General features: G+C 49.6%; 5 protein-coding genes across 7 annotated transcripts; 2 read left to right on the forward strand and 3 right to left on the reverse strand.

Annotated features, from left to right (window-relative positions):
• Positions 1–1,478: 1,478 nt before the first annotated feature.
• MDC1 (mediator of DNA damage checkpoint 1) lies at positions 1,479–13,442 on the reverse strand. 2 transcript variants are annotated; one of them, XM_075555321.1, is made up of 15 exons: positions 13,241–13,442; positions 10,877–11,015; positions 9,172–9,552; positions 9,006–9,075; positions 7,436–8,712; positions 7,275–7,340; positions 7,057–7,152; positions 5,927–6,664; positions 5,763–5,809; positions 3,324–5,243; positions 3,126–3,248; positions 2,837–3,019; positions 2,477–2,602; positions 2,253–2,363; positions 1,479–1,715 (listed from the first exon to the last, which is right to left on the reverse strand). In XM_075555321.1, the coding sequence occupies exons 1-15, from the start codon at positions 13,286–13,288 to the stop codon at positions 1,548–1,550; spliced, it is 5,493 nt and encodes a 1,830-aa protein (XP_075411436.1). In that variant the 5' UTR covers positions 13,289–13,442; the 3' UTR covers positions 1,479–1,547. The 2 variants fall into 2 exon arrangements, with proteins under 2 accessions (XP_075411436.1, XP_075411435.1); XM_075555320.1 differs by lacking the exon at positions 13,241–13,442 and adding an exon at positions 12,997–13,118.
• Positions 13,443–15,565: 2,123 nt separating this feature from the next.
• TUBB (tubulin beta class I) lies at positions 15,566–19,150 on the forward strand. Its single transcript, XM_075555323.1, has 4 exons — positions 15,566–15,812; positions 17,126–17,234; positions 17,512–17,622; positions 17,919–19,150. The coding sequence occupies exons 1-4, from the start codon at positions 15,756–15,758 to the stop codon at positions 18,974–18,976; spliced, it is 1,335 nt and encodes a 444-aa protein (XP_075411438.1). The 5' UTR covers positions 15,566–15,755; the 3' UTR covers positions 18,977–19,150.
• A 1,600-nt stretch (positions 19,151–20,750) lies between these two features.
• Positions 20,751–32,315, reverse strand: FLOT1 (flotillin 1). 2 transcript variants are annotated; one of them, XM_075555324.1, is made up of 13 exons: positions 32,156–32,315; positions 31,791–31,847; positions 31,323–31,398; positions 31,151–31,241; positions 30,848–30,991; positions 30,574–30,693; positions 30,390–30,485; positions 30,011–30,163; positions 23,417–23,598; positions 23,165–23,210; positions 22,907–23,044; positions 21,946–22,110; positions 20,751–21,170 (listed from the first exon to the last, which is right to left on the reverse strand). In XM_075555324.1, exons 2-13 carry the CDS (start codon positions 31,831–31,833, stop codon positions 21,138–21,140), a joined length of 1,287 nt encoding a protein of 428 aa, XP_075411439.1. In that variant the 5' UTR covers positions 31,834–31,847; positions 32,156–32,315; the 3' UTR covers positions 20,751–21,137. The 2 variants fall into 2 exon arrangements, with proteins under 2 accessions (XP_075411439.1, XP_075411440.1); XM_075555325.1 differs by lacking the exon at positions 31,791–31,847.
• Positions 32,316–32,718: 403 nt separating this feature from the next.
• Positions 32,719–34,029, reverse strand: IER3 (immediate early response 3). Its single transcript, XM_075555326.1, has 2 exons — positions 33,785–34,029; positions 32,719–33,666 (listed from the first exon to the last, which is right to left on the reverse strand). Exons 1-2 carry the CDS (start codon positions 33,992–33,994, stop codon positions 33,412–33,414), a joined length of 465 nt encoding a protein of 154 aa, XP_075411441.1. The 5' UTR covers positions 33,995–34,029; the 3' UTR covers positions 32,719–33,411.
• An 18,859-nt stretch (positions 34,030–52,888) lies between these two features.
• LOC142453015 (large ribosomal subunit protein eL29-like) lies at positions 52,889–53,371 on the forward strand. Its single transcript, XM_075554142.1, has one exon. It carries the CDS (start codon positions 52,889–52,891, stop codon positions 53,369–53,371), a length of 483 nt encoding a protein of 160 aa, XP_075410257.1.
• Positions 53,372–68,695: the final 15,324 nt, after the last annotated feature.

A 68,695-nucleotide genomic window follows, 5' to 3' on the forward strand; every position in this document is an offset into this window, starting at 1 on the left:
GCATAAAGGGGTCCACCAAGCAGCAGGGTGACGGGTAAGAGTTCAGACATTAGAGATCTGATTTGCTAGACAAGTGGGTCCTCGTCTGAGAGCCCCCATTGGCCGAGCTAGAAAAGGTCTCTGACTTAACATGACTTAATCAGAAACTGGTTCTGGGAAGAGTACCAAGATGACAAGTCCAAACGTTTAAAGCTTCAAGGTTTCAACAAAACGCCAATGTATTTGAACTTTCAGGCAGGACAGTGTTTAGATGGGCAAAACCAGGACACCTCAAAGACTGGGTAATTCTCCCCATTCTTAAGTGACTCCAGGAAAAATCCATTCATGTGTTTACTGGTGGTAATACCATTTCCCTATTTGCTGGTACTACTGAGTGTTTCTGGTTTGATTCAGGCACTTAAGAAAAATGTCTTCTGCTACTCAGTTGTTGACAAGCATAATGTTACTCAATTTCTACATTTGATATGTTCCCTATTGTTGATTTCTAATTTTACCGTATTGTGATCTGAGATCTTTGGTAGATTTCAATGTTTCAAAATGTATCGAGGTTTGCTTCGTGGCCTATCAGATGGTCTATGTTTCACGTGCACTGGAAAATAACGTATATTTTACTGTCCTTTGGTTCCATTATCTTTTAGTTCCATTTTTTTCCAGGAGCTGTTTGAAACTCTTTGTACATGCTACAATTTGTTTATCCACTGACGAACCTCTGCGATGGTCTCACCCTAAACATGTCTGTCGAAGCATTTGAGCATGTCTTTAATTCTTTGGGGTACATACTTTAAGAGTGGAATTGCTGGGTGCAAACAGTCATTAATTCTGTTTCACATTTTGAGGATTCCGCCCCACACCCCCAAATGGTAGAACCCTTAGTACATGAGGATTCAAATTTCTGCCTCCATAAAATCAATCAAGTTTTAAAATTTAAAGCACTTCATATGATTTTCCCTAAATAGAAGATAAATTAAAGGCAAGTCCATAAACAAGAAAGTTGGTCTCCTTAAAAAAAACTCTACACCATGCGGCACAGAGGGAATATTTCTTTATCACAGGTTAACCTTAAACTCTTATTTCACAGATACTGGAAATGCAGCTAGGAGAGTGCAGAGACTTGCTCAAAGTCACAGCTTGAGCCGTTTCTCCCCAGCTAGTGCCAGGAGAGAAAATATTTTAGCATTCTAAAACCCTACCTTCAAGGTCACACATCTTCTGGAGGATGAGTAAGACTCCCAGGGAGGAGAAAGTGGCATGGCTTTCCACGTGCATCAAGGAATAAGGACAACAGTCTGGCTTAAAAAACAAAACAAAACAAAAACCAGCACCTGCTTCCTATATTATGGATTACATGGCCATTTGAAAAAAAAAATCTATGGTTTCCATTCTCCGTATCTTTCTGTCTACTCCTAAGCTATCGCAGACCCCCGCACACTTCAGGACAAACCATGGCAGTATACGCCAATCATTTCTAAAGGCCTGGGTTTCTGCTTTCAAAGATTTGTGTCACCGTTTATTTACAGGCCGAGGAGGCAGAAAGGGCACTGGGGTCCTCAGGTGGATGCTGGCTTCTCCGTGGAGAAGATGAAGGCCTCTGGGGTGGCTTCCTGCTTCAGCACGCCTGTCAACAGGAACTCAGGTGAGAGGACAGGCAGCCCAGCCCGGAGTGGGACGGAACATCGAGGGAAATCCTGGGAGCAAGTGATTACTACTCTCTGAGGCTGAGGAGAGACACAGAGCAGAGCAGGAAGTCAGGCGTGAAAAAGAATCCTAGACTTCTAGAAGTTCACGACTCACCGATCAACCTTAAATAAGTAAAATATCTCACGGCTACTGAGTTGATTACAACTTACAGCAACTCCATAGGGCAGAGCTGCATTGCCCCTTCTGGGTCCCCAGGCTGTCAATCTTTCTGGAAGGAAAGTGGCTGAGCCCCCACACCACCAGAGGTCCTTAGCATCATGCAGGTATACCTTCTTGGAAAAACCCACAGCAAGCGGACTGCACTTGGCCATGAAGTATTCTTGCCAAAGGCGTTGAAGCAGAATTTATTCAGGCTTGTAAAGTTAAATGCAGCTTGCATGAAATGCAAGCTCTCACACATCTCCCCTCAGTTCCATCCCTGTGCACTCCATAGGTCCTTCCCTTAGCCCTCTCGTGACTCTGCTGCATGTGTGCCTCTGTCTCCCACCAGTCTTTCCCCATTCCAGCTACCTCTTTAACTGCCCTCTCACCAGACCCGATACCACCCCCCCTACCTTGTAGGACCGAGGCATACTGGGCAGGACCGTGCCTCCACAGCAGCTGATGATCTCGTCCATCTGCGGCGGCGGTGGCTGGACTCCAGGGGTCACATAAATCTCATAGCCCTGAGGGGAGGAACACAGGCAACAGCAGATGCAAGCTCTCAGAGGGCAGGGGCCTGAGGACACTCTCTGGTGGGAGGGCGGAGGCACAGGCACTGGGCAGAAGGGAGACTCACCTCCAGCAGCCTTTGCTTCCGAGCCCGGCCCAGGGCATCCTGAAGGCTGAAGCCAAAGTTCTTCTCCTGCTCAGGGTCAGTCACTATATACTCATCCGGGGGCAGGAAGCAACCAGCTTTGCGGGACTACGGAAGGGAGCAGTCAGCATACGAGCTCAGCCCAGCCCCCCCCCACCCCCGCCCTTCACTCCATTGTTCTCTCTAGCAATTGTAGGGAGCTTTTGAACTATCTCCTGAATGAACGAAAGATTTCTGCTTCATACACTTTCCTGTCTCCCAGACACGTCTGTTCACCTACCACTGCTTTCCAGTCTTCTGTTCCCATCCTTATTGGCCTGCCGCCCTCTCCTGGCCTCTTACCTGGTGCAGCCAGTCTAGGGAGAGGATGGGGATGCCTCGCCCCAGGGCACACAGGAACTTGACTGTTCGGCGGATTCGATCCGTGACCAAGTGTGACGCCTCCATCACTGAGTGGGCCAGACTTCCGCCCAGGGCCAGCACAGCCCGCTCTCCCCGAGCATCCACCACGCCTGTGAAGAGAACCTGTGGAGGGGGTTGGCCTGAGTGGATCCCAGCAACCTGTGCCAGCAGAAGCTGTCTCTGTAACTCCCTGTACACCACCCTCCCTCCACGCCGCCTTCTCACTTACACTGGGGGCTGTGGACTGCTGGCTAGGTCTGGGTCGCTGTCGGACACTGCGGCTCTGAGTCCCTTTGGGCTCCTCCTCTGTCGGCTCTCTCTTCCTCTTGACGGGTCCTGGCATCCCTGCATTCTAGGATTAAGAATGGCTGTGGTAGGAATGTGTCAAGTCCTTCCCCTTTGCTCCTTGGCTCCAGGCCACACTTACCTCCTTCTTCCCTGCAGTCTCTTTTGGTGGTTCTTTCAGGAACTCTGTCTTCTGGGGGAACTGCCCTCTTTGGGGCCGTTTTGGAGGTGGGGATGAATCCAGGATAGGTAAGGTCCTCTTGCGGCTTTGAGAGGCCTTAGGCTGGGGCTCTGGGCTGAACCCAGAACTACCTTCCTCTGCCTCCTCTTTGATTTGGGAAGTCCGAGTGGGTGTCTCAAGCAGCTGGGGGCTGGCAGGGTCAGGAATGGCCCCATGGAACTCAGCTGCTCCTTGTCTTAAGCGACTCTCAGACTGGGGTTGAGGTTCCGGTGTGGAACAGGGCTCACAGACAAGGGGAGCTGTCAGTGACTCTTGCTTCCTGGTGCCCCGTTGCCTCCTATTACAGCTGGCTTCAGGGGTGACAGGCTGGCCTGTGGGACTAGGAGGCTGGAGATCAGCAGTTGTGGGTACAACTGGCTCAGGGGTCTTGACAGAAGACGTGGGTGCCCTTCCACGAGTGGTCCGTAATCTGGGCTCAGGATTGACAGGCTCAAGATCAGGCAAACCTGGGGCCTTGGCAGAGGACCTATGTGCTCTGCCCTGAGAGGTGGGTTTCGGGGTGACACACGGGTCTTTTGAAGGGGCAGACTGGAGTTCAAGTGCTGTGTGTTCACTGAGTTCAGAAATCGTGACAGAGGACCTTTGGGACCTGTTCCTAGTGGCCCGAGACAAGGGCTTGGGGGTGACAGGCTGGTCTGTTGGGGTGGGAGGCTGGAAGTCAGGGGCTGTGGGCTCAGTTGGTTCAAGGGGCTTACCAGATCTGCTTGCCCTGCCTCGAACAGCACAAGATGTGGATTTGGGGGTCAGAGGATCAAGTATAGTAGTGGAAGGTTGGAGCTCAGGGGTCTGGGGGATAATTGGTTCAGAGCTCTTAATAGAAGACCTGCGTGCCCTGCTCTGAGTGGGCCTGGAGGCGAGAGGCTGGTCTGCGGGAGAAGACTGGAGCTTAGGGGCTGTGGGTTCAATTGGTTCAGGAGTCTTGACAGACCTACATATCTTGCCCCGAGTGGCCTGTGAGACCTCAGGGGTGACAGGCTGGTCTGTGGAGACGGGAAGTTGGGCCTCAACTGGATCAGGGGTTTTGCCAGAGGACTTATGTGTTCTGCTCCTAGTGGCCCGAGCTGTGGGCTTGGGGGTGACAGGCTGGTCTGTGGAGACGGGAAGTTGGGCCTCAACTGGATCAGGGGTTTTGCCAGAGGACATATGTGTTCTGCTCCTAGTGGCCCGAGCTGTGGGCTTGGGGGTGACAGGCTGGTCTGTGGAGACGGGAAGTTGGACCTCAACTGGCTCAGGGGTTTTGCCAGACGACATATGTGTTCTGCTCCTAGTGGCCCGAGCTGTGGACTTGGGGGTGTCAGGTTGGTCTGTGGAGACAGGAAGTTGGACCTCAACTGGTTCAGGGGCTTTGCCAGAGGACATATGTGTTCTGCTCCTAGTGGCCCGAGCTGTGGACTTGGGGGTGACAGGCTGGTCTGTGGAAGGCGGAAGCTCAGGGGCTGTGGGTCCAACTGGTTCACAGGTCCTGACAGAGGACCTATGTGTCCTGCCCCAAATGGCCGGAGATGCAGGCTTGGGGGTGACAGGCTGGTCTATGTGGGTAGGAGGGGGTGGTTCACTGGCAGCAGAGGAGACTGAAGGTGTGGCCCTAGAAACTCTTCGGGCTCGGACTTTAGACTCTGGGGCCAGAGGCTCTAGCTCTGGGGGCAATGGAGCCTCTAGCGCTTTTATGCTCTTTTTTTGCCTGGTCCTAGGCTGAGAAGCCTCCAAAGATGGAGTGGGGGAAAGCAGGGACTGAGGTACAGGATGTTTCGGGCTCTGAGGGATAAGGGGGTCTGAGGGTGTGGCTGAGTTTTCAGGCACTGATGGAGATTCCTGTTCACCCTGGGAAGAAATGGAAACAAGTGAGGAAGGGAGAGGGAGAGGGGAGGAGAACTCTGTGGCCAACATTTCCCTGGGGCCTCTCTTCCCTAATGGGAACTTCCTGAGGGAATGGTCCTCATAGCGCAGGCACAGTGCTCTCCACATATGGTGGCAGTCATGAGAGGAGAGTTGGGGAAAGAGGGAAGGAACCACAGAGAACTTTTGTTCTTCGCGAGGCAGGAAGTATTACGGGAAACAAAGGTGTGATAGAAACCAACGCAATGAAGCCGTCTGCATGCAGCCCGAATGCGAGTCTCCTGAGGGCTTCAGGCTGTGAGCTTCAGGAGGATATCACTGGGGAGAACCAAGGTGCCCCTAGGTGGGCTGAACTCCTTGCACCACCCAGGGACTCAGGGACTCTAAGAACCCTCTAAGGACGGGTGACAGTGGGAGGAAATGGAGACTCTGGGGAACATAGGGCAAGTAAGTAGTAGACAAACTGCAGGCCCACAGAGATGCAGTGGTGAAAGCAGGCCTCACCCTGGAAGACTTCTTCCCAGCAGGCGGCATCTTGGAATTCATGCTGCCTAGACAGAAAAGTAAGGACACAGGCAGTTGAGCTCCGAGTCTCTGGCACCAGTTGCTCAGGGTTTGAGTATTAGTGGGGCCATGGGATCCCTTTGGATTCCTCTACCCTGACTTACCTCTCTGCTGCCTTCTGGGTCTCGTTGAAGCTACCCTTCTTCTACCTGACTGGCTGCCAGAAGCTACTGGTGTTGGATGCGAGGGCTGCCCTTCCTGGTCCTGGCCTCCACCCTGGCTCTCCCTGCTGTGTGCGCCTAGGTCTTCCAATAGCTCCGTGGGTTCCGCGCCGTCTGCTAACTCCTTCTCTCTCTCTGGCGCTGGCCTTTCTGCTTCTCTCTCAAACTCTTCTCTTGCGAGGGCCTGCCTCTTTCGTTCTTGCTCTTGCATTCCCATGGATGTCCCCGTTTCTACCTCCGAACGATTCCCAGCCCTTTCGGCATGAGCACCCTCCACCTTCGCTTCGGACTCTAGGCTCTGAGGGTCTCTAGCTATCACCTGTTTTTGTTCTCTATTCGGCAGTCCCCTAGCTAAGTCTTCCTTTGCCGTCCCATCTTCTTGCTCACTTGCTGGTAGCAGTTCCTCCGTCCCCCTCTCCAAGGGCTCTGTCTCAGGGTACACCCTTCCTGTTGCTCTTCTTCGTGCACCCAGCTTTTCCTCCTCAGCCTGCACCTCTTGGCCTTGAGTTCTCAGTGACTCTGTGTGAGGAACGGGGCTCTCTGGATGCTGGTTTGGTGGAGCTGCCCCAGATGGGAAGGGGGAACAATTTCCACGGGCCTCAAGGGGGGTCTCTGAAGCCTCTAGTTCTCTTGGACAGAATGGCTGTGTAGGTAAGAGTTCCCATGGCTCATCCGGAGTACCTGAGCAGAGGCACACACGACACAAGGTGAGAGAATGTGGTAGACATGTAAGCTGAAAAGATAACGCACCGAGAACGCTTTAGATAATAAAGTCATGAATGATAGATCTACACGGGTTCTTAAAAGGGAATGCTGAGGCGGGGGGTGGGGTCGGGGAAGCTGGGAATCATGTGATAGCTCTACCACTGTCTCAAAAAGTGAAGACAATACGGTCATGTACAAACTCCCTTAGTCGCGCCTTCAAAAACTAAGTTGTGTCTATTCAGTCTGGCCCCCCGCCCCCCTGCCCCAGTGAAATAGAGCAACACGGGCCAAGGAGTCAAAAGGGCTGAGAGAGACAATGAGACTAGCTGCAAGGTTGGGAACATGGAGGAGGGGCGAGTCCCCTGTACCTGGGGTCTCAGAAGTGTAACAGGAGGGGCCAGGTTCTTCGTGGGGGAGCATACACAGAAAGGCCTGGGTAGGTTCTTCCTCCACGCTCTTGATGGCTGCACAAGCAACAACGCTCTCAGCACAGCTCCTTCCCGCAGCCCAGCCCCAGGCTCCCGCCCGCCTCACTCCAGCCTTCCCACCCATCAGGAGCCACCAGGCAGTCGGCAGATGGCCTCACCTCCTACGGTGGTATTCTCTTGCTCTACAAAGCACTGGGTCGCTTGTAGGGACAGATCTTCAGACTCTAGTGGGGAGAAGCAGAAGAAAGTAGAAAACCCAGTTTGATCCTCCACCACTCTCTCCGCCCAACCTCTACAAGAAAGAGAGGCCAGCACATACCGTCAGGACTGTCTTTAGACTCTGGAGTCCTGTCCTCATGTGGGGCTCCCTCTGAGTGTGGCTGGGTGGGATCCCCTGGAGTGCCTGTGTCCGCCAATAGGTCCTGCTCCACAGGCGCCCCATCCTGGGCGCTGGCCCCAAGAACTCGCTCGTGCTCAAGAACAGCTGCAGCCCACTCTGTCCCAGCATGCCCTTTTGCCGGGAGTTGGAGCTTTCGTACATCTGCCAACGCTGCAGCTGTGAAAGGGCGGGCTTCCTCTTCCTGCCCTATAGGTACCTTGGCGGGGCTCCCTTCGGCTCCCCTCTCTGTGGGAGCTATCCCTTCCACAGGTACCTGCTGCTGCTCCTGAGGTGTAACTTCCTCCTCTGTTCCTGGATGGGTGTTCACTGTGGTGGAGGCTTGGCCTCTCTGCAGGTGGGCTCCAAGTGAGCCCCTTTCTCCCACGTCTCTGTCACCACCCCTGCTAGGAGGTTGGCTCTTTTCTGAATGTGCAACAACAAGGGCTCCATCCTCAGGGGGAGCCTGTCGCCTTTCCCCGAGGTGCCTCTCCTCCTCCGCATCTGTGTCACTGTCTCTCCCAGCGGAGGTCTGGTTGTGCTCCAGAGGGAGCACAGGCAGGGCCCTGGTTTCTTCCACATCTATGCCTCTGGGGTTTGTCGTAGCCAGGCTCTCTTTAAGACGTGCCAAGGTGAGTGCCGCCAGGACTTCTTCCTCATCATCTGTATCGCTGTTGATCACTATCGAGCCTTCCGGGCTTCTCTCCAGAGGGACTGCCGGTGGAGCCTCACCCTGCAGACGTGCCAAGGCGGACACTCCAGGACCAGGTTTATCAACCCCATAGAAGATCTGCTTCCTCTTCATCGGAACTACAACTGGGGTCGCAGGGATCCCCTCTTCTTCCACATCAGTATCACTGTCGATGAAGTCGGAGGGCTGGCCCCTTTCCAAAGGGCGCTCCGGTGGCCTTCCTGGAGGCCTGCAGTCCTCGTCCACATCTGTGTCACTGTCCTCCCCAGCTGGATGGCTTCTCTCCGGAATCACTCTGCCTGGAGCCACCGCCTTGCCCGCGTCCCTCTCAACCATTACAGCACGGGCTCTCCTCTTCCCCGTAGGCCGGTGCTGGGCAAGCTGGCGTGCACCTGCGAGCCCAGTCACCTCATCAGCCCGAGTGCCTCTTCCGGCGTCCGAGGCAGCCTTCCTTGTTCCTCGCTGCTGCCCCTGTTCATCATCGGTGTCACTGTCTAAATTGAAGGCTAAGGAAGCCCCCTCTTCATCACTGTGAAGGGAAGAGAAGAGGAAAATTTAAAACGTTTTCCCAGAAGGGTTTACCTTATTCAGTGAGGAGTGTCTGGAGGGTAGACAGAGGTAGCTATTTAGTTCTGGACCTCTGGAGACATTTGTGTTGCTAACTCTACTTGGCAGAGCGGAGGTGCTCGATGCACGTTCAGCAGCAGAGCGAATGGAACGAAGCATTCCGCAGCTGGACGTTCATGCTCCATCTCTCTGTGAAGAGAGTCAGTCCTGCAGCTCTTGGTCCCTCTTCCTTTGAAGACTCCCTGCAACACTCACCTCTCTGGGACTACTGTTGGTGCAGGGGAGAACACGGTCCTTGAGACTTTGTCCCCATTGCTTTTAGAATCTGTCGAGATGAGAAAGAAGTGGGCATTGGTGTACTTGGTGGTCCTGTCTCCTCCCTCCCTTCCACCCCGCTCCCCTCTCCTTCCCACAGACTTACCTACTTCTTCCTCCGAGTCCTCAGCCAACAGAAGCCCCTTGGGCCACGCTTCTCCCTGGACCCTGGGTGTCTCCTCTATAGTTAGAGGGCCCCGGGAGGCACACGGCCGGGGGGCATCCAGGCGATGGTACTGGCAGGGCACGTCAGCAAAGAGGATCAGCTCCTGGTCCCGGAGACGATGCCTCACGCCAGGGCTCAGGGCTTTAGGAGGCCTCAGGATTTGCGTGCCATTGAGGCTCCCACAATCCCGGAGGACAGGGGCCCTGTGGCAGGCCACGATCTCAATCACTGCATGTTGCTTGGAGATAGATGGGAAAGGCAGGGCCACCGAGCAGTCAGGCATTCGGCCTACCACATTCTCCCCAAGGTAGAGCGGGAAATCTACGAATCAGAGAGGCAGGTAGGTTCCAGAAGACCCGCGTCCTGGCTGGTGTGTTCTTAGAAAAATGTTCCCGTGAAGTGCTCCACTACTTTCTTGGCCCATACATGCATTAGCACAATAACCAGCCCTAGAACATCCAGGCATTGAAGAGTACATGGATCCACTCTTCATACTCAATACCCACATATCAACACCGACTTTTTTGTTTGTGGGTACTGAAATTTATTGAGCATCTACCTTGTACCAGGTAGAAGCAAGTAGCAAATGTTCACTGAGAACTATTTATGTTCTTATGCTCCCAATACCAATCACTTGCTATAGATAATCTCATTTCAATTTCCTACAACCCTTGAAGTGGGGACAGGAGATGTAGAACAAAGTATCGTGGGCCCCTGATTCCATTCTTTCTGCCGTGCCCATATGGAAAGTTCTGGTCTTCTCCGACTGACCTTTTATCCATCCTTCACACCTCATCACCAACCTTCAGTGCTACAAACGACAGAAAGCAAGCATTCCACCTTGGAGATGCCAGACTAGCTTGTTGGTACAAGACAACTTAACATATAAACTGCCCATGCAAATGACATTTCTGAGACAAGCAGGCTTCAAGTGTTGCTACTATGCCTGGCTTGGCATATGTAACCTCTGATTTGTAAAAAGTCTCTTGTTGGAGTTAATCATCTTGCTTGCTAATGGGTAGCTCTGGTCAATAATATTCATTAGCCACACTGACTTTTATTTGAATCTCTTCAACTTCTCCTACCAAAGTAAAATTACTCTCAGAATTGGAAGCACTAGACCAGAACAATCAACTCAAGCAGTAACCTGTTCTCTATTCTCACAGAGCTCTGGTGGCACAGTGGGTTACATGTAGGACTGCTAACTCCTAGGTCAGCAGTTCAAGCCCACCAGCAGCTCCTGAGAAGAAATCGGAGGCTGCCTGCTTCTTTCAAGATTTGCAGTGTCTCAAATCCTATCACTGTGACAGAATCAACTCAAAGGCAATGGCTCTCTATTTCCAGGAAAAAGTTGTTTTGGGGTCTCCCTCATGTACCTTTCCAAACTCTCCTCCCCCAAATTAAAGGCCCCATATTGATAACGAAGGAACTCAGAAATGACAACAGGTCACTCAGCTATGGATTAAAATGCAATCAATTCAAAGTCGTCAGCCAGTCTGCAGGAGAAAAGACCCAGCAACTGGTAAAACGACAGCCTAGGAACTCCCTGGGGTGGTTCAACTCTGTCCCACAGGATAACTAGGAGCCGGAATGGGCTCTGTGGCACACAACTATACAGATCTTTCTGCATATAATCCCCTCTGACCTTTTTCTGGTCCGTGGGCACCACTGAAAATATGCAGTCGCCCCAGGGGCTCCAAGGTGGACCCCGCAGATTCACTGGGTTTCTCTGTCTCCTCTTCTTCTTCAACACCCCAGTTAATCACCTGGGTGTCCTCCATGATCTGGAAGAGAACACATCATCATCTACATCATTAGTTCACACACACAGAGGGCATGAGAAGAGGCTGACAGTGGGTAATGCTGGGTCCTAAGGGAAATTGATACTTTTCTTTTGTTCTGTTATCCTTCAGAAGAGTTTTTCAAATATTTTTAACGAGAAAACAATCCCTAGAATTGCTGTAAAGATTTATAATCTCCGAAACCCACTGGCAATTCTGTCCTACAGGAACGCTGTGAACTGGAATCAAATTGATGGCAATATAACATTTTTTTCATGTTTTTCCCCCTCTAATTTTTAAATGTAGACTTGCTAAGTTGATTTCACGTCCATGAGCCCATAAAAGACCATTTAATGGGAACCTCTGAGAACATGAACTATGGGTTGGGCCCCATGTCAAATATCAAGCATAGCAGTCCTATGTTTAAGAGACTAATGCTAGCATATTTTTTTTAAAAAATGTGCTCAGTAAGCGGAAAGGATAAGAATATATATTCAGGCTGCGAGGTCCATGTTTTTACATTTTACCCTTAACACCCCAGTGTGATCAAACAATAAAAATCGCTGACATACAAGGGGGCTTTAGAAAGTTCGTGGAGAAGTGGAATTCAAAGATAATGGATTTTTCTCATGAATTTTTGAAGCCTCTTCATATATATATATATATATATATATATATATATATATATATATATATATATGCTTGCTATGTGCTAAGCACTGCTTGTGAATTACTTTAGATTGACTAACTCATTTAATAGAAGAACCCTGAAAGGTAGGCACGATTTTCTTTCTTTCATAAAAAGTCACTGTGGCAGACAAATGGGTTTATTGAACTTGCCCAAGATCACCCAAAGACCTTTCCTGTTCAATAGTCGTTTGCTGGTCTTTCAGGAGGCCTGGTAGCGTAGTGGATGGGAGTTGGGTGGCTACTACAAGTTCCAAACTACAGGAGAAAGACAAGGCTTTCTACTCTGCAGAGCCTCAGAAACCCACCAGAGCTACCTTGTCCTCTAGGGTGGCTGAGACAGAACTGACATTGAGTTTGAGTTGACTTTGAGTTGAGTCGTGACATTGAGCTGGAGGTTGACTTTCTATGCCCACAGGACAATAAGATCTTCTCAGAAACAGCCCCCACCATCTAAACTTCATATCCACTGTTCTCCCCTTCCCCTGGTCCTTCTCCCTAAGTAACGGCTGAACACACTGCTCTGCCTTGGCCTCCACATCTGCATGTCTCCACCCAGATTGCTCCAGGCCCAACTTCTATCCATCCCTTCAAATGTCACTTCCTGAGCCAAGTCTTTCCAGGAAGCCTCCCAGTTCTCCAGGGTTCCTGCTGTGTCCTGTGGGCTTGACCTGGGAGGGTGGGGGTGGGTGGTCCATGGACTCTTGCCAGTCCTAACATTCTCAGCATCTTGTAACCATGACTACTGTCCATTTCTGCCTTCACTTGCCCCCTGAAGGGCTGGACCAGTGGCGCGGCGCCTATCCCCTTAACCTTAGGCGCACTGTATGGATTCATAGGGCCTGGCTGCAGTCGCGTTCTGCGGGACACATGGTCCTCATGGAGGCTACATGACCGAACCCATGGTGTAAAGAACCCATGAAAGGAGATGGGACTCAAAACAGCAAGGGCAAACGTCATTTGGAAGGATGCCACCCTGGCGCGGAAGCTGTTGACCCGTAGTGTCCACTCGGTTTGCATGCCTGCCCTACTCGCTGGGTCCCCACGAGCCTTGGCCGCGGTTCACGACACCATCTTGGATCCACACCCCAAGTGCGTTCCCTCAGGATCACACTCCCTGTGCCTTCATTACCTCAATTCTGAGGCGGCCGTTAGGCACGGGCAAAAACGATAAACCCCGAAGTAAATACCGAGTCGCCTTCACCCAGTCGCCCTCAAGGCCCGCCCCTCTCGCCCTACGGGAGGGGGCAGGAAAATGGCACCCCGAGGACCTGTGGGCGAGGCCCCCAGAACTCACCTATTTTGAGTCCCCCGCGCGCGCCACCAGTAACGGCCGCGACCCGGGCGGCGCGAGTGCGTGCACCGGAAGAGCTCCTTCGTTGATTGGCTCCCTCTGCCGTCCTTCACAGCGTTGCCGCACGCTAATTGGCGGAGCTGTTTCCCCTCCCCCCCGCCGCGGGAAGAGGCTCAGAGGAAGTCCCGCCCTCACCACCTCCCGCCTCGCATTTCAAAAAAGCGGCCGGGAGGCCGAGCTCACTTACGTGAGGCTGGAAGCGGAGGCTGGCGTACGCGCGCAACACAGCGCGCATCTTGATTGGGCAGTTCGATGGACAACCCGCCGCCGCTTGACCTCCCGCCTCCCGCTTCCCGCGCAGATTTCCAAACGGCGACCATAGAGTCCGACGCCGCCTCCCGGCTACGGATAGAAGGGCTGCGTCATAGACGGGGCCCGATAGAGCGCCCTGCCTCGGTCCTCCCAGACATGGTGTCCGCTGACTCAGGAAAACGGCGTTGCGGCGTGCAGTCGTGGCTGCAGGCTGCGGCTTGGACTGCAGTTCGTAGGCGTGGCTCCCGAGGACGCCTCACAGCAATGGAATTCCATTTCCTTTTTATTTGGTTTGCTTTGTAGCAGTCCAGTAATACATTCCCGACGGACATTTTGAGGTCACTTTCCCTAGGCAGAGGACTGGTTAGGTGTACAGTTGACCCAGGTTTGTCCGCATGTTTTAAAGGGTGAGAAGAGAATAAAATAATTTTTCAGCAATTTCATGAAGCATGCAGAGAATCGTAACACTTTGACCTGGGTATAATTTAGGAAATTATACCAGGAAAATTATACCAGGAAAATTTCGCATTTCCATCATCCTACTGAATTTTTTTTAAAAAATCACCTTACTGATTTTTGATCCCAACAATCGCACAGAAGTCGATTTTACAAACAGGGCAAAGCAATTCACGACCTCAATTCGTACAGCGAATGTAAGGTGGAGACAAATGGAAACATTCTAAACTCTGAGCGCTCTTCATTGCCACAAACTAACTGATTTCATGGTGCTCATGCCTGAAGCGTGTAACATTCTTATTTATTTTCAACATCCTTTTGAGGAGGAGTCGATGGACATGAAAGGAGTCTCACATAGCCTTGGTGTTCCTTTAGTTAGAAAGTATCTGAAATGTTAGTCTAATTGAATGTGAGTTAACAATGACCTTCTCTGTCACAACTTTAGTACAGGGTTTAGGACAGTCTTTGTCATTAAACTGCACGGACCGGAGGCCAAGGAGCTAGCACTTCGCACATCGTCAGCTTGCTATCCCTTGGTGTGTAGGATCTATCAAATGAATGCATCCCCAGGATTCACCCTGCCACACGGATCCTTCCAATCTCCCCACACCCACTCTTTATTTTTCCATTCTGGGACTCCTGAATGGCTTGCAATGGCCAACTACTTGGGTGAATTAAAAAGCCCCTGCCTTCAGCAATGTGCTTAAAAGGCCTTGAAATTGTTAGGCATCTAACCCCAGATCTCTTTCAATTAAAAAATGTACCCAAAACGACTCCAGATATCCCCAAGTTGACCAAGACTCTGGCTTCACAGATTCCCAAATGCCAGCTTCCCTAAATCAGTGAACTTAATCGTTGAATTTCAGATGACATCTCGATCTTGAAACGTCTGACACAATGTAGTTTCTCTTTTGAAAACAGTACTTGGAAACTCCCAAAGAAAAGGCAATCCCCTCTTGTTTCCGGAGGTGTGCAGGGAAAGGGCGGCTTGACTGGAGTTCAAGCCTGTCACCAGGAATGAGGTGGCAGAACAAGATGTCCCATTCCTCCCGGTTTTTGTTGGGCCAAGCAGCCCCGTCTGTCTTCTTGATAGTGTCAGATTATCCAGGAAACAGGTAAACCCGGGGCTACATGTGGTTTATTTCTTAATCTGTAGTGAAACATTTCCCCGTTCACATCAAATACTCTGCTTCTAAGCATGGCTGACGTCTCTCTCTGCCAACCTCACAGTACCTTTCTTCACAACAAAACCTCTCCAAATGTACAACTCTTGGCAAAGGAAAGCGCCCGTGAAACGGTTCACTACAGATTAGGAAATAAGCGCAAAATACCCGTGTTCTTTCTCTTGCTTGAGTCCCAGGAGCGACAGCAGAAGGAAGGGAGCTTCAGGGCGTGCCCTCCCCACCTCCCGACTCCCGGCACTGCCAGCTCTCAGTTGTTGTATCCCTTTCGGTCCCTAAACCAAAACGTTGGAAACATGGAAAGGGACCCTGTGCACGGTCACCACTTTTCATGAAAAAGAAAGCAAAATCCAACAAGACACTGCCAAACCCGGGACCCACCCATTTGTCACTTAATTTTTTCCCCCCCAGCCAGGACAATAGAGGACTACAACTCCCAGCGAGGACCGCGCACGTCTACCCTGGCAGAGACCAATGGACGTCCGGTACGTGACCGGCACTGGCTAATCAGGGACCGGCTCGGTGAGGCTTTGTCTCCCGACCTGGGCGCGGGACCCGATCTCCCACCCTCCGGGCTGCGCGCACGCGCGCCCCGCCCTCCTGCCTTCCCTCCCTCTCCCTGCCCCCTCCTCCTTTCTCCCTCTCAGAACCTTCCTGCTGTCGCGTTCGGACCTCGCTGCTCCAACCTCCGGGGCCGCGTTCCATCTTCGCAGCCTGCGATCCGCGGAGACCGAAATTAGAGCCCGTGCTTCTGCCCCGCACACTCGAGGCTCGCCACACACAAAAAAGTCCTAATAAAATAGATTTTTCACTATGAGGGAAATCGTGCACATCCAGGCTGGTCAGTGCGGCAACCAGATCGGTGCCAAGGTAAGGATTTTTAAACCTCGTTACTATGTTTCTTTTCGGGAAGAAAAAAAAATCCAGAAAAATGATGAGTGATTCTGGGGTATTTGCGCTCCAGCCTTACTCGACCTTTGCTACAAGTGTGTGTTCTACAGACACCCGTTTGTAGCTAGGGTTGGCTTTTGGAAAATGGGGGATTTTCTTTGTCTTTCATCTGGGGAAGCTTTCCAAAGAGTTGGCGGTAGGGCGGGGGGCGGAGAGGAGGCCGAGAATCGCTAAGATTTTTACTTGAGAGGGATCTGCTAACGGTCCGAAGCCGGGGGAGGAAGACTGGGACGCGATCCGAGACAAAGCGAGGCAAGCTGGGTCCCATGTGCATCCCAACCCCCCGTGGCTGGGTGAGGGCGAAACCGGAGGGGGAAGGGGCGAGGCTGGGCGGGCAGCTGCAGAGGGCGATCCAAAGGGGGGGGGCGGCGTGCGCCCTCTTTCACAAAAGATCGGCCATCTCCGTGGGCCCCACGCGCTGGGCCCACAGTTTTGGGAGATTGGAATGGTGAAATGTACGGGATCAGTTTGAGTTCTTTTTCAATTTCCCCTTTCCGAGGCCCGGTTGGTGCTTGGAGAGGGAAAGGGTGGGGGGTATGCCCACTAAAAGGGCCTCTGGGGCTACCCGGAGAAAAAGCAAAACCATTGGACGCAGGAAGAAAGAACCAGCCGAGGGATGAAATTCCGATTCGAAGCCTAGGGTGGTTTTTTTTTTCCTCCCCTTTCTCTTTTTGCGCGCGGTTGCAGGGCGGCGGGGGAGGGGGCGGGGAGGAAGTGCGCCCGCTACGTTGTAGCAGCAGGGCGGGGCCCGGCGGGGGCGGGGCCCTGGCGCTCGAGGGGGACAATGCAGCCCGGGGCTGCCCGCGGGGGGCGCGCGAGGCGGGCCCTGCCCCGCCCCTCCCACGCGCGACACCGCCCTTGGGGGGCAGCTCCACGCGCACTTGCGCCGCAGTCACGTGGAGGGGGGGCGACTGCGGCAGCGCTCGCTTCCTGCACCTCCCCCCCCTTTCACCCGCCCTTTGTGCGTGGAGGGCGGTGCCCAGCAGGGCCCGGGAAGGGGTGCTTATCTGGTCAGCGCGGCCTCCGCCGCCCACGCACCCGGGTGCCAGGGGGGTCCCGGGCCCTCCGGTCCCATGCAGTGCAGCCCGGCGGGCTGTCGAAGTCCGATTCCCAAGGGTTTGGGCGTCATGGGGAAGGGAAGGGTGTGGCGGGCAGACGGGCAGCGAGTCTAGCGTGACACTAGCAGGGGAGACATTGATGGCCGGGGCTCACTGTGCCGCACCCCCCTGCAGTTCTGGGAGGTGATCAGCGACGAACACGGCATCGACCCCACCGGCACCTACCATGGGGACAGCGACCTGCAGCTGGACCGCATCTCCGTGTACTACAACGAAGCCACAGGTGAGGACAGGGGTCCACAGCGACGGGCCCCATCGCCTTGCCCGCTTTTCCAGGGATTTCTTTCCATCTTTGGGGAGCACGGTAGTCTTTTTAAATGAGTCCCCATCCCTTCTCCATAGCATTCATTTTCTTCCCACCATCTGGGACCAAAGCCCAATTCTGCTGCCACCTGGTGGCTGCGGGTTGGTATCACCAATCGGGGTCCAGGGCTCCCGACGCTCATGAGGGTTTGTGTCTTCCCTGCAGTATAATTTTTTTCCTGATTTCTTCCCGGCAGGTGGCAAATATGTTCCTCGTGCCATCTTGGTGGATCTAGAACCTGGAACCATGGACTCTGTTCGCTCGGGTCCTTTTGGCCAGATCTTCAGACCAGACAACTTTGTTTTTGGTGAGTTAGATTGGCGTCTTCCATTTATTTGGGTCCAAGGTGGACCCTAAGAGTTAGAAGCGGGTGGTTTGGCACAGAGGGGCTTGCAGCGAGCTTGGGTTCTGGATCTCTGATGGAAGGCATAGTTAGTGAGTGCCCTGCTTGGTCAGTCTTGGGAAGGGGCAGGGATAGTAATAATACATCATCCCAAGTAAGGGGGGAATACCATGCTTCCAGAGGGGTTAGCCCAAAAGTTGGAAAGTGGTCCTGTGTTTCTATGTCCTTCTAATCCAGCTTGACTTCCAACATCATTTCAGGTCAGTCTGGGGCAGGCAACAACTGGGCCAAGGGCCACTACACAGAGGGTGCTGAGCTGGTCGACTCCGTCCTGGATGTGGTGCGGAAGGAGGCCGAGAGCTGTGACTGCCTGCAGGGCTTCCAGCTGACCCACTCACTGGGCGGAGGCACCGGCTCTGGAATGGGGACCTTGCTCATCAGCAAGATCCGTGAAGAGTACCCTGACCGCATCATGAATACCTTCAGTGTGGTGCCCTCCCCCAAAGTCTCTGACACGGTTGTCGAGCCCTACAATGCCACCCTCTCTGTCCACCAGCTGGTGGAGAACACAGATGAGACCTACTGCATCGACAACGAGGCCCTCTATGACATCTGCTTCCGTACACTCAAGCTGACCACGCCCACCTACGGCGACCTGAACCACCTGGTGTCAGCCACCATGAGCGGGGTCACCACCTGCCTCCGCTTCCCCGGCCAGCTCAATGCCGATCTCCGCAAACTGGCCGTCAACATGGTGCCCTTCCCACGTCTCCACTTCTTCATGCCTGGCTTTGCCCCCCTCACCAGCCGGGGCAGCCAGCAGTACCGCGCCCTGACCGTGCCCGAGCTCACCCAGCAGGTCTTTGATGCCAAGAACATGATGGCCGCCTGCGACCCCCGCCATGGCCGGTACCTCACAGTGGCTGCCGTCTTCCGGGGCCGCATGTCCATGAAGGAGGTGGACGAGCAGATGCTCAACGTGCAGAACAAGAACAGCAGCTACTTCGTGGAGTGGATCCCCAACAACGTCAAGACGGCCGTCTGTGACATCCCGCCCCGAGGCCTCAAGATGGCAGTCACCTTCATCGGCAACAGCACGGCCATCCAGGAGCTGTTCAAGCGCATCTCCGAGCAGTTCACCGCCATGTTCCGGCGCAAGGCCTTCCTGCACTGGTACACGGGCGAGGGCATGGACGAGATGGAGTTCACCGAGGCCGAGAGCAACATGAACGACCTGGTGTCCGAGTACCAGCAGTACCAAGATGCCACCGCCGAAGAGGAGGAAGATTTCGGAGAGGAGGCAGAAGAGGAGGCCTAAGGCAGTCCCAGCAGCTCAGGCTTCTCAGCTCCCTCAGCCTTCTTCCTCGGTGACCCCTTTCCTATCCCTCAGAATTTGCATTTTCTGCCTCTCACCTTTTTTTCTCTCATTCCCCCTGGAGGGGGTTCTGGAGCAGTGCCTGGCACACTCAATAAATACCTGTTGTTTGTTGAATGTCTCCTCTCTTTTTCCACTCTGAGAAACTTGAGATTTCTGACATTCTGGGGAACCCTGTTTACTTCTGGCACCTACTGCTCCCCTCTGTCCAGTTAATGACTTCCGTGTGTTTGGAAGCTGGGTCTCATCCAGATCCCATTTAGAATCATGTGCTCTAAGCTCAGGTGGCCATTAGCCCCTGCCCAAGTTAACTCATTGCAGGTACAAGTCACTAGAAGGGAAGGGAGTAGTTTTTGAGGAGGGGATGGGGATCCACCTACTTCAGTGGTCACCAGGCATCCCATGCTCCTCTCAGGGGAGGTTGACAGTATTATTTTCTTTTTCCCTCCAGGCAGTCCTGAGCTCCCAGTTTTCCTATGGAGGGGCCTGCTCCTCAAGGGAAAGGAGCACAGGCCAGCCTTCCCTACCCCCACCTTCCCTAAACTAACTGCTCAGGGCCTTCCATTGCCCAGGTGTGTGCTGCCACCTGCAGGTTGGAGTCCTCCATTGCCCAGAGGAGTTGGGAACAGGACCTGGAAACATCTGTCTTCGTTTGCTCTTACTGCCTTTTAAAATTTCTATCCTTGTGTTCTCCCCCCAGCCCCATTCTCCACTTTAGATTTCTATTTGTGTTGAACTTGCTTTTTTTCATATTGAAAAGATGACATTGCCCCAAGAGCCAAAAATAAAACAGGCATTGAAAAATGGAACATTTCGCGTGCTCATTTAGGGAATGATGGTGGGTGGATGCCTGGGGCTGAGTTCGCAGACCTTTGCGCATCTTGCCCTTGGGCTCATGTGCATGATGACGCTTGGATGCTTCTCACCGCAAGCCCTTCTCACCCAAGCCCTGGTGTCCCTCCACCCCGCCATGGCCAAGCTTACAAGTGAATGAGTAAGCTGATGGGAAGTAGGCACTGAAGTGAATGTCCAATCAGCTTTCCAAAGGGTTTCAGCATCGACAACCCTTAGGTACTGCAGCACCTCAGGCTCAAGAGGCACCTGGAAGCACTCTTGGGCTGGTGCGGTTTGAGCCAGTTGGGGAAACGAGAGTGCTCAGGTGTGAGAAGCATTACATTTCCCATTCGGCAGACACCCCAAATCCTTTGGATTATGAGTACTTGGTGGTTTTTGGCAATCTTGGAGGGGGGGTTACAGGATCACAGACCAGTGGGGTCTTGTTTGAAAATACCACTCATCTGAAGCAGCCAGGTGTTAGTGAACAGTTAGCCTGTTTAGCCGTTAATCAAAAAGGTTGGAAGTTTGAATCCACCCAGACGTGCCTCAGAAGGCAGACCTGGGAGTCTTTCTGGAAACGCAGCCATCGAAAAACCCTTATATGGAGTTTAATTCTGTGGCACGGGACTCCAGGGCAACTTTATTTTTCTGGCTTGCCCAGTGCCTATGCAGCTATTGTCAGTGAGTGCTTCTATGGGCCACGGGAGGAATGCTGTGGCCTGGTGTTCGAAACCTCTCTCTTCAGCTTGCTTTCCCGACTGGCTTCTTAAAACAAAAGCAAGATGGCAATTCTACAACTCCTAACAGTATATACGGTAGGTACCTTTCCTTCCGTTTTAGAAAGTATTGAGAGGCAAAGGTGCAAGTGAGATTGCAGCACTCATGTGGAACGGTTCTGCTTTATTAATGGTTCGCAAGTAGCAGTCCTTGACAACAATATATTTGGCAGGTAAAGTTAAACTCCAGGCCATCCCTCAGCCTTGCTTAAGAAACCATGGGCGGCACCAGCTCACAGCTGTATGGGGTTGGGATACTTAGCAGGCTGCTATGAGCGAGGGTGGGCAGTCTTGGCAGTGTGGGGTTGGCTAGGGGAGAAGGCCTCCCCCCATCCAAGGCAAGGCACAGGTGATTTTGGCCAGGAGGGCTGGGGGGAGGAGGGGTGTCCCACTGTCTGAGGGCATGCGCAGAAAGTCAGGTTGGTCTGCATGCAACATGGACTCCAGGTAACTTGGAAGGGCGAGGCAGGGCATCTTCAAGGGCCCCAGGCTCAGGCTGTTCGGATAGGCTTGTTGTGGTTCACCTGGCAGAAAAAACAGCAGATGAGACCTGAGGTGGGTGGAGGCCCCCCCCACAGCTCTGCTCACTCTCCTGATCTACCCAGGCCTGCCCTCTGGAGGCTCCAAGGAGCCCACGCCCTGGTAGGCTGTTTTTCACACATCTCTGGTCCTTACTAGATACCAGGCACTGCTTCCGCTCTCTCCTACAATTCCACTGGTGTTCCTCTGAACTTAAGGTGAGGGATCTGAGGCACAGAAAGATTATAGAGCAGCGTGGCCAAGGTCACACACCAGGCACGCTGGGGGGTGGGAGGGTGGGAGGATGGGGCTTTCTACTCCTGTAAAGAGTTAGGCTTAGAAACTCAGCCGGGGCAGTACTATCCTGCCCTATAGGGTCTCTGAGTCGTCCTTGACTCTCGGGTCCCTGACACGGGCGAGCAAGTACTAGAGCCTAGATTTAAGGCACCACAGCTTGGTCCCAGATCCTGTGCTCTGACCTGTACCACGATTAAAAGATCACACACAGCGATGGGAATTGGGAGGAATTGACTGTTTACAGGGCTGCACCTTGTTTGCTGGGTGAGTGGGGTGACTAGGGGTACAGACAACTTTTGGATTTGAAGCTCAGCTTCACCAGCTATGGAGACAGCCTGGGGTAAGCTACTTAATACACCAGAAGCAATGTTTCTTTCCAAAAAACAACAACAAAAAAGGTTAATCTAGTAAGCCCACACGTGTCATGTGACACGAGAACCCAGCCATTCTGCTTACAGCGGAACCAGAGCTGACTCCCCTTACCTGCGAGATGCTGATGCCTGTGAGTCTCTCCACGCTCTCCGGCAGGCGGCTCAGGATGTCCAGGACCTCACCAGTCACTTTGGCTGCCCCCACCGTCCCACTTCCGCTGGACACCAGTGTGATCTTATTGGCTGAGGTCAAGGGGCCACTGATCTCCTCGGCCACCTGGTGGGCGACAGAAGCCCACTCTCAGTGCCCCGGAACTGACCACAAATTCCCTCCTGAACACTCCTTACCCTTGGCTTTCAGAGCCTTGTCTCACTGACAGGTGCTTTGATAGTGCAGTGGGTTAAGCGTGGGGCTGGTCCCGGAAGACTTGGTGGTGGGAACTTACCCGCTGTTTCTCGGAAGCAAGCAGTCTGCTTCCGCACCGACACACAGCCCTGGACCCCTGTGGAGTTCTACTCTGTCCTGGAGGTTCCTGAGTGGGCACTGGGTGGGAGTTAGGCAGCTGCTCCCCAGGAGGGAAATGGGGCAGTCTTGTTTCCGCCAAGACTGACTGCCTCCGAAACTTTATGGGGCAGTTATTGGGTTGCTCTGAATTGGAATAGACTCGCTGGCAGTGGGCTTGGATTTGGCTTGGTCTTCCTGCTAAAGTCGCTAGAGGGCAGACAGTTGGGGCTCCACTGCTAACCTAAGAGTGGGCAGTTCCCAGGCACTTACAGTGCCATGGAAGTAAGGTCTGGTGATCTGGTAATGATTATAGTCAACAAAACTCGATGAGCCGTTCTCTGTAACAGAGAGGGACATCAGGATTTGTAACTGCCTCAATGGTGAAGGGTTTGGTGTGTCAGGTGTGGTCCTACTACCTTCCTTGCCTTTGGGTCCTGCCTTAAAATAGTCACTCACAATTTAGGGTCCCTTAACCCGATTCTCCCTCAAGCTTCTAGCTACACGCCCCCCCCCCAACCCCAAGAATCCTTATTTGGGTCCCTCTTCTGCCACCCCCCACCCTCCACACCTGGGGCAGCTTCTCCAGCAGCATGTCTAGCTGAGCTGCATCCTGGTACAGCTCAAACGCTTCGGCCTTCTTGGCCATCTGCTCCGCCTCTGCTCGAGCTCGGGCCTCCACGGCAAAGGCTTCGGCTTCCCCACGCATCTGCGGAGCGCACGGGGAGGCTTGTGGTCTTTATCGGTATTGGTGGGAAGAGTTCAGGACAAGCCTCTTGCTGCTCAAAGCAGCAGCCCCCGCACCCCCCAACAGCCACCCCGAACTCACCCGCACAGACTCAGCCTCGGCCTCCGCCTGCATGATCAGCTGAGACCTGTGAGGGACAGGAAGCGTGGGGGGTGGGGGTAGGGGGTTGGGGTGGGAAGGTGAGTCGTGGGGCTTGTTCCCAGGAAGATAAGAGCCAGGACTGGGAAGACAGGGGCTCTAGAAACCTGAGTTTCCTGGGAGAAGTACAGTTCTTCATCTGGGGGTGCCCAGGAGGTGAAGGAACCAGGAGGGGGGCGAGGAAGGGGGATTTACTTCTCTGCTTCTGCTAGGCGCTCCAGCCGGTAGCGCTCCGCTTCTGCGGGCTTCCTCACTCGGGCTTCCAGCTCCTTCTCTCGCCGGGCAATCTCCTGCTCCTGCACTGCCACCTGTTGGGCACGCTCCACCACCTGCACCTGTACCCGCTGCTCCTCAATCTGCTGCTTCGTCTTGGCCACCTGGGGGGGTGGGGGGGGTGCAGGAAGACCACGCAGAGTCAGAGCTGAAGAGCCAAGCGTTTGGGATGCAGAGGGAGAGGAGGCTCAGGGCCAGAGCAGAAAACAGGGGCAGATACAAGAAGCTAGGTCCTCCGTCTGCTCAGCCAGGCCAGTGGGATTCACTTCTGGTCCAGAATCCAGGCTTGGTTGGGGGTGGCTTGAGGATTCCCCTTTCAGAACCAATAGTAGAGCCTTGGGACTGTCCCCCTGCCAGCCTCCACATGGACACTGGTTCTGCCTGTTGGGCCTGGTCTCTGTCCTCCCCCAGGCCAGGTCAAGTGTCCCTCTGCTGGGCACCCTGATGGTTCTCGACCTATCTGCCTCTGGAGTGGACGCACCACATGGGCCATCTTCTTCCCCCTCACAACTCTGAGTTGATTCCAAATCACTATGAACCTTGAGGACAGAGAAGCGCCCTAGGCTCCCCAAGGCCGTAGGTCCTAGGGGAGCAGGTGGCCTCAGATTTCCCCCCAAGGCACCTGGCGGTCTGTGAGAATCACCTGGGGATGTTAAACTATAGATTCTGATCCAGTAAGTCTGGGGAGGCAAATTCTCAGCAAGGGATCGAATTGGAACCGGTTCAAAGTCCTGCTATTGAACCTGAAATCGCCTTGGCCTTGGTCTGCAGTTCAGCCTTCCATTACCCTGTCACCAGGACCCCTTTCTGCCTCCACAGTCTCTCCCAAACACACTCACTTCCTCCATTTCTCTCGCCATAATCTTAGTTCATGCCACTGTCAGCTCTAGACCTGGCTACTGTCCTGTCTTCCACCGACTTCAGTTTCCATCTTTTGTATGCAGGACAGCTCAAGTGATCTCTAAATGGTGCAAATGGATGGTTTTTGACTACTGGCCTAAAGATGGGTGGCTGGACCCCACCCACCCAGCAGTACTGTGCAAGAAAGGCCTGGCAACCCACATCGATGTAAGATTACAGCCAAGAAAGCCCCATGGGAAGAGTTCTACTGGGTAACAGAAACTGTGATGGGTTTACGTGGTACAGATTCCAGAGAAAAAGGTAAATAGTGAGAAGGTTCTGACACCTTTCTACAGAACCACCTGGTTATTTCCCTTTCCCAGAAATAACTACTGTGACCAGTTTCCACCCTATTCCTTTTCCCCAAAACCAAATGTCTCACGGATTTATTAGCTGTCAACCCTTTAATGAGGAAGAATGAAAACCAAAGAAGAAACCAGGTGTTCGCTTTTACAGGTTCAACCCAGCAGATGGTGGGGTTTTAAACATGGTGCACAGAGGGCTGGTAAATCTAGATAAACACTGCATGGGACCATGACATGGGACTCTTTACAGACCCAGCTTGGTTCTTCTCCACCATCATCTCCTGCCGTGGTACCCAATCCTACTTGTACCTGTTTTCACTTGAATCCCCACTGGGGAATGGGCCAATTCTGCTTCGGTTTCTTGGCCAGGAATCTCTTGAACCTGAACATCTTAGCAGAAGGCATTTCGAGGGCGGGCAACCAGTGAACTTGCAGGATGGTGGAGACATGGAGGGAGAGCGCTTCTGCTGTGGTCGTCCAGGGGGGTGTGAAGCTCAGGCTTCCTACGTAGCTGCACTTGTTTCTTATGCTGTGTAGAGCAAAGGGACTGGAGGCTCTTGCCAGACGGTGGTGAGAAGACACATCAGGTCAGAAATCCTGTCTCATGACTCCGCTTAGCCGGCCCTGTGGGGTCTATCAATACATGGATGGTCCCACGCCTGTCGCTGGGCCTGGTCACTCTGTAGGGGACGGTGGCTTTGGACATGACATCCGATAGTGGTTTTGACTGCAAATTTTCAAACCTGTTCCAAATGAGGTTACTGGATCTACCTGTGTATAAGCCACGTTTTCCAGCACATTTTTAAATGTAGTTTTTGTGATAAAATTAGGTGCATTGGCTGATATTCGGGTCGGCTTATACGCCAGTATATACAGTAGTTGTCTCTGTCCCAGGGTGTGCAGCGGTCATTCTGTGGTGCCCCCACCCCCATCGCCTCCCCATCCATCATCTTGGGACTAGCCTTCACCTTGCTCTTAAGTTGGAGTTCCTGTTCCTTATGATTCACCTATTTCTTTCCCCCTTTGTTTAGGCCCAACTTTTGGCGAAGTTCAGTTACCTCAGAGAGAAAGTGTGGGCAATAGATTTGGGGGAGATTCTGTTTCTCCAAGACCCTCATCATTTTCTTCTAGGTGAAGTGCGTGCACATGAGGCTGGAAAAAGGCTGCCTCAGACAAGATTGACTTTCCTATGAGAAACTTGAAGGTCTCCTGGTTCCTGGAGAAAAGCTGACTCATTTTGATACCTAGGCGTTTAGTTGACAGCTGTCCTTTCTCTTTGGGAGCATTTCGAGCTTTCTCTTTGTCCTAGAACTGTGCTGTGGAGATCTTTCAATGGAGAGCTTTTCCTTTCATGTGTTGAGAGCTTGGCTGGGAGTGTTGCTCTTCTGAATTATATTTTTAGTAATTCAGTAATTTAGTAATTCCCTCCTTTTTCCTCCTCTGAGATGCCCCTCATAGGCCCTAAATATTCTCATCTTTCCTCTCTAGTATTTCTATTGTTTTTGCTCTATTTTCTTGGAGATTCATAGAATTTTTCTTCCAATGTGATTTAATTTTTTTTCTTCCATCTTGTTGATTTCTGAGAGCATGGGTCACATCCTTTTCTTCCTGTTCTATGTCCTGATTGCTTGCATGTGAAGTCTTTTCTTCACTGAAAAAAAAGGTTAACTAAAAAAATGTTTTTCTTCTTCTTGCATAGTATGTATCCTTCAAACGGCTCTGCACTTTGTGGTCTGGGCTCAATTGCCTCTGTGGAAAGATGCCCCTCTACATGGGGGCTTCAAAGAGATTGTACAACAATACCATTACCTTTCAATCCCATTTTTCCCTGAAAAAAAATGTTTTTTATGTGCTCTCGTATGTCAAGATTGACCCATTTTTATCAAGCAGATTCTACCTCATGGAGACTTCACGTGCTGAACTGCTTCATACAGTTTTTCCTGGTTGTGATATTTGCAGAAGTGGTTCACTCTAAGCCTTTCTTCTGTGAAGTCCGGGGTGTGGGGTGAGGGGGGTGGAGTGGGAATTAGGGTTTGAACTGCCAACCTCTAGGTTAGCAGCTGGTTGCCAACCAGGATTCTCCCTTACCATTGGCAGGACCAGAACCCAGAGCTTAAACTTGGGTCTGTAGCTGGGACTGGCTGCTCTGAGCTGACCTTGAGGGTGATGGTGATGTCCTGTTTGGAGGATTGAGGTTCTGGAAACCGAGTGTTGGCACAGGGCTGGGGGGGAGGGGCGGCTCGTGTCTGTTGGCAGTAGGCATTCAACAGGCACACAATCACGTCATCGCCCTGCCATTGATGAAGTTCTAACAGGGCTTCGCCCATGTCCAGCCAGCCTTGAGTCTTAGCCTCGGGTTTAATGTCCCCAGATAAGAAACTTGCCATTGTCAGGGAGCTGGAGGAGGGATGCCACCAGAGGCCACTTGACATCTGCTCCTTCTTAGTTCCCAGAGGTCTTCAGGGCAGATCCCGAGGAGGCTGCCATTCCCCCAGGCTTGGGTCATCTCAGTGCGTCCCCACTGCAGGCTTAAGCCCAGCTGTCCTCAATTACCCCTGCTGTCCAGTCCGCATACAGGGCTCTGGCTTCCTCCCTGTTCAACGGTTGTCTAAATCACTCCATTGTTGCATAGCGAGAGGGCAATTAGCTGCATGCGTTCAGTGCACCATCTCGGAAAGCACCTGGTAGTCCCACTCCCTGGTCCCTCTTTCCTCAATTGATGATCTACTCTCTCCGCAGCAGCTGGGCGGTTTGGAAGAAAATGTAACTGAGGTCACGACACATCTCTGCTGCAAATGTTCCTCCATGTCTCCATCGTGGCCGCTCACCCCCCGCACGTGGGGTGGCCCTCCCTGCCTCTCCTCTCACACACAGCTCACCAAATCAGAAACTGCCTAGCTGCTCTGGGGTGCGGCCAAGCTCCTTTCTACCCAGAGGCTCTGTACGTGCTGATCTGCCTGGCCATGAGCTACCTCGCAGCCCAAACCAAATGCGTGCCACCCGGTCAATTCCGACTCGTAGCGACCCTCAAGAACAGAGAACTGCCCCATGGGGTTCCCAAGCCTGTACATCTTTATGGAAGCAGAACGCCTCATCTTGTCCCCACTGGTTCAAACTGCTGACCCTTTGGTTAGCACCTGAAGGTTTCACCAGGGCCTTACTCGCCACCTACAGCTCTTGATATCCAGGAAAATGAAATGACATGGAAAATCCCATTTCTCTGACGCATGGCTTGCATTTCAGACACCCGTTCCCGGCACCGCTGGGGACCATCTGCACCTGCCCAGAGTTCTGCTGGGACAACACCGGCTGCTTGTGCTCGTGGCCACACCACTTTGCATTGCTGGTTCTCTCATCTGCAGGTTTGCCTCAGTGGTTCCCCACCTTCCTAACACCATGAGCCTTTCATACAGTTCCTCATGTTGTGGTGACCCCAACCATAAAATTATTTCCGTTGCTACGTCATCAATTGTCACTTTGCTACTGTTATGAATCGGGTGACCCCTGTGAAAGGGTCGTTTGAGCCCCAAAGGGGTCGTGACCCACAGGTAGAGAACTGCTGTTTTATATCAAGCATCGCTTCTTCTCAAATGCTCTCTCGGCCTCCCTTGCCAAATTGAATGCAGGCACCTCATTGACTAAATACAGGGCTGCTGATCACAAGGCCAGTGGTTCAAGCCCACCAGCAACTTTTTGTTTCCATAAAGACCACTTGGCCTCACAAACCCTATCTTGGGTCACCATAACTCGGGGTCCACTCCATGGCAGTGGGACCGAGCTATTGTTTTCACGTCACCCCGTTTATTTCCTTTGTGGCACTTGACTACGTAAGTATAGCTACAGCCTGTGACGGCTACTTGGTGTGCTTTGTGACTGCTTTGGGGGTTAGAAGATAAGCTTCACCAAGAAGGAGTCCCGTCTTATCTATTTCCTTACCCACCCAACAGTAACGGGCACATAGGAGGCACTTGGTCTTTGCTGCATGGATTCTTCTTTCCTGAGTACTTAGTGCAGTGCTTGACACGTGGGAGGCATTGACAAGTCACTGACGCAAGTGGGCTAAAGCCTCAAGCAGCCCGATGCCTTTCTCTTGCAGACAAGGAAAGCATGTTCACGAAGGACTTTGTCCATAGGGGGACCCACTCTGCTAATGCTTCTCACATCAAATCCTTCAGGCATCGTGCACAATGGACTGGCCTGGGGACTGAGCCTGGGTATTTCAAACAAGCTGTTCAGTGGCGACCATGCTGCTGTCAGGCTGACCGCAGGTGAGTAGCAAGAAATTATGCCACATGTGATTGATTGCCCATCAAGCCACCTGGGAATTGCCCATCAAGCCACCTGGGAATTCCGCATCACAATGAACGCTGCTTTGCACCACATCAGGCTACCAGCCTGTACCTGCTCCTGGCAAAGATACATGTCACCATATCTCCACCTTTGGGGTACGAAGGTTCGAGGTGGTGCAAATGAAGCCCTTGACTCCTACAAGAGTGACGGTTCAAACCAACCCACAGGCACCTCAGGAGAAAGCCCTGGCGAATGGAAGCATTACCTGCTTCCTACAGGGTATGGCCTTGAGCGCCCGGCACCAACTCTCCTCTGTGCATTGGGCCACAACCACAGCGAATGGTTTTGTTTTAGGTTGGGGCTTACGGTCTCAAGTCCCTCCTTGCAACTGAAGGAGCTGACCGGGTCTGCTTCATAGGAGTCATAGTCCACATCTAGGATTTCCTTGCTAACACTCGTCTTTGGTCACCTGGCTGGGGTTAAACTACGGGGTGTCCTTTCCTGAGGGGGTGGGGTGGGGTGCAGCCCATGTCAGTGTGCATAGCTGGGCTTTTCCCCCTCCTCCAGATTCAACTTTCCCCAATACCACATCAGCCCTGTTGATCCTATAAGGAGCCTTCGTGGTGTAGCGGTTACGCACAAACTGAATGGCTGGCAGTTCAAGCCCACCAACAGCTCTTTGGGAGGATGAAGCTGTAATCTGCTTCTGCAGAGGCTGGAGCCCTGGAAATCACCTAGGGCACTTGTACTCTAGGTGGGAGGTCAGTTAAGAGTCAACTTGACCCCTACTGGTTTGTTTTTTTGGGTGGTTATTCATGTCATCCTTCCTTGGCCTTAACAATTGTTTTCTAGCTGAAATGTTTAGGTCTTTGAGATCTCTTCTCTTAAGAGGAAAATGAGGTTGACATGAAGCACCGGGATGGGGTGACCAGAGATAAAACCACAGCAACAATGGGAGCCTCAGAAGGATGGGGAAGGAACCAGTCTAGCCTCGCCATTTGCCCAGCATGGCGGCTCTGACCTGAAGCTGATAGGCCAGGTCAGCCTGTGCGCGGCGAGTGTTGACCTCAATGTCGTAAGCAGCCTTCTTCAGCTCGTAGTCCCTCTGGGCCTTGGCCATCTCAATCTCACTCAGGTACTGGGCGGACACCTTCTCCTGCTTGGCTTTGGCCTCCTGTCCAGGCAGAGATTCAGTAGGAAAAGTCAGGGGACGGGGAGGAAGGTCACAGGTGTGAGAGAATGTTCCCCAGCAGGGTCCCCTGCTTGCGCACCCTGACCTCATCTGCTGCCCCTGTGAGCCCAGCTCCACCAGCTGCCACTAAGCTGTGCCCCTTCCATAACCCCTCTCTCACCAGTGCCCAATAAGCCCAAGGTGAACGCAATGACCCAATCCCTCTCACCCGGATTCCAGCATCTCTTTTGGCCTCTGCTTCCCCAATGCGAGCATCCTTTTGGACCTGAGCAGTTCGAGCCTTCCCCAGTGAGTGCAAATAGTCCTGTAGGGCAGAAGCAGAAATCAGGGTCCCCAGGAAGGCTTTGGGGATGGGGAGCAGGGGAGCCAGAAGATCAACTGCCTTGACTGACCTGGTCATCGTGAATGTCCTTCAGAGTGTAACTAACCACGCTGATGCCCATGTTGACCAGGTCTGATGAGGCCACTTTGAAAACTTGCTCTGAGAATTTCTGCCTGTCCTTATAGATCTCCTAGGGCAACAGGATGGTGGAAAGGATGAACTTAAGCTCTCAGGTCCTCTAGCCATCTGTCTTCCACAGACAGCCTCATTTGCTTCTTGGGACCCACTCACTCTGGAATCCCTTCCAGCCCTTCCCCTAGCCCAGGTTCCAGCCTCAGGCCCACCTCCACAGTCATGTGAGCCATGATGGCCCTCTGGTGGCCCTCTAACGTCTCCAGGGCAATGTGGGCAATCTCAGCTTCGCTCTTCCCCAGGAACATCTGGCAGGCGGCCGCCAGCATCTCCTTGTTCTGCCCCTGGATTTTTACCTGCAACCAGAGTGGATGGAAGGAAGAATCAAGTGCCTGGGGGCGGGGTTTGGCAGAGAAACTTCTCATGAGGCAAGGGTGTCAAGGGCATGATCACATGATATTCAATGGGGGAAGGGCAAGTAAGCGAGCTCTGGGGGGAGGCTCTGAAAGCCTCACCTGAGCAATGCCAGTGACTGAGATGGGGACTCCGTGGCGAGTGTAAACCTTTTCACTCTTGACGTTGAGGGTCAGAGTATTGAGAGAGATCCTGGAGGGGGACAGATGGTACAGACAGTGAGAAAGGGGAGGGGGCCCGGGAATGGAGGTACTCTTTCCCTCTTCTACCTACCTCTGGATCTGCTGGATGCAGGGCAGGACGAAGACCCGTCCTCCCGCCACCATGATAGGGGGGCTTCGGCAGAAACCTGCAAGGGGAGCAGTGGGTGGGTGTGGCCATGTTGGGGAGCTGGTGTGTGAAAGGCTCTGAGAACTGAGGGGGGGGGGGAACGGGAAATAATCCACTGGAGGGGATCTGGGTACTGGGTGTGAGCACAGCCACACAGACAGAACCCGTTTGGTCCTTGGGGCCCACTCATTCCATCTCCCTTGCGGATCTAGAGATGTCAGAAGGGTAGTGACTGGGAATGACAAGGGCCCATGGCATGCAGCCTTCAAGGGGCAGGAGGGTGAGGAAGCTGGACAGGAAGCGGCGGTGGTGGCGGTGGGTGGTGGTGGTGGCGGTGGGGAGGGGGAGGGCCCTGGGGCCTATTCAATAGCAAGGGTTTGGGGACCACTGGCTGCAAAGAGCAATACTTACCTGAGACCACCATGGCCTCATTTGGGCCACAGGTGAAAAACATGGCTCAGGGAGGTGCTAGAAGAGAGGGTGAGCTGCTGTAGGTGGGGTGAGAGCTTGTCAGCACGCCCCACTGTTATTTTCCGCATTCTCGCCCAGTCTGCACCCCCCACGGTCCTTACGTACGGGGGAAGGGGGACTCACTAACATTTGCCCTGTGCTATCCCCGGACCCCCAAAGGACCCATTCTCCCGCCTGCGGCGATCCCTCTCTTCGCTTCCCCTTGCCGTGTCCCCCACACCCGTAGTCTCAGGAGCCCTTCCACGCCGAGAGACCCTCCTTGACATGCCTCCTCCGCAGCTCCACGCTCTCCCCTCCCCACTCACCTGCCCGGACGGGCGCGCCCAGCGGGGCTCCCGGGAAAAATAGGGGTGCGCAGGGAGCCGAGCAGGACCCGCTAGTAGTGTACGGGATTCCTGGAAGCTAGGCCTCGAGCCCCGCCCGCGCCCCACTCCCGGGCCGCACCCTGTTGCCGCGGCAGACGCGACCCCGCCCCTAGCGGTGGACCAACCCCCAGCCCGGGCCCTAGCTGCCTCGCCCCGCCCCTTCCCGGCAGGCCTCGCTCCGGTCCGCAGGGCTCCCGACCGGGCCGGAGACTGCCGGCGAGCCGGGGGTGGAGCTTCCGGCCTCGCCCCCTTCCTGGGCGGAGCCCCAGGCTCCACCCTGCTACCCAGTGGAGCAAGCCCATCCCGGGAGTCAGGAGGTTGCCTCATCTCGGATTTGCCCATTGGGCCTGGGGAAACCGAAGACTGGACCGCGCGAGCCGGCAGCCGGATAGAGTGGGGGATGGGGACCTGGGCACCTCCCCACCTCGCGCCCGTCTTGGGGGCGCCTGAAGGCGAGAAGGGAGCAGGTTGTCGCCGCGCGCACAGACATAGGCACAGGACTGTTGAGGACAAGTCAAATTTATTTTTGTTCACAGAACATACGGGGCGACCCCATCAGCCGCACCCCTGACAGCCCACCGACCCTTGACCCCGCAGTCACTTTTTAGGGGTAACTTCGGGGAGATAGGCCATGGACTTTATACCCAACGGGCCACGGGAGCCTCACACAGTAGACACCAGGGAGTTGAGATGTTGGACGACTGAGGGTGTCACCCCCGAACCCTACGACCCATCACCACCCTTGACTGCCAGCCTGGGCGCCCTACCCAACCCAGCTCTGCTCCAGGCCCTCTGGGTCGCCCTCAAGTGTAGGCGCCCGGCCTCGGCCAACGACACGAAGCTCCATGAATACCAAAAGATGTGTGATTCCAGCAGGGGGGCACATCTGGTGCCCAGCATAAGTTAAAATAAATACCACGCACACCCCTCCGTCACCTCGGGGATCATACATAAATACATATAAATATTAATTAGGAGTCATGAGCAATAAATTAACGACGCTCTTTCGCCACCCGGACTCGATCTAGATCCTGGGGAAGTCCGTGCCTCAGTCTCTCCCACCACCCCAGGGCCCGCTGGCTTCTCCTTTGTAGTGTTGAGTTTGCGTTGCCCCCGGCGTTCCTCTTGGGGGGACTCCGCGTGCGCCTGCCGCCTCCGTTTTCCGCACTCGGGCCGGGCGGTGAGGGGCGTGGGGGTCAGAAGGCGGCGGGGTGCTGCTGGATTAAAGTACTGAGGTCCAGCGCGTAGTCGGAAGGCTCCGCGGTCAGATTAAAGGGTTCAGAAACAGGGAGCGCAGGCGCGGGGGGAGCGTCGCCGGGGGCGTCCTCCGAGGCCAGGGACACCGGCACCCCTTCTTCGGCCATCAGGACCTGGCAGAAGACGACGGCGAGTAGCAGGAAAAGAAGCCTTTTGGCCGGGTTGGATTCCTCGGCGGGCAGCGGGCGCCGGACCTGAGCGGAGGGAAGCAAGGGGGACAGGTCAGTTCAGACACCCCGAGGCCTGGTAGTCCCTCCCGGGGTCGGGGTGGGGCCGGGGGCGCCCGCGGCAGCCCCGTTCCTCGACACTTACCATTCGCGGGTAGAGGACCTTGCGGCTGCGCTTGCGGTGCCCACGGGAGACGCAGGGGCGCGGGGCGGGGGCCGCTGCGGGCTCTGGCAGAGGATCGAAGGTGAAGATCTCGGGTCCCGATCCCCGCCGAGGTCCTGGGCTAGTGGCGGGGACAGGCGTCGGGGCTGCCACAACGGTCATAATGGGCTGGGAGCTTCGGGAACGACACATGACGCGCGGGGTGCAGAGGCAGGCGGAATGCGGGCGGGCAGCCCCACCGGGCGCCTTAAGTAGGGAAGAAGGTGGGGCGGGCCTGCGCTCGGCTCCTCCTACCCGGGCTCGGAGCCTCTGGCTGGAGAGCAGTGGAAATTCCAATATTTAAGAGGCGGGTGGAGACTGGGCCAGTGCAAACCCTCGGCGCCGCAGTGTGTTGCATGTGCGTGTTGTGTGTGAGTTGCGTGTGGGGGTGGAGAGGTCCCGGCGGCCAGCACATGTCGGGACGTGTGGCCGATGAGGGAGGGCCTGCGGACCCGACGTGGGGGGTGGGGATGAGTGGGGGGGAGGCAGAAGTGCTTACACAAGGAAGTGGGATGTTTCCATGCAGTACTGACCCAGTAAGGTCAAGGAGTCACCGTGACACGCTCGCACGCACTTGTAGGATACAGCAACAGGGCTAATGGAAATGAACACATTAGGACCTGGTCGCGGCTCTGCCTGCCTTAGCACACATGAAAACAGAGACATACACACACAAACACACATACACACCTATTTGCACACACCCCCACGCCCCCCCACACATCTTGTGTACACACCTCATTCCCACATCCCACAAACGATTCGTGCACACCTTACCTGCACACACCCCACACATGCACACCAGACACACCCTGTACACATACACACCCACGCATGCACACACCACACACACACACTGCAAAGGTTCAGAGCTTTCGCTTCACTAGAGACAACTCGGCAAAGCCATCCACTTCAGGGTAGGCAGAAATATATTCACACACAGTCTGATGCAGAAGGCTTCAAAGGCAAAAGGGGTCCGTCCAGTCACACGAATTTGCTCCTTTCATTTTATGGCTCATGTAAAATGTTTGTGAAGAACTTTTAAACTGGTGAGGCATTACCTGAACATTGCAAATAATAGCTACACTTACCATCAAATGGACACATTTGTAACTGCCTGTTCCAGACTGAATTGTATCCTTTAAAAATGTATCTTGTGACCCCCAACCTCCATGCTGGAGGCTAGACTCTCATTTGGAAATGGGGTGCCTTTGTGATATTAGGCAGGATTAGTGTTGGGCAGCCTCGTGAGTCAGTCTCCTTGGAGATAAAAAAAGATCAGACAAGCAGGGAAGGGTAGGGATGGGGAAAGATAAAAGCTAAGCCACTTGCAAATCCCCAAGCACCAGGAAGCAAGTGGAAGTGACAAAGCCCTCCCTCAGGGCTGACCGAGAGAAAGCTTTGCCTTTGAGGTTGCACCCTAAATTCAGACTTCTAGCTTTCTAAACTGTGAGAAAATAAAGCTGTTGGTTACAGCCACCTACCTGTGGTATTCCTGTTAGCAGCATAAGTATTACCTTAGAGCAGGGGTTCTCAACCCGTGGGTCACGACCCCATTGGGGGGTTGTCGAACGACCCTTTCACAAGTGTCGCCTGATTCATCACAGTAGCAAAATGACAGCGATGAAGTAGCAACGAAAATAATGTGATGGTTGGGAGGGTTCACCATAACATGAGGAACTGTATAAAAGGGTCCTGGCATGAGGAAGGTGGAGAGCCACTGCCTGAGAGAGAGCCGCTTATAGACACAGAACTGAACAGCCTTTGAGCATTTGCATTTGTGCAAGGCACCTTGCAAAAGGTATTGGTAAGCGCAACAGGGCTTGTGTCGGTCTCCGTTGCTGGTCGAAGAAAAAGAAAACCAGATAGAGTTGACATCTTAGCCTTGTGCGTCTTCCCTTGTGGTGGGGGAAGGGGACCCTGACCGGGACAACTCTCTGGAGGGTCTTAAGCATAAGTAAGACTGGTGTAAAAGAGTGCTCGCTCACAATTGGTTAGGGAATGCTTTAGGGAAAGAAGAGCGGCATCTGAGATGACCTTGAATGTGAGTGCGGGGAGTATGACAAATCCAGATGGAGGATGCCTGTGTGGGAAAAAGAAGGGATCAACAAGGGCCGTGAACTGGAAAAATACAGGATGCGTTTGGGGAATCACAATAAAAACAACTTCAGAGTAAGTTTCCCAAAAAGGAGGGGTGGGGGGTGGGGGGTGCAGCGGCGGGTGTCATGACTGGAAAGGCATTGGGTTCAGGAGGATGAGCAAAGCTGCCAGGAGTCCTTTTTGACTCCAGATGGTAGAGGTTGTGGGCCAGAGTCCATGACAACTCATCGTGACCCTATAGGACAGGGTAGAACTGCCCTTGAGAGTTTCCAAGACCTTAAGTCTTTCCGGGAATGGAAAGGTCCATCTTTCTCCTGCTTTGTGGCAGGTGTTTCTCAACTGTTCACCTTGCATCGGATTGCAGCCCCAGGCAGCCCCAGCACACCACCAGGGCTCCGGAAGCTATTTTAGTGAAGGGCAATTCAAGTTGGGATCTGCCGAGGATGAGAAACATGCCGCAGGGAGGGGGAGAGAATGAGGAAGTAGACTGGAGGCTGTGGGAAGCTTCAGGGAGAAGATCACAGGGCCTGAATGGGGATTGGGTAGAGAACCAGGAAGAAACGAGGCTGTAAGAAGAGGGGTGGGGGGTTGGGGAACGAGGAGCTGATACCCAGGGCTCAAGTGGAAAGAAAATGTTTTGAAAATGATGATGGCAAAAAAAAATGTACAAATGTGTTTGACACTATGGATGGATGGATGGATGGATTTTGAAGAGTCGGATGAGCCCCCAATAAAATGATTAAAAAATAAAAAGAAGTGCTTCTCTAGCACAAAACCCCCAAAACCAAACCAGTTCCCCATCAGATCCATTTAATCCCTTGTGCATCAGAGGAGAACTGTCCTCCCCAGGCTTTCAATGGCTATGACCTTAATCTGAAGTAGACTGGCAAGCTTTTCTTCTGAAGTGCCTCCGTGTGGAATTGAATCGCCAACCTTTCAGTTAGTGGGTGAGCCTTCACCGTTTGCACCACAGCATTTGACAATGGGCAGGGGGGACGGGCACCACGAAGTAGAAGGGACCACAGATGACTCTAGAGATTTGAAATGCACTGTGTATTATGCTTGGTGGCCAGACGCAGACGTGTGTGTTATCTTCCAATATGTGTTGCTCTGTCTTGTGTTCCCCAAAGAGCCGGGCCCAGTGTCTTGCATGAAGTAGCTGCTCAGAAATCTTGCTAAATGAAAGATGAAAATGCAAAGCTATAAATGCAAAAATAGTATTCACACTCTGCTTTGGTCATTCCAGTGTTGTTGTTGTTTTATAAGACAGGAAAACGCTTTTTCAAACCCCATAAGCACATTTCTCTCTCACTGCCATCGAGTTATATTGTGTCTCAGTAACCCTACAAGACAGAACAGAATTGCCCCTGTGGGTCTCTGAGGCAGGAAAGCTGGGGAACTGGGCAGCCCTAGGTCTAGTCTGTACCAACCACATGGGCCTGCCATGGGCGGCAATTGCATCAGGTTAAGGGACGTTGGGGTAATTCCTAGATAGATGCTAAATGTACGAAGACATTATGTAGAAAGGCACTCCCCCCGCCTCCAACCAAGGGAGTGTAAGGATGAAGCAATAGTGATATTATTGTTAAATATACAATTGCTTTCTGGACTTATAGGACACTTTAATTTTATACGCATGACGATTGCTTAAACATGTGAGATCCCTTTTGTAATACATCCTTCTTCCCAACAGGTTTCAGACACGCCTTCTCAACAAACAAGGATGCCTGCTAGCATGCTTACATTTAAACTCAAAGCACTCCCACTTCGACACTTATGCCAAGACAACTCTCACTATATGTGGGTCAGAACCACATCCTCCAGTCAACATAACTTGTAGGAGGGGAGGTGGTGAGGAGGGAAGAAAATGGCTTGGTGGGCAAGAGCAGGAGGCACCTAAGGACAGGAATGCATTACTTGTTTATTATGGAAAATTCCCCCAGGGCCTTTGAGGGGGTTTTGGGGGAGGGAAAAGGAAGGGGAAGTTGGAAGCTTGTTTCAACACTACCTCCACATCTGGAATCTGAGTCTCCTGCTGGACCTCGTTATCCTCAGGGCCCCAGGCAGAGAGAGACCTTTCTTCTTGGCCCATCAGAGAGCAGATGGGACCAGGAAAAAACTTGCGGCACCTGGTTTGCTTTCCACTTCTTCTCAAACTACCTATCCCCATTTATACCACCCTTGGAGAACTCGAGATCTGTGGGACCCCCCTCCCTGCCACCCAGGAAGCTGGGGAAAGTTTCGGAGTGAATCATGAAGCCCTGAGGAGATGCAGGGGTGAACACTGGAGGATGAGTTGAAGCTATAAAGTGCTGTCACTTTGCATATATATAAAACTGGCAAGAGCTCCCTACATCCTCCCCTCCCCCCTTCCTCTTTATGGCCTTCCCACCTGCCCCAAGATTACTATGCTTCTATTGCTACTAATCCTTTCCCAAATCTCTAGTTTCGTTTCCTCATCGTGCTTATCACAATAGGGAATTGATTTCTGTATTCATGCGCTTCTGGTTGTTATTATTTCTCTCCCTTACTAGGATCTAACCAGGGTGGATGTATCAAGACAGGACCACATCTGCCCTGTTCTCCATCGCCTGTCAGTTGATTTCAACTCAATGCAACTCCATGTGTTTGAGAGTAGAACCGTGCTAGAGGGTTTTCTTGGCTGCAATTGTTTTTTGTTTGTTTGTTCTGATAGTTTACTGTATATTTGTAACTTTATACACAGTAAAAAAAAAAACAGGTTCCCATTCAACAGTCTCTACACATCATGTATGGGCAAGTGATTCTGTAAGATCTCTCTCTCCGGGCTAGAGTTACACCTCGGTCCTTGGCTCCCCACGAGAAAGAATTCACGCCGAAGCCTGGCTCGTGATCCCAGTGAGTTTAATGAGAGTTAAAAGGAGTTTCAGGTTTTACAGGGCACCCATAGGATTCTTTTCGACCATGCAACCTGGCAGAGACTGCTGGGCATCACGCAAAGATCTCTCTCCCAAGTTCTTCTCCAAAAAGACCTGTCTCAAGTTGTTTCTCAAGTTCTCTCCCCAGTCCCTCCTCCCTCCCCCTCGCTCCTGCCTTTTCAAGGATTCCAGGGGGAGGCATGGTGGACGACCCCAGATCGACCCCATTGGCTGGATTGAATTCACCTGGCCCAGGTGGGCCGATCCAGGATTAGCGCCCACCCATGCCCACAGGCGGGAAAACCTAGGCTTTTGTTCTCATGCTTGGCTCTCTTGGGCATGCGTCAATGGACATCCCACCCCTGCCTCTCTGCCTAACAATTCTTCTGTAGTCTTCCTGAGGTTGTCCCGCTTTTGCTTGCCTATGAATCTGTAGAAAACATCATGGCTTGGGTCAGGCACACCTTAGTCTTCAAAGCAACACTAGGATAGTGGTTAAGATAAAATGGTATACACATACACACACACACACACACAGTGAAACCCCAACTCACTGCTTCGGAGTCAATTGTGACTCACGGCAACTCTATAGGACAAAACAGAACGGTCCCTGTGTATTTCCAAGACTGTAAATGTTTACAGGAGCAGAAAGCCTCATCTTTCTCCTGTGGAGGGGCCCGTGGGTTGGAACTGCTGACCTTGTGGTTAGCAGCCCACTGAGTAACCCATTAGGCCACCAGGGCTCCCGTGTGTATTCACAGTCAGGGCTTAATAAACTCTTAAATGAGGAAACAAATGACTTTGAATTCATCTCCTCTGGAGAACAAAACCTAAAATTCTGGGGTAGTTAGCCCCTGATGTCACCATGTAAATAAAGGTACTCACTCACTTACTCACTCACTCACTCACTCACTCACTCACTCACTCACTCACTCACTCACTCACACACTCACTGCCATCAAGTTGATTCTGAGATACAGAAACCTTATCTCTCTCGGCACCAGGAATGAGCCACTGGTAGGTTCAGATTGCTGACCTGGGTTAGCCGTGTCCCCACGACACTACCAGGGGAGAGGGAAAGGAGAATTTGGAAGGAGGAACTTCAGAGAAATGGAAGCTACCAAGGAGGGATGGAGCCCAGGTCTTTTACTAGGGCCGATGATGAGGTTATGGACGGAGGGAGTGGGCCCTGGAGCTCCCAGCTGTACATTCAATCAGCAGATGCCAAGGACTAGCTCGTGGGCTTGAGATGGAACGGAAACAGATGAGCCAATGAAGACTCCAATTGAAGGGTGCTGGAGGAAATTGGGTGTGGACCCCAGCGGTGCTGTTTATTCAGTGTGTGATGTGGGCGGGGCCTCCTGACATATCTGAAAATCTGTGTCCTCAATGAAAAAAGCAACCCACCACGGGCAACTTGATCCGAAAGTTGTTTGGAGGAGCAAGACGGTGAGAACATTGGTCCTGGGCACCCAGTAGGTGTTTTTTCCCTGTAGGCCATTGTGGCAATCACTGTGGTGATGCTCAAGGCCAGCAGGAGCTCAGCCCGGAGTAGGGAGACAGGAGGGACGGAGCCTCCAGGCACCGGGTTCATCAGCTGTCAGTTTTTCTCTGTCCCTTCCTGCTCCTCGCCACCTCAGGTAGGTTTCGTGGCTTGTTCTTTTTCCTCTTCTTGGTCAGCCCGTCAAAGAACGTTAAAGCACCTTCTCTTGCACGCACATTTTAGCAGGAACACTTGTCCCCGGAGGCGTGGGCAGGTTGAGGTGGCGAGTTCCTGGAAGCCAGTTAATCAGTGACCCCAGAGTCTTCTTTTGCGCCTTCGGAGGCCCCGGCTCATTCCTTGGCAGTTTTGCTGACGCAAGAGGATGGAGTTCCACGGGCAGGTCACAGCAGCAATACATACCGGACCGCTCGCCCTGGGGTGCAGCTCAGTCCCGTCCAGCCCGGTTCAGTCCAGCTTCTCAGGCCGGTGCCTAGCAGGCCCCAGCAGTCTGTTCAAAGGTGCCAACACTGCTGCCCTGGCTTCTTTGGGCCCCAGTGTCCTAGTGCCTCCCGCCGGCCTCAGTCTCTCCCACTTTATCCATCTTGGTCACTGCTCTCTTTTCAGTGCCCAGGACTATGCCAGGAACCCTGGGGTATAATGAGTCACTCATTCGGCTGCTAACTGCAGGGTCAGCTGTTTGAAACCCCCAGCCACACCTGGGAGAAAGACAAAGCTTTCTACTCTCGGTCCTATCGGGTTGCTGTGAGTTGGAATTGATTCAAGGGCAGTGAGTGAATTCCGAGGACTAACGCAGGAACCCCAGTGGCATAGTGGGCTGCCAACGGGAAGGTCAGCAGTTCCAATCTCCCAGCTGTTCCCTGTGGGAAAGATGGGGCAGTTTGCTTCTGGAAAGATTTGCCACCTCGGAAACCTTATGGGGCAGTGCCACTCTGTCCTATGGGGTTGCTATGAGCTGGACTTCACTGGGTGGCAGTGGATTTTAAGTTCGGACCATACCTTTTAGTAGATACCAGTTTGAAACAATGAAACTCATTGTTGGTCAGACCACTTCAATTCATGGTGACCCACATGTTTCAAGTAGAACTGTGCTCCATTGGGCTTCCGAGGATGACTTTTCAGAAATTGATCACTAGGCCTTTCTTCCAAGGTGGATTGGCAATATACATACATTTTCTTCCTCTTCATTTTATTGGGGGCCCTGACAGCTCTTATTTCCATCCATCCGTCCATCCATCCATCCATCCATCCATCCATCCATCCATCCATCCATCCATCCATTGTGTCAAGCACATGTGTACATAAGTTGCTATCATCATTTTCAAAACATTTTCTTTCTACTTGAGCCCTTGGTATCAGTTCATTTCTGACCCCGCCCCCCATGATCCCTTGATCATTTATACATTTTTTTGCATGTCTTACACCGACTGCTGTCTTCCTCCACCCACTTTTCTGTTGCTTGTTCCCCTAGGAAAGGGTTATATGTAGATCATTGTGACTGACTCCCCTTCTCTCCCCTCCATGTTCCCCTTCCCCTCCTGATATATCTATTCTCATTATTGGTCCTGAGGGGTTTGTCTGTCCTGGATTCTCTGTGTTTCCAGTTCTTATCTATACCAGTGTACATGCTCTGGTCTAGCTGGGTTTGTAAGGTAGAATTGGGGTCATGATAGTGTGTGCGTAGAGGCAGCGTTAAAGAACTAGAGGAAAGTTGTATGTTTTACCAGTGTTATTCTGCACCCTGACTGGCTCACCTCTTCCTTGTGACCCTTCTGTAAGGGGATGTCCAATTGTCTACAGATGGACTTTGGGTCTCCACTCAACCCTCCCCCTCATTCACTTCGATATGATTTTTTTGTTTTGGGTCTTTTATGCCTGATATCTGATCCCATTGACACCTCCTGATCACACAGGATGGTGTGCTTCTTCCATGTGGACTTTGTTGCTTCTCAGCTAGATGGCCGCTTGTTTATCTTCAAGACTTTAAGACTCCAGGCACTATATCTTTTGATAGCTGGCCACCATCAGCTTTCTTCACCACATTTGCTTATTCACCCATTTTTCTTCAGCGACCATGTCAGGGAAGGTGAGTATCTCAGAAGGGTAGCGGGTTATTCGAACAAAGTGTTCTTGGGTTGAGGGAGTACTTGAGTGAAGGCCCAATGTCCATCTGCTGCCTTAATACTTAAAAAATAAATATATGTACATAGCTCTATTTCCCTGTCATTATATAAAAATATATTTACATATGCCCATGCCTGTATCTAGACCTCTATAAATGCCCTTTGCCTCCTAGTTCTTTCCTCTATCTCCTTTTACTTTCCTCTTGTCCCACCATCATGTTCGGCCTTCATTCGATGGGTAGCATCTGAGGGTCCAACGCTTGTACCACTCAGGGACTCCTCAACAAATACAGGGTGTTGGAAGAGGACAGAAATACAGTGCTCCCTATTTCATTAATGGTGTAGAACTGTTCCTATGAGAAGCAGCCTGCACCTCAGGACACCCAAACCCCAAACCAGGTGCTCTTATGTCCGTTCTGACTCCTGACCACAGTCAGACAGGATAGACCTGGCTTTCCAGGACTGTCCTTTCTATGGCAGGAGCCTTGGTGGTGCAGCAGTCAGGCAGTTGATTTTTAACCAAAAGATCCCCAATTGGAACCCCCCACAGACGTTCCACAAGAGAGATACGGCAGTCTGTTCCCCTAAAGATAAACAACACCCCTACCCTCAAGAAACCCCCCAAAACACTGCCATCGATCCAGTTCTGATTTACAGTGATCCGACCTGTGGGATAGAGTCAAACCTCTCCTTAGGGTTTCTAATTTTCAAGGGAGCAAGCAGACAGTCTCACCTTTCTCCTAAGGAACAGTGAGCAGGTTTGAACCCACCACCTGGCTGTTAGCCCCTGAGTGCTTCACCACTGCACCTCATTATAGATTGCCCCAAGGTCGGCCCTGGAGAATCCGACCGAGACTTGAGTCAAAGCGTGTTCATGAGTCTTAAAAAAGTACAACAAATCCGCGAGTTCTCTTTGTGGCTAGATTTTTTCAGAGACCCTGTATTTAAGGGGTGAACTGCTGTGTAAAGAGAAACACCGGATTAAAGACTGCTGCTTCTCCCTGCTCTGAAACCTCATGATTCAGCGGAGTCTCCCACGTGGAGCTCCACACGTCCCTTTCCCTCTTCCAAGGGCCCAGGTCCCCCCAGGAGGCCTCTTCCCATGTGGGGGTGGTGCTCCGTGGCAGGGGGAGTGGGGAGGAGGGTGAGTTGGGATCGCCTGTGAGGGCTGGGGCTTGATCCCTTGCCAGGGGCTGGGCCCGAGGCAGTTTTCTGGGAAGAGTAGGTGCCCAGTGTGACTCAGAACCAAGTTAGGGAAAAACAAGCTCACTGGATCGCTGGCACTCTCCCACTGGCACGGTTTGACCATGAGCTCATGAAAGAGGAAGCTGGCTTGGGTGGGAAATGGCAGCTCAGCTTTCCCTCCTGTTTTCTCTCCAGCACCTCAGAGATTCCTCCTCTGGAGGGTCTGGCCCTCATGGTCCTGTCATCTTGGTCTCTGGGTAGACCCTGTCTGCCTTCTGGGACCCTCCTTTCCCCGGACAGCTGGTCAGTTGCTGCCCCAGCTTAGAAATCCCACCCAGCACAGCAGGGGAATGGCTCACAGGGGGCTTCAAAAAGTTCCCGGAGATTCCAGTAGTTGTTAATTTCTGTTGTCCTGGGACGTTTTGGAACCTGCTGGTATTTTATGGGTGCCGTGGCTCTCTGCTGAGCTTGGCCACTGCCACCGTGGCCACTGACCGCCCCCTGGCTCGGTTCCTGTAAGTGCTGCACCCTGAAGCAGAAGAGTAGTTGCCGGTCCTGGACCCTGCTTGAAGGGCTAGTGGAATCACACCGACCCAATGGCAGTGTTGGGGTTTCAATAGCTAGGGTTCCCCCAGTTCGGGAAAAAGACACCGGATGGCTGGACCCCAGCCAAGACCTAGTACTTTTAGTATGCGGACCAGACTATCACCAGAAGGCACGAGTCATTGTAGCAGAAGCAATGACATGTCCGGAATTCTTCCCCCTCCAGCCTGTCTTCCACGCCTTATTTGCTATGAAGAGAGGCGAGCAGCATTCAGATACAGCTTCCCTGCTGGCTGTGGCAGGTTCTCCTTTCTCCTGGGAGGAGTGCGTTGCACCTGGGGCTCCGTGAGTCGCAGGGCGCTTGATGGGCGTTTTGTGAGGATACGTTGCTCACTGGTTTAGCCAGCTCCCGACGCGTGGCAAACCCCGCGTGTTACAGCATCGAATGGCTACAGAGTTGTCTTGGCTTTCATCTTTTTTATTTTTAAAATCATTTTATTGGGGCCTCTTCCAACTCTTTTTTTAAAAACATTTTATTAGGGACCCATACAACTCTTATCACAATCCATACATATACATACATCAATTGTATAAAGCACACCTGTACATTCTTTGCCCTCATCATTTTCAAAGCATTTGCTCTCCGCTTAAGCCCTTTGCATCAGGTCCTCTTTTGTTCCCCTCCCTCCCCGCTCCCCCACTCTTACAACTCTTATCACCATCCATCTATCCATCCATGGTGTCGAGCACATTTGCACATTAGTTGCCACCGTCATTCTCAAAACATTTTCTTTCTACTTGAGCCCTTGGTATCAGCTCCTCATTTTCCCCTCCTCCTTCCCCACACCCTCCCTCCTGCACAAACCCTTGATAATTTATAAATTATTATTATTTTTTTCACCTCTTACCCTGACTGATGTCTCCCTTCACCCACTTTTCTGTTGTCCATCCCCCTGGGAGGGGGTTATATGTAGAGCATTGTGATCGGTTCTCCCTCTGTCCCCCACTTCCCCTTCCCCTCCTGGGCTTTTAATCTTTATGGAAGTGGATTTCAACGCATTTTTTCATGGAGCCACTGCGTGAGTTGGCGTGATCAATTTTGGTTATCAGTGTATATATTTAGCTCCAGAAGAAACTGACATACCCTCCCCCACCCCCCAAAGTGGTTTATCATTTTAATACTGGGATGGGACTATTTTAACGAGGCTACACAAAAATCTCTCTTCTTAGAAATTCTTTTGTCTAATTTGTAAAATAGCCAAATGTTTTCTTTGTCAGGGTCAAGTTCCCTCTTGGTGGCTGGACGAGTCACCTCAGGGACCAGCAGACTGTCCCCAGGAGAGCTGGTCTGTCCTGGCTGCTAAGCAGCTTCAGGGCCCGGAGGCGGTGTACAGCCACACACCGCCCTCACCTCACAGTCTGACCACCCTGTGACTCAGCATCTTTGTCAGCTGCGCTGCTTACCCTCTGATTCTGCTAAGTGACTCAGTACAGGCCCCTGGAATAATGCAAAGTCAATGTCAGGTAGCATAACAGGGGGGCTGTCCCGCTCCATACCTGAAGGCCCCCTACAGGAGGTTGGAGGAGAATCAGGTGAGCACGTAGCCAGCCATAAAGACTAAATGGGCTCCCAATCTAGGCCCAGGTAGGTTTAATTCAGCCAATGGGGTCAACGAATATCTTTGACCACGCCTCCCCGTGAGAGGCCTCATCTACCTTGACTGTGAGACCTCCCCACCTCTTCTTTGCCCTTTGGCCCCTGTCCTTGCCCACTAGGCCGTGCTGCAGTCTCCCTGGCCTCGGACCACCACGTGTGGGTGTGTGGTCCCCCGAGGTTGCCCGTGCTCAGTGACCGTAAAACCTGAAACTTCTTCCATCCTTTATCAAAACCCGCTGGGATCACAAACCAGGCTCGGCGTGAATTCTTTCTCGTGCGAAGCCAAGAACCCAGGTATTTCCCACCGGAGAAACCTAATGGCAACCCTTCCTGAGACTGCTCGATGGGCTACGCTGGTATTCACTCATTGAGCTTGCCCAGCCACCCACTGTCCCTACCACCTACGATCCCATCCGGCAGATGAGCAAAATGAGGCAGTCACCTTTGCCCATCTCCAAGACGTCGTGGGAGTTAGGTTTTAGCCCAGGTTCAAAGGCATTCCAGAGCCCAGCAGCGCAGCGCAGTGGTCAGAGCATGCTCAGCCGTGCCATTGAACCCCGGCCTGGGCTCACCTCCAAGTTTCAGCTCACTCATTTCTCACGCCAAGGCAGCCCTCACTTGACAGATAAGCAAACAGCGCCCAGTGGCTGGGCGGGGACTGGCAACCGGCATGTTCGGCTGTCGGGGCATGCCGTCAGCCTCTGTGCATGCCTGCCTCTCAGGAGTCCTCATTAGAAACGTGATTAATCAGCTCACTGGCCTAGCTCCTTGTGTCTCTGGGTTTTGCACAGCGGTGGGATCCAGCCAGTTCACACCCGTTGGGCAGAACAGATGCCTACTTTTTTGTTGAGTTTGGCGAACCGGTTGTTAAAATGGCACTAGCAGTGAAGGGTTCTATCTTAGCCCAAAGGCTGATCCTGACTCTTTTTTAAATGATCAGTCATCTGCACAACAGCATATTGTAAGCACCAGGTGTAATGTTCATTCCACCCATAGTGAGGGAGTTAAGGTTTATTGTGACAACCTGGCTGATACACACATGTGGGATTAATTGAAGGGTGGAGAGATAAATGGCTCAGTGAGCCTCGCCTTTCCAGTTTTCGGGTTTCTTGCTCTCTGATGATCAGGCCAGGGTGCAGCTGCCTTAGCCAGTTCCCTGCTTCAGCTGGCCAGGCTTACTTCCTGCGAGACATCCCTGAGGAGAAACCACATGGACCTACCCTGATGCAGCCTGGGTGCTGGAGCAGCCATGTGGAGACTCCTGCCAGCGCTGAGATGCTTACACACTCACTGATTCGGCTTTCCTCCTGCGGTTGGCATCATTGCGTGTATTTTGTGAAACTAACGCGGACTTGTAGATCAGTGTCGGACATATGGGCTAATGTTGGACTATAGGCTTGGACAGCACTGGGTTGGGATGCTTTTTTAATGTACACTTACCCTTTATATAAAACTCTCTCTTATATACATCTGAGTTTCTGTAGTCTACCCAGACTAACACACATAGGTATAAAAAATTACATGGAACTATAATTGTAATACTTATGTATTCATTTTATAAAACTGGTTATATGTTTTTTATCCCCTTGGGTTTGTTGCTTTAGTAAACAAACGTATAATGTAAAGAGAAAAAGTGCCAAACAACCAGACAGTGACAGGTTGTCATTTGCTTCAGCTCTGTGTTAGGTCTCGAATTCCCCTGAGCTGTCCCCCACGGGTCAAGTCAATAGGAAGCCAGGGCACAATAGAAGTAGAACGGCCCACTAGAAAAAAGAGTTCATGGCTTAGTTACTTCAAAAACCTTCACAAATATAAAATTTGTAGAAAACCATTGATTTGTTGGGTTTCCTTGGGGAAAACTTTTAAAAGACATTGTAATGCCTTTGAAAAGAAGGCTGATGGTTATGAACATTTAAAAGCAAGTTGTAGGCAATTTCAAGAGAGGAATAAATTACAATCTCTCAGTCCTTTGGAGCCATGTTGTTGAAGAAATATTAGTTCCATGGAAAAGAGCGAAAGAACAATTGCTTGCATTTAATGCCATTTTTTTTAATGATCAAACTGATCTTGATGATTATCAAGAGTTCGTGTAAAACGTTCTAAACATTTCCCAGAATTAAGCAATTCTTGTAAGTGTTCAAAGAACTGAAAAATAATGTCAGGCCAATTGCCATAAATTCAGCAAAAACAGAAGAGGGTTTTAAAAAAAATGAGCGTGGTTTGTTCAGAGAAGAGAAGTACCCTGTTTCTAATCTATCAGACACAATGACTCTTGTGTAACTGGTCTACCTCTAAAGGAATGCGGTCCTAGTCCTATAGGGAAGAGATGGTGAAGGAGAAATCACAGAACCAGAGCCGCTCTGAGAAAAGCTAAGCTTATTGCAAGTGAGACTGCCAATCAGGAAGCATTATGCAAACACCTGAAATAGCAGTGCTGCTTTTGGTCAGGTATTACTTAATATGCTTTCATTATTAGTTTAAAACGCTTTGATAACAGGATCTAGTTTGGTGTACCGCTTGCATTCTGATTTAAGTATTAATTGTATAAAATAATAAACTGCCTCTTGGCATATTTTGGTTTGGTACTTCAAACGGTCATTAGGGCGGCGAACTGCTCATTAAAGGGTTTGAATCCCATCCCTGGTTTGGCGCTGCTGCAATGCTCCTTGGGCGTGCTCAACTCTGACCATATCCGTGACCTCTTACCTGCCTTTGAGAGAGTCCTCGTCTAGCAGGTGAGGTGGTTAATTTGCTGGAAGGTTGAACAATGACTCAAGATTCGGCACTAGCCACTTTTCCTGAGAGGACGTTGTGCAATCAGAAGACACATTAAGATCATTTAATCACCCAAAGGGACTTTGAGCCATTTCAGAGAAGAGGCAAATCCTTCGATACCCCCATCAGTGCTTGACATATATGAGGGGCTCAACCATTTTGGGTTGAGATCTGGATTATTTTAATTTCGTTCTGTGTTGCACAACATGGTAGTATGTGACTATTTAAAGAAAGTAACATTAAATAGAAGTAAAAACCCAGCTTCTCAGTTTTCATTAGCTACATTGCATATGCAAAACAACTGCATTTGGCTAATGGTTACTTATCCAGGTTGAGAAGCTTAGGTTGAGAAAATTTCCATCATCACTGGAAGAAGTTCTATTAGACAATATTGAGTTTGATGATAGGTGACGTGAGAGAAGGAGGAATTCACTGTGACAAAAGTTTATTGGACTTTCTCCCAAAGGCCTTGGGGATTCCGGGAACGGCCCCTCCTAGCCTAAAGTCTATTTTGGGGGGCTCCCCAGGGGTTTTGTGTCTTTGCTTTGCTCCCTTTGCTGATCTGTTATGTTCGCTTTCTTGGTTCGCCCCACTGTGGGGGGTTCAAACTGGACTCACTCCCTGCTGTGTGTCTCCAGTATTGTCCTCTATCGAGGTATGCTCCAGTGAGGGGACTACATGTACTGAACTGTTGCTGGCCCTGCAGGCCTCTTTGTGCCTTAGCTGCTCCGTGCAGGGACAGCTTCCTCCGATCTTGGTGGGCCAAAGTGTGGTCTAGAGTCTCCATCTCTCTTTGTTCTTCTTGGTTTGTTTCCATGTGGGCGTGGCATGCCGGCCCCTCTCCCAGACCTGCAGGTTTAGTGGGCAGACCTACCATTATGTGTGCTTTTTGTTTTCTCTTACTCTTTTGATTCTACCTTTTGTTTGTTTTCTCTTTGTTATTATTGGGTTGCCTACCTATATACGATAGGCATGGGAAGCAAGCTCAAGGAGAAAGCAACAAGAAGGACTTGGGAGGAGGAGTTGGGGATAAGGGAATGGTGAGCAAACAACGCCATAGATAGGGAACAACAAGGGAATTAAAAGCAACAACAAGGAGGACATAGAGATCCTGGGGATGCTGGAGCAACAGCAATCTAGCTGAGAAGAATTACTAAGAGGCGGAAGAAGGACCAGTGTGATGGTGGGGCAGGAGGAAGGGAAAAAGAAACAGAGGGTCTAGTAAGCAAAGCTATAAATAGAAGTATAAGCATAGGTGTGTACATATGTAAACCACATTAATTCATAAAAAATAGAGGTATTGGCCTATGCACATATATCTATGTGGCGATACACTGAGGTAGTGGATGGGCTTCGAGTTTCTTCTCATAAGATATGAAAATAATAATAATTTATAATTCATCAAGGGGTCACAAGGGTGGGGGGAGGGAAAAAAGAGGAGCTGATACCAAGGGCTCAACAGAAAGTAAATATTTTAGAAAATGATGGCAACACATGTACAAATAAGCTTGATACAATTGATGTATGGGTTGTTAAAATAGCTGTAAGAATCCCTAATAAAATGATCTTTTAATAAATAAAACGAAAGTTGGGGAGGAGACAAGCCAGTCAGGGTGTGATGTAGCAACGACAAAACATACAACTTTCCTCTATTTCCTAAATGCTTCCTCCTCCCCCACTATCATGGTCCCAGTTCTACCTTATAAACCTGGCTAGACCAGAGGATGTATACTGGTACAGAGAGGAACTGGAAACACAGGGAATTCAGGGCAGATGATCCCTTCAGAACCAGTGGTGTGAGTGGTGATACTGGGAGGGTGGAAGGAGGGTGGGTTGGAAAGGGGGAACCGATTACAAGGATCTACATGTGACCTCCTCACTGGGGGACGGACAACAGAAAAGGGGGTGAAGGGAGACGTCGGACAGGGTAAGATATGACAAAATAATAATTTCTAAATTATCAAGGGTTCATGAGGGAGGGGGGATCAGGGGGAAAAGGGAAAAATGAGGAGCTGATGCCAGGGGCTTAGGTGGAGAGCAAATGTTCTGAGAATGATGAGGGCGATGAATGTACAAATGTGCTTTACACAATTGGTATATGTATGGATTGTGATAAGAGTTGTATGAGCCCCTAATATAACGATTAAAAAAAAGAAAAGAAAGTTGATTGCAACTCGATGGCTTTAGTTCTCTTTCAATTCTTAAAGTAGTCAATACCAGTCCTCTTATTAGATTCTGCTGCATCCTGCCCAGTGGTGCCTAGTGTGGTAATTCATAGTGTCATACTTCCGTTTCTTGGACCTCCTTCCTCTGGGACCAGATCAGTCATAATCCTTTGCAATGCCTAGTATTCATTTGATCATGAATCTGTGATAAATATAGTGGCAGATTGCTTAAATGTAATTTTTCTTTCAATTGGACGAATACTAACAACAATATTTTTTGGTAAAATCTTTTCTTGTTGAAGCACCTTTTTAGTTATGATATTACTAATCACAGAATGGATACTCTATAAAACATCTTTTATCTTTCTTATTGGCATATAATTCACATATAACATTAGATAGTTCAATTACATTAAGAAGAGTTGTACAATCAACACCACATTGTAAAATCAACACAATTATAGAATATTTTCTTCTTTCTTTTCAAAGATCATTTTATTGGGGCTCTTACAGCTCTTATAACAATCCATACATCAATTGTATCAAGCGTATTTGTACATATGTTGCCCTCATTATTTCTAGACATTTACTTTCTATTGAGCCTTTGGTATTAGCTCCTGTTTTTTCCCTCCCTCCCCCCACATTTTCTTCTTTCTTTCTTTTTTTTAACATTTTATTAGGGCCTCATACAACTCTTATCACAATCCATACATATACATACATCAATTGTATAAAGCACATCTGTACATTCTTTGCCCTCATCATTTTCAAAGCATTTGCTCTCCACTTAAGCCCTTTGCATCAGGTCCTCTTTTTTTCCCCCCTTCCTCCCCGCTCCCTCTTCCCTCATGAGCCCTTGATAATTTATAGATTGTTATTTTGTCATATCTTGCCCCATCCGGAGTCTCCCTTCACCCCCTTCTCTGCTTTCCATCTCTCAGGGAGGAGGTCACATGTAGATTCTTGTAATCAGTTCCCCCTTTCCAACCCACTCACCCTCTACCCTCCCAGTATCGCACCTCACACCCCTGATCCTGAAGGTACCGTCCACCCTGGATTCCCTGTGCCTCCAGCTCCCATATGCACCAGTGTACAACCTCTGCTCCATCCAGTCCTGCAAGGTAGAATTCAGATCATGGTAGTTGGGGGGAGAACATTTTCTTCTTTCTTGTACTCACTGTTATCAGCTCCCCACTTCCCCCCAACCTCCCTCCCATGCTTCCAAAAAACCATTAATCCAGTTACCATCTATCTTGGATCTTTATCTATCTTGGATTTCATATACAGAGAAACATACCCAAACAAAAACAAAAACAAGCAAATAAATAATAACATCAGAAAGAATATTAAAAACTAGAAAAAATTTCAAATGGGTCAAAAGGGAGATCAAATGATACGATCTCAAATTTTAACATCTTGTATCAGCACTAACCACTCTCCAGTGCATTCTGTATGATAGCGAGGCTGTTTCCATCTCTGGTCGATATCAGAGGGAATTCCCAGGAGGGAATTCATGAGATCAGTGGGAATCCACGTGTATTTTCCCTTCACATTTTGTACACTGAAACAAGTCAAAAAAGGGGTCGAGAGGGAGAGCAAATGATAAGCCATTACATTTTAACCTGACTACATCTGCCATAATTGACTTTACAGTGCTCTCTGTTAAGAAGGCGAGTCACTTCCCTCAACTATCCCCCATGGGGGAGGGGGGTTCACCAGAAGCGGAATCCACGCGGGGACTCTGCAGATGAAGTTTGGGTTTACGCTGTCCTCTATGGCCTTCTGTAAGCTGGGTGTTCGCAAGTTAAGCTCTGATACCATCCCCTAGAGTCCTTCTTTTAAAATATGGGGACATGTTAATGTTTTTTAAAGTACATGCTTACTATGATGTTTGTCTTTAAAGTATTAGTCAGGCACATATCCCATCAGCCATAAATTGCACAATTTTTCTGCAGTAAGAATGATCTTTAGGGATGTGATAAGAGTTGTATGAGCCCCTAAGAAAATGCTTTAAAAAAAAAAATGAAAAAGACCGTGACTTTCTCTCTCTCACTCTCCTCTGGTCCCTGACGCTCTGGCAGCTGCAGGCGTCGGTGTAGACATGGCCAAGTCCAAGAACCACACCACGAACAACCAATCCCGGAAATGGCACAGAAACGGCAGCAAAAAACCCCGGTCACAACGATATGAATCTCTTAAGGGGGTGGACCCCAAGTTCCTGAGGAACATGCGCTTCGCCAAGAAGCACAACAAGAAGGGCCTGACGAAAATGCAGGCCAACAACGCCAAGGCTGTGGCTGCTTGCGCCGAGGCCATCAAGGATCTTGTGAAGCCCACAGAGGTCAAGGCCAAGATCCCAATGGGCGTCAACCGCAAGCTCAGCCGACTGGCCTACATTGCCCACCCCAAGCTTAGCAAGCGGGCTCGGGCACGTATTGCCAAGGGTCTGAGGCTCTGCCGGCCCAAGGCCAAGGCACAAAGCAAGCCTGATGCTCCAGCCAAGGCCACGACTCTAGCAAAAGTTCCCAAAGGCGCCCCTGCCCCAGCTCAAGCTCCCAAAGGCCCCCAGGCTCCCACAAAGTAGAGTTATCTGTGAGGGCGAGAGGGACTGGTGTGAGCCCTGGGCTGCTGCCTGCATGGCGCTGGTGTCTTCTTGTGCTGTTTGTTGTACAAATAAACCCACGTGGTGCTGAAAAAAAAAAAAAGAATGATCTTTAAAATTGGTTTTGGATTAAGTTTCTTGGAATATATAAACATCTTTAGTGATAAAATGTAAGGAGAATTTAAATATTGACAACCTATACAATAAAAGCTTTCTTAGTATCTTAATTATTCTATTTTTCTGAGTACTTTGATTTTATTTAAACATTTTAACAGTTTTAATGACATATAATTCACATATCATATAATGCAATGATTTAACTATATTTAACTATATTAAGAACTGCGCAGTCATCACCGGAGTCTGTTTCAGACGCCCATCTTCCTACTTGTGCTCTTTATTATTAGCTCCCCATCCCACCCCCGCCTCCAACATCATCTGCCAGAACCACGAGAAACCGTTAATCCAGTGACTGTCTCGAGGACTAATCCAGTGACTTACCTCTCCTGGATTTTATAGAAAGAAAAAATATGCCAAAAACCAAAAAGAAAAACAACAACAATAACAAAATAAAACAGAGAAGAACCCCAATCAGAAAGCAAGCAGAAAATAATCACAACTAGAACAAATTTAACATGGGTCAAAAGGGAGAACAAACGAGAAGGTGTTAAATTTTAGCCTAGCCACATCTGCATTCATCCGCTTTCCGATGCATTTTGTTGGATAGTAAGGCTGTTAAGATCCCGGGTCAATGCTCAGAGAGGGCTTTCTGGAGGTTGAATCCACGTGAGGACCCTGCAAATGGATTTTTGACTTTCACTGTCATCCATAGCTTTCTGCAAACCAGAATTTAATCCCTACTAGCATTCTCTTCTCTGGACTTTGATTTTATTATTTACAATCCTTGGATTACACAGGCTGGTGTGCTTCTTCTGTGTAGATTTAACTGACACTGTGCTTCAGTGTCTGTTTGCTTAAAGACAAGCCCTTACAACTCAGCTACTATACTTTTTCTCTGGCCAGGCACCATCCGATTCCTTCACCACCCTTTGCTATAGCTGTAATTGATATTGCTATTATTGCTATCATCTTCAGGGATCTCTTCATGAAGGCAAGTATTGAGTAGGGCCATGAGGTAGTTTATTGTGCCAACCTGGCTGATAAACATATGTGTGGTTTATTGAAGGGCGGAGGGATAAATGGCTCGGTAAGCCTCGCCTTTCTAGTTCTCGGGTCTCTTGCTTTCTGACGGTTGGACCAGGGTGCAGCTGCCTTAGTCAGTTTCCTGCTTTAGCTGGCAAGGCTCACTTCCTGCAGGAGGTCCCTGAGGAGAAGCCACATGGACCTACCCCAATGCAGCCATAGGTGCTGGAGCAGCCATGTGGAGACCCCTGCCAGCGCTGAGATGCTTACACATTCACTGACTTGGCTTTCCTCCAGCAGTCGGCATCATTGTGTCTGTTTTGTGAGATGGAGGAGGACTTTGTGGATTGGTGGTGGACATACAGTTAATGTTGGACTTGTGGGCTTGGGCAGCACTGGGTTGGGATGTTTTTTTGATGCACTTTACCTTTATATAAAACTCTCTCTTATACACGGCTTTCTATGGATTTGTTTCTTTAAAGTACCCCGACCAGTACAGGCCATGTCATAAGAACTAATTGTTCTTAGGTAAGGGCTAACTTTAAGTGGGATGTGCAGACACCCTTTCTGATTTTTCTCCTTATTTTCCTTTAGTTACTACTTCATTCTCCAAAACGTTGTTGATATAGGTTCACAAGTACTAATTACTGTACTATTGTAGCTAAGACATCAATGATTAGACACAATCAGTGACTATAAAAACACCAACAGTGAGGAAGATGCAACATGTGCTTGTAATGAGTATAGACAAAACCATGTGATCAAAGGGACACTGGGTTTGGCTAATACTAACAGATTTGACCCTGGCACATAGAAGGTTCACAAAGCCAATTAGCAGAGAATTTTAACCTTACAGGTATATTGATAAATGTAAGCTGGGTTATAAGAAGCGTTTTTGGGGAAAATATTAATTAAAAGTGTTTTGTTATTAATACAAATTTCAGGAATATTTTTACATGAAAATTAATAACATTTTGGCTCCAACACTGCAGAAGCGTTTCGCAGACAGTCCCTTTGGTATCACCCCATGTGACAACTCTAAAACCTTCCCGCTGTTGCGACCGCCTTTCTTTCCACGATCTAGAAGTGATTTCTTCTGAAATGTTTTATTAGTTAATGAGAAACATGATTCTGATCATATCCATGACCCGAACTTCTGCAAAAAGGTTGAAAGGGGAACTACTGTTGTGGAGTTCCTCCTGTCATGGGCTCCATGAGCTCAGCCAGTCCTCTCAGCAGTCCTGTGGGACACAGCAGGGCATGGAAGAGAAGCTGCCCAAGACAGTGGCTTTACGTGACTGGCGAAAGCTCGTCTTCAGACACAAAATTCCAGTAGATTGACTATCAACTGTGCTCCAACTCAGAGCAGTGGAGGGAAGAAAGGTGCATAAAATATGGGCCCCTACGCTCGAGAAAGGAGTCTGGTGATGCTAATTGCTAGGCACTTGACTGTCAATGGAAAGGTTGCAGGTTTGAACTCACCTGGTGGCTTCTTGGGAGAAACACCCGACAGCCTGTTCTTGTAAGGACTACAGACAAGAAAACCCATGGCTTTCCTATGGGGTCACTGGGAGCTGGAATCAACTCAAAGGCACACAACAAGTCTCAAAATTTTCATAATCCAGGTCTGTCTAAATAAGAAAGGCTGGATGAACAATCTGGAGGAGAAAACAACGGGATCAATGATTCCGGGGGACATGGGAGAGGGGGAGGTGGGGGGAAAGGAAGTGGTGTTAACAAACCCAGGGACAAGAGAATAACAAGTGATCCAAATTGGTGGTGAGGAGGATGTAGGAGGCCTGGTAGGGCGTGATCAAGGGTAATGTAACCAAGAGGAATTACTGAAACCCAAATGAAGACAGCGCATGATAGTGGGACAGGAGGAAAGTCAAGGGAACTAGAGAAAGAGCTGGGAGGCAAAGGGCATTTTTGGAGGTCTAGATAAAGACATGTATATATGCAAATATATTTATATATGAGGATAGGAATAGATCTATGTGCCTATATTTATAGGTTTAGTATTAAGGTAGCAGATGGACTTTGGGCATCCACTCAAGCACTTCCTCAATGCAAGAATACTTTGTTCTATTAAACTGGCATTCCATGATGCTCACCTTCCCAACACAATTGCTGAAGACAAAGTGGGTGCATAAGCAAATGTGGTGAAGAAAGCTGAGGGTGCCCGGCTATCAAAAGGTATAGCTTCTGGGGGTTCTTAAAGGCTTGGAGGTAAACAAGTGACCATCTAGCTGAGAAGCAACAAAACCCACATGGAAGAAGCACACCAGCCTGCGTGATCACGAGGTGTCAAAGGTATCAGGTATCAGGCATCAAAGAACAAAAAAATCAAATCATTGTGAATGAGAAAGAGTGCAGATTGGGGACCTAAGACCCCTTTGTAGGCAACCTTACAGAAAGGTCACGGTGAGGAGATGAGCCAGTCAGGGTGCAGTGTAGCAACGATGAAACATACAACTTCCCCTAGTTCTTAAATGCTACCCCCCTCCCACTATCATGATCCCAATTTTACCTCACAAATCTGGCTAGACCAGAGAATGTACATTGGTACAGATAGGAACCAGAAACACAGAGAATCTAGGACAGATGATCCCTTCAGGACCAGTGCTGAGAGTGGCGATACCGGAGAACAGAGAGAAGGTGGGGTGGAAAGGGGGAACCAATTACAAGGATCTACATATAACCTCCTCCCTGGGGGATGGACAACAGAAACGTGGGTGAAGAGGGATGTCAGACAGTGTAAGATATGTCAAAATGATAATAATTTATAAATTATCAAGGGTTCATGAGGGAGGGGGGAGTAGGGAGGGAAGGGGAAAATGAGGAGCTGATGGCAGGGGCTTACGTGGAGAGCAAATGTTTTGAGAATGATGAGGGCAATGAATGTACACATGTGCTTGACACAATGGATGGATGTATGGATTGTGATAAGAGTTGTATGAGCCCCCCAGTAAAATGATTAAATGAAAATTTTTTTTCATATACTGGTTAAGACAAATAAGAAGCATATCATATTAATACTGACTAACATCTATTTGGTACTTTAGAGTTTAATTGTTCGTTTCCTCACATGAAGCCAGTGCAGACCCCGGAGATGAGTGTTAAATGAATGGCATGCTGAGACAGAAAGCTAGCAGTCTAGGAATTCAGATAATGATGAACTCATCTTGGACTGGTTGAGCACTGTCTTAGGCTGGGTTCACTAAAGAAGCCAAATCAGGGCAGCTTTCCTGCGCCTATGCATATGCAAATAAACACGCACCACCCCAGCCATGGAGATAATGTGACGGTCACGTGACATAGAGCATCCTAGGCTGTAAATCTCTAGGGGAGCAGACAGCCTTCCCTTTCTTCCAAGTAGCAGTTGATGGGTTTGAACTGTTGGCTCTGTGGCTGGCAGCCGCCTGCTTACGTGATAATACCACGAGGGCTCTTTAATCATACAGAGAGATTTGGATCAAGGAAATGACCCCCGGTTGTAGAGGCAAGCAAGTTCCAAGTCCATGGGTCAGATGTAAAGCTGAATGTGGAAGCAGGTGTGGCAACTTCGTTTGAGTCTCCTAGCTGCAGATGGTGAAGGTCCCAAGACTGGCAACAGACTTTTGACTGCTGGGGCGAAGGAATCTAAGGAGTGCTTGGCAGATGGAGGCTGCAGGTTCAAGTTAAAGGATCCAGTGCTAGCAAAGACTAAGCAAGTTCTCCTGGTGTCTGGTTATATTGAAAGCAGGTCACATCTTTGAGGGCATTTCTTTTAAATTGGCTGTCATAGCAGTTCTCATCATGGGAGATTACTAAATCTTAGCTGCCAAACGGGCAGGAATCTAGGCAATCACACAAACTTACATAGAACTCCTGGCTTCCCTACTAGAAATTTGTCAGATTCATTATCGCTTTCAGTTTGAAATAAGATAACTGTCGATTCCTTTTATTTTCTAGAAGAAAAAAGTGCGGGTTTAGGTACATAGAAATCTGTTTTATTTTAAGTTCTCCACCCAAATGATAAACATATGAGGGGGCTTCAAGAGTTCATGGAAAAATTTTTTTGATTCCATATTTTTCCCATTAACTTATCGAAGCCTTCTTATATTTAAAGAAAAAAGGATGGGGGACGGACAACAGAAAAGGGGGTGAAGGGAGATGCCGGACAGGGAAAGATATGACAAAATAATAATCTATAAATTATCAAGGGCTCATGAGGGAGGGGGGAGCGGGGAGGGAGGGGGAAAAAAAGAGGACCTGATGCAAAGGGCTTAAGTGGAGAGCAAATGCTTTGAAAATGATGAGGGCAAAGAATGTACAGATGTGCTTTACACAATTGCTATGTATATGTATGGATTGTGATAAGAGTTGTATGAGCCCCTAATAAAATGTTTAAAAAGAAAAAAGAAAAAAGGAACAGAAAGACTGTGCACTCCACAGTGATTCTAGAAACATAAAATAACTTGGATGCTTAGATATAACATGGTTTGAGTTGCCTCTATGATAGTGAATAATCTTTTGAAGTGAATCCAATGTTATGTGTCAAACCCTCTACCGAACGCTCAAGGTTACATAACTTCATCTTTGACCTTAATACCTGCAGTCCAAAAACACGTGAAAATTCAGCACCTGACTTTGACTGGGTTTGCCTCAGTTGTTACACAATACTTGTACTACTTCCTTGCCAGTAGTGATTTAGAAATATTCTTCTAAAGCTCTGTGTACTTCTGCTCAGCTTCCTTTAATTTTTCTAAAGCTTCTGCTTATATCCCCGCAGGCTGTGTCTTTCTTTGGTTCCAAGTCACAGAGACTAACTGCGAATCATTCAGAAAAGGAGAATGGTCAGAAGACGTTGGGTTTAGGGCTGTCAAGTTGATTCAAGCTCATTATGACGCAAAGGGCATCAGAATAAAACACCACCTGATCTTACTTCTTTCAGGAAAGATTTGTTTCTTCTTCTGACAGCCTATGGAGTTTTCAATATTTTTCTCCGGCACCTTAATTCAAATGCCACAATTCTTCTTTAGTCTTTATTATTCAGTGTCTAGCTTTCATAGACATACGAAGTGATTGGAAGGATCATGGCTTGAAGGGATCAGTTATCAAGCATCAAAGAACAAAAAATAATGCCATTGTGTACTCACCTTCCCAATATGATCGCTGAAGACAAAGTGGGTGCTTAAGCAAATGTAGTGAAGGAAGCTGATGGTGCATGGCTATCAAAAGATATAGTGTCTGGGGTCTTAAAGGCTTGAAGGTAAACAAGTGGCCATCTAGCTCAGAAGCAACAAAACTCACATGGAAGAAGCACACCAGCCTGTGTGATCATGAAGTGTCAAAGGGATCAAGTATCAGGCGTCAAAGAACAAAAAATCAATTGTGAATGAGGGGAGTGCAGATTGGGGACCCAAGACCCATCTGTAGGCAACTGGACATCCCCTTACAGAAGGGTGGTGGGAGGAGAAGAGCCAGGCAGGTGCCATGTAGCAACGATGAAACATACAACTTTCCTCTAGTTCCTAAATGCTTCCTCCTCTCCCACTATCATGATCTCAATTCTACCTTACAAATCTGGCTAGACCAGAGGTTGTACACTGGTACAGATAGGAACTAGAAACACAGGGAATCTAGGACAGATGATCCCTTCAGGACCAGTGCTGAGAGTGGCAGTACTGGGAGGGTGGGTTGGAAAGGGGGAACCAATTACAAGGATCTACATATAACTTCCTCCCTGGGGGATGGGTGAAGGGAGATGTCAGACAGTGCAAGATATGACAAAAATGATAATAATTTACAATTTATCAAGGGTTCATAAGAGAGAGTGGGGAGTGGGGAGGGAGGGGGAAAATGAGAAGCTGATACCAAGCTGATACTCAAGTAGAAAGCAAAAGTTTTGAGAATGACGATGGCAACAAATGTACAAATGTGCTCGACACAATAGATGGATAGATGGATTGTGATAAGAGTTTTATGAACCCCTAATAAAATGATTTTTAAAAATGGTAGACATAGAATTACTGTATAATGTTATTTAAATAATAAATGTTATTACAATGTTGTATATAAAAAAGAAAGTATCATGGCTTGAATCGGGTGCACCTTAGTCCTCAAAGTAACATTTTTGGTTTTCAATAAAGAAGTCTTGTGCTGCAGATTTACCCAATAAAGCACACAGTTGGTTTGATGGCTTGGCTGTGGCTTACGTGGGTGTTGATTGTGGAGGGGCCAGGTTGATTTCAGTGGGCTAGGCAAAAGGAATCAGGAGTCTTTCTCAGTGTACCTGCTGAAATAAAGAGCTATAAATAATTTTTCCTTTCTTCTTATTCATGTCCATCATTCAAAGCTCAAGCAGAGAGGGACTGATTGGCCTAGTTTAGGTAGAAGACTGTGCCCTATTGGCCAAGGAAGGAAGGATACCTTAACTGAGGTAAGATATCAGCACGGTGCAGGGACAATACCCCAAACAATCAGACTGTTTTTCCACAAAGAGCATGAACAGCAGAAAACACATATTGGACTTCTATTTTCCCTTCCTAACCTCTAGTTCCTATTTTTCCTCCTTATCCATCATAAGGGTCACCAAGGTATCTTCCAGGCTTATGAAAAAGATCTATAAGAATAATCAACCTGTGTTGGGATTCCTTTTCCCATAGGGAATTAGTGCTTAAGGAAAAGACTGGTGAGATAGTTAACGTTTATTGTGTCAACATGGCCAATGAACCCATGGGATTAATTGAAGGGCAGAGAGATAAAAGGCTCGGTGAGCCTTGCCTTTTTTGTCTCTTGCTCTTTGATCATCGGACCAGTGTGCGGCTGCCTTGCTTGTTCTGTGCCTCATTTGCAAGCTACACTACCTGTGGGACACCTAACCTGTGGACTGTGTTACTGTAATTTGAGGTTCCTTCAAGACCTGCTTCGCCACACCATTGGAATTTACATCTCTTGAGCTGGGGACTGTCGGACCCTGTCATCTGGCTGACTGTTGGTGACCTGCCTTGCTGTTTGCTGCCTGTGCCCGGATTGCCTGAATTGCTCTAGAGAGGACTACCCCGTGGCCCTCAAGACTTGAAGGGCTGCCAGTGTCTCACAATGGTCTCATGGGAGTGAGTTGCCCTGAGCCATTTGTACTACTTTATAGATTAATCAATGGTTTAGTTCTTATGTTAGCTATCTATCTATAAAATTATTAATGTTCTGGTTTTGTTTCTCTAGAGAACCCTGTCTAACATAACTGGTGTATTCTCAGCATTGAATATAAGGATTAAGCAAGATATACCTAGTTCAGGCCCTGGCATGTAGTAAGGTTCATTAAATGTTAGTTCTATTTCTAGCTGTCCCTATTTATCCAGAGGTGTGGTGGGATTGGCTCATACTAGCTTACAGTAGAAGACTGTTACATATTTTTGAATTAAAACAATTTTTTTTTTCTTTTTTCTGTTGTTATCTTTTTTTTTTTTTTAAACAATTTATTGGGGCTGATACAATTCTTTACACAGTTCATACATATACATACATCAATTGTATAAAGCACATCTGTACAGTCTTTGCCCTAATCATTTTTTTTCTCTTTTCTTCTTTTACATTTTATTAGGGACTCCAACAACTCTTACCACAATCCATACATATACGTACATCAATTGTATAAAGCACATCCATACATTCCCTGCCCCAATCATTCTCAAGGCATTTGCTCTCCACTTAAGCCCCTTGCATCAGGTCCTCTTTTTTCCCCCTTCCTCCCCATTCCCCCCTCCCTCATATGCCCTTGGTAATTCATACCTCGTTATTTTGTCATATATTGCCCTATTCGGGGTCTCCCTTCCCCCCTTCTCTGCTGTCCCTCTCCCAGGGAAGAGGTCACATGTGGATCCTTGTAATCAGTTCCCCCTTTCCAACCCACTCACCCTCCACTCTCCCAGCATCGTCCCTCACACCCTTGGTCCTGAAGGTATCATCCACCCTGGATTCCCTGTACCTCCAACCCTCATATGTACCAGTGTACAGCCTCTGTCCTATCCAGCCCTGCAAGGTAGAATTCGGATCATGGTAGTTGGGGGGAGGAAGCATCCAGGATCTGGGGGAAAGCTGTGTTCTTCATCAATACTACCTCATACCCTAGTTAACCCATCTCCTCTCCTAAGCCCCTCTATGAGGGGATCTCCATTGGCCGACACTTGGGCCTTGGGTCTCCACTCTGCACTTCCCCCTTCATTTAATATAATATATATATACACATACATATATACATATACACATATATACACATACATACACACACATATCTTTTTTTTTTTTTTGCATGATGCCTTATATCTGGTCCCTTGGGCACCTCGTGATCGCACTGGCCGGTGTGCTTCTTCCATGTGGGCTTATTTGTTTCTGAGCGAGATGGCCGCTTGTTCACCTTCAAGCCTTTAAGACCCCAGACACTATCTCTTTTGATAGCCGGGCACCATCAGCTTTCTTCACCACATTTGCTTGTGCACCCATTTGTCTTCAGCGATCCTATCATGGAGGTGTGCAGTCAATGATATGATTTTTTGTTCTTTGATGCCTGGTAACTGATCCCTTTGGGACCACTCGATCACACAGGCTGGTGTGTTCTTCCATGTGGACTTTGTTGCTTCTGAGCTAGATGGCCGCTTGTTTATCTTCAAGCCTTTAAGACCCCTGTCACTATCTCTTTTGATAGCCGGGCACCATCAGCTTTCTTCACTACATTTACTTGTTCACACACTTTGGCTCCAGCCGTTGTGTCGGGAGAGTGAGCATCATAGAGTTCCAATTTAATAAAAGAAGGTATTCATGCATAGAGGGAGTGTTTGAGTAGAGGCCCAAGGTCCTTCCGCCACCTTAATACTTGACCTATAAATATCGACACAAAGATCTATTTCCCCAACCTCCTATATATATATGCATGTACATGTCTTTGTCTAGACCTCCATGAATGCCCTTTGACTCCTAGCTCTTTCCTCCATCTCCCTTGACCTTCCTCCTGCCTTACTACCATGCTTCATCGCCCCCTGGGCTAGAGTATACCTCCTCTCTAAGCAACCCCACCCCTGATCATTCCCCATCAGGCCTGCCACTCCCCCCTCCCCACCCTCTGGGGTCCCATGTTTTTCCCCCGTCCCTGGGCCCGTCAACACCACCTCCTTACCCCCCCTACCCCCCACCCCAAGTCCCCCCGGAACTGTCGGTCCCGCTGTCCCCCATCCAGACAGTTCATCCAGCCCGTCCCACCCAGACAGACCTGCGGGGTCACCAACATGCACGAAAACCAGACAGAGGAACACAAAGCGACAGCATACAACCAGACAACAATACAACCAAAACAAACCACTGAAAAAGAACAGAACCAAAACAGTTCACAAGAGAAAAGCTTGTAGTTAGTTCAGGGATCTTTGCTGGCCCTTAGGAGCGTTTTCCAGTCCAGTCTGTTGGGGCACCACGCCCTGGCCCCAAAGTCCGCTTTCAGCATTCCCTGGGGACCTTGCCACTCCATTCCCTTGCTGTTCCGCTGCACTCCCCCAGTGCATTGCCTCGGTGTGGTGGGATCAGGTCAGGTGCAATTCCCACACTGTGTCTCCGGTGCTGTCCCCTGTATCACCCTTAGTCACTGAGGGGCATCATGTCTCATAGTAGGGCCAGCCATGTTGTTCTCTCTGTGGACTGACTGCTCTACTCAGGAACATCATCATCACGGCCTGGTGGGCCAGGCTGTGCTCCACTCTCTCCTCCTGCCCCTTCATCTGCTCCCGTGTGCTCTGATCAAATATGTCCATCTCCCATAGCTGCAGGGTCAATGTCGTCCTTTGGAACAAGTTCTTTTCGGGGGAGGGGCAGGAATCCACTTAATTTATGGTGCTGGGGCCAGCCTCCCAGACCTCTCCACCGGTTCCGTCCTCCACGCCGGGATATTGCATTCACACCTTGCGACACTGGGTTGAAGTCTGGTCCCACTTTCCCTGTGGAGATATAAACCATACCCTCCCCTTGGGTGGATTAATGCCCCATTTCTGTCATGCTGATTGTACTTACCTCAGGGGACTCATGTTGTACCTGTCCCTTTGGGTCTGGCTTACCTCGCTTAACATAATTCCTTCCAGCTCTTCCCATGAAATAACGTGTTTCATGTGCTCATCGGTGCTTTTTAGTGCTGCATAATACTCCATTGTGTGTATGTGCCAAAGTTTGCTAATCCACTCGTCTATCGATGGAAACTTAGGCTGTTTCCAAGTCTTTGCTATTGTGAATTGTGCCGCAATAAACATTGGAGCGCATATGACTGGTCGTGTTTTATTTGCTGCTTCAACCGGGTATATGCCCAGTAGAGGGATGGCTGGGTCGTAAGGTAGATCAATTTCCATTTTCTTTAGGTATCGCCAGATTGCTTTCCACAGTGTCTGTACAAATCTGCACGACCACCAGCAGTGGAGGAGGGTTCCTATTTCACCACAGCCCCTCCAACACTTGTTGCTCTCTGATTTACTGATCTGAGCTATCCTGAGGGGTGTTAGGTGGTATCTCATGGTTGTTTTGATTTGCATTTCTCTTATGGCAAGGGACTTCGAGCACTTTCTCATATATTTATTGGCCATATTGATCTCCTCTCTAGTGAAAGTTCTTCTCATTTCTTTTGCCCACTTCCTTAGGGGGTTAACTGTTTTCCTCTTTTTGCAGGTCATGATGGTGTTGTAGATTTTAGTTATGAGCCCTTTGTCTGACGTGTCATTACTAAAAATCTTCTCCCAGTCTGTGGGTTGCCTTGTCACCCTCTTGGCAAAGTCTTTCGAGGTGCACAGGTGTTTTATTCTTATTAGATCCCATTTGTCGATTTCCAGATCACCTGTGTGTGTCCCCTTCCCTGTTGCAGTGAGCCTATGTGCTCCCTGGGCCAGTGCTCTGAGATTAGTCCCGATTCCCTCCTTAATGGTCCTGATGGTTTGGGGTTTGACTTCTAGATCTGTGATCCACCTTGAGTGTATTCTTGTGCATGGGGTGAGGTAGACGTCTTGTTTCAACTTTCTACATGTGGATATCCATTGTTTCCAGCACCACTTATTAAAGAGGGCATTTGCTTCCCACTTGACGTTTTTGGGACCCTTGTCGAAGATCAGTTGTCTATATGCTGATGATTTTACTCCTGGGCTTTCTATTCTTTTCCACTGGTCTGAGTGTCTATCATTGTGCCAGTACCATGCTGTTTTGACCACTGTAGCTGTGTAGTAGGCATTAAAATCAGGTAGGGCGAGTCCTCCAATTGTGTCCTTCTTCTTGAGGAGTTCTCTGCTAATTCTGGGTTTCTTCCCTCTCCATATGAAGTTGGTGGTCAGTTTTTCCAATTCTTTGAAGAAGGTTGATGGTAATTGGATTGGTATAGCATTGAACTTGTAGAGTGCTTTAGGAAGAACTGTCATCTTTACTATGTTCAGCCTACCTAACCATGAGCAGGGGAGCTTCATCCATTTGTGAAGGTCACTTTTGGTTTCCTGTAATAGGGTTTTATAATTATGCTTATATAGGTCTTTAGTATTTTTTGTTAAGTATATTCCTAGGTATTTCAGTTTGTTCTTGGCTACTGTGAAGGGTACTTCCCTCTTAATCGCCTCTTCCATGGCCCTGTCCGATGTGTATAGAAACCCTACCGACTTCTGTTTATTGATCTTGTATCCTGCTACTCTTCCGTATTCCTCTATTGCTGTAAGTATTCCAACTGTGGAGTTTTGGGGGTCTTCAATGTATAGGATCATGTCATCTGCAAATAACGATAGTTTCACCTCCTCCTCTCCCAACTGGATCCCTTTGATGTCCTTCCGCTGTCTTATGTTGTTAGCCAGAACCTCCAAAACGATATTGAATAGAAGAGGGGACAGGGGGCATCCTTGTCTTGTACCCTTTTTCAGTGGTATTGTTCTTGTCTTTTCTCCATTGACTATGATGTTGGCTGTTGGTCTTTCATAGATCGCTTGTATGAGCTTGAGGAACTTACCTTCCAATCCTATCTTCATGAGTGTTTTGATTAGGAATGGATGCTGGATGTTGTCAAATGCTTTTTCTGCATCTATGGATATTATCATATGGTTTTTATCCTTTTTCTTCTCGATGTGGTGAATGATATTGATGGATTTTCGGATGTTAAACCATCCCTGCATCGCTGGGATGAATCCTACTTGGTCGTGGTGAATGATATGCTTGATGTTCCTTTGTATTCTATTGGCCAATATTTTGTTAAGGATTTTTGCATCTATGTTCATTAGAGATATTGGTCTATAATTCTCTACGCTTGTGGGGTCTTTTCCCTGTTTGGGTATCAAAGTAATGCTGGCTTCGTAAAATGAGTTTGGGAGCTTGCCGTTCTTTTCTATGTTATGGAATACTTTGTGGAGGATCGGTGTCAGCTCTTCCCTGAATGTTTGGTAAAATTCTGCTGTGTAGCCATCTGGCCCTGGGGCCTTTTTCCTTGGTAGGTTTTTGATGACACTCTCTATTTCTTCCTTCGCTATGGGTTTGTTGAGGTTCTTGATCTCTGTCTCAGATAATCTAGGGATAGATTGTTTTTCTAAATATTTATCCATGTCTTCCAGGTTTCTGAATTCATTAGAATACAAACCTTCATAGTACTTTGTGATTATCCTTTTTATCTCATTGGGGTCTGTTGTTATTGCCCCCGATTCATCCCTCATCCTGGCTATTGATGATTGTTCCTTTCTATCTTTGGTAAGCTTTGCCAGGGGAGTGTCAATTTTATTAATTCGTTCATAAAACCAGCTTCTAGTTGCGTTAATCCTTTGCATTGTTCTTTTGTCTTCCCACTGGTTTAACTCCGCCCTGATTTTTATTATTTCTTTTCTCTTGCTATTGGAGGGGTAGTTCTGTTGACTCTGTTCTAGTTGTTGGAGGTTTTGTGTTAACATATCTGTCATACGCCTTTCTTCTTTTTTCATGTATGCATTCAGTGATATCAAGCTACCTCTGATAACTGCCTTTGCAGTGTCCCATAAGTTTTGATATGTTGTATGCTCGTTCTCATTAGTTTCTAGAAATTTCCTGATATCCTCTCTGATCTGGACCTTAACCCATTCATGTCGCAGGAGATCGTTGTTTATTCTCCAATTGGTGGCCCTTGCTTTTCTGGGTGCCCTTCTATTAATCTCCAGCTTTATGGCATGGTGGTCTGAGAAAGACGTCTGGATAATATCTATGTGTTTGAATTTACTCAGGCTGGCCTTGTGCCCCAGCATGTGATCTATTCTTGAGAAAGATCCGTGTGGATTGGAGAAGAATGTGAAACCTTTTGCTTTTGGATGAAAGGCTCTATAGATGTCTATCAGGCCCTGTTGCCTAATTACATTGTTCAGCTCTCTGGCCTCTTTGCTGAGCTTCTTTCCCTGTGACCTGTCTTTCTCTGATAGTGGAGTGTTGAAGTCCCCCACTATTATTGTTGTTTCCGTGATTTCTTCTGTCATTTTTTTAATAGTTTGTTTGACGAAATTTGCCGCACCATTATTAGGTGCGTAAATATTCAGTATGCTTATTGCTTCCTGGTTTACTGAGCCTTTGAGCATTATGTAATGTCCCTCTTTGTCTCTTTTTATGTTTTGGATCTTGAGATCCATTTTGTCGGAGATTAAGATAGCCACTCCTGCCTTCTTGGAGTTACCATTTGCTTGGTAAACTTTCTGCCAGCCCTTTATTCTCAGCATATGCTTGTCTGCTTGCTTAAGGTGTGTCTCTTGCAGGCAGCAGATTGATGGGTTATGTTTTCTAATCCAATCCTCCAGCCTCTTTCTTTTAACATATGAATTGAGCCCATTTGTATTCAAAGTGATTATTACAATCTCTGGCTTCATGGTTGCCATATTCTGTTTTGTGTTTTGGGTCTTTGCCTATCTTCCTTCATATCAGTGTACTGCGTTTGAGTGGAGGGTTTCTATCCTGTCCTCTTTTCCATCTGAGACCGTGTTGTCCTGGTACGTGTTGCTGGCATGTTGGCTTCTAGATGGAGATGGGATATATGGTGGTCTCCTGGAGGTTCTAGTTGGAGCTTGATCTTCTGGCCATAGTGAGTCAGCCAGTATGTTCTGCAGGGTCGGGTGACTTGCAGTATATTTTTTGAGTTCTTCCTTGTCCTGGAAGACCCTTATCTTACCCTCTATCTTAATG

Source organism: Tenrec ecaudatus, chromosome 7 (assembly GCF_050624435.1).
Source record: "Tenrec ecaudatus isolate mTenEca1 chromosome 7, mTenEca1.hap1, whole genome shotgun sequence".
In the NCBI taxonomy this organism is placed as follows: Eukaryota; Metazoa; Chordata; class Mammalia; order Afrosoricida; family Tenrecidae; genus Tenrec; species Tenrec ecaudatus.

What these genes read in the sequence shown, in the direction of transcription:
- MDC1 (XM_075555321.1), bottom strand. Translation starts at nt 13,288, where the DNA reads ATGCGCGCTGTGTTGCGCGCGTACGCCAGCCTCCGCTTCCAGCCTCAC. An exon ending in GGACTCGGAGGAAGAAGTAG is followed by an intron (nt 9,076 to 9,171) that starts GTAAGTCTGTGG and finishes TCATCTCGACAG; the next exon opens with ATTCTAAAAGCAATGGGGAC. An exon ending in GTCTAAAGACAGTCCTGACG is followed by an intron (nt 7,341 to 7,435) that starts GTATGTGCTGGC and finishes TCTCCCCACTAG; the next exon opens with AGTCTGAAGATCTGTCCCTA.
- TUBB (XM_075555323.1), top strand. Translation starts at nt 15,756, where the DNA reads ATGAGGGAAATCGTGCACATCCAGGCTGGTCAGTGCGGCAACCAGATC. An exon ending in GTACTACAACGAAGCCACAG is followed by an intron (nt 17,235 to 17,511) that starts GTGAGGACAGGG and finishes TCTTCCCGGCAG; the next exon opens with GTGGCAAATATGTTCCTCGT. An exon ending in ACCAGACAACTTTGTTTTTG is followed by an intron (nt 17,623 to 17,918) that starts GTGAGTTAGATT and finishes ACATCATTTCAG; the next exon opens with GTCAGTCTGGGGCAGGCAAC.
- FLOT1 (XM_075555324.1), bottom strand. Translation starts at nt 31,833, where the DNA reads ATGTTTTTCACCTGTGGCCCAAATGAGGCCATGGTGGTCTCAG. An exon ending in CAGTCACTGGCATTGCTCAG is followed by an intron (nt 30,992 to 31,150) that starts GTGAGGCTTTCA and finishes CTCTGGTTGCAG; the next exon opens with GTAAAAATCCAGGGGCAGAA. An exon ending in TGCTGGAGAAGCTGCCCCAG is followed by an intron (nt 22,111 to 22,906) that starts GTGTGGAGGGTG and finishes GTCGCCCACCAG; the next exon opens with GTGGCCGAGGAGATCAGTGG.
- IER3 (XM_075555326.1), bottom strand. Translation starts at nt 33,994, where the DNA reads ATGTGTCGTTCCCGAAGCTCCCAGCCCATTATGACCGTTGTGGCAGCC. An exon ending in AGGTCCTCTACCCGCGAATG is followed by an intron (nt 33,667 to 33,784) that starts GTAAGTGTCGAG and finishes CCCTCCGCTCAG; the next exon opens with GTCCGGCGCCCGCTGCCCGC.
- LOC142453015 (XM_075554142.1), top strand. Translation starts at nt 52,889, where the DNA reads ATGGCCAAGTCCAAGAACCACACCACGAACAACCAATCCCGGAAATGG.